Source organism: Phocoena phocoena, chromosome 3 (assembly GCF_963924675.1).
Source record: "Phocoena phocoena chromosome 3, mPhoPho1.1, whole genome shotgun sequence".
Lineage (NCBI taxonomy): Eukaryota > Metazoa > Chordata > Mammalia > Artiodactyla > Phocoenidae > Phocoena > Phocoena phocoena.
In genome coordinates, this window is record NC_089221.1 from 168,714,840 (window position 1) to 168,786,745 (window position 71,906).

Here is a 71,906-nt window from a genome sequence, read left to right on the forward strand (position 1 = left end):
CCCAAAAGGGAGGGGATGTCTGTATGTGTCTGGCTGGTTCATTTTGTTGTGCAGTGGAGGCTAACACAACATTGTAAAGCAACCATACTCCAATAAAAGTTAATTTAAAAAATTAAGTAATTATTAATAGGTATGTACTTAACTGCCGTTTTAAACCTTGTTTTCCAGTTGTTTTTGTAGTTTTTTGTTCATTTTGTCTTTTTGTTTTTCCTTTTTTGGTTTGATGGGGTTTTTATGTATGGGGGGGAACGCTTGAGTTCCTTTCTTTTCGTTTTTTGTGAATCTACGTTTTTGATTTGTGGTTACCCTGGATTTCAAGTACGTTGACCCATAACTGTATCTACTTGCTTTATACTGATAGTCATACAAGTTCAAACACATTGTACGGGATCTACATTTTTATACTCCCCTCCCCCACATTTTGTGATCTTGATGTCCCATGTTACGTCTTCATGCTTTTTCTTTTACTGTTAACTGTAGTTAGAATCACTTCTACAAAACTTTTTGATTTTTTAAAAAATCTGTATACTGGCTTAAGTGAGTTTCAATCCTTTTCTATATCTGCCTTTCCTATTGTGCTTTTCCCTTTCTTATAGAGTCTTGTTTCCTTTCTATTTAAAGAAGCTCTTTCAATATTTCTTTTAGGGTATGTTTAGTATTGCTGAATTCTTTTAGCTTTTGCTTGTCTGAGAAATCCTTTGTCTCTCCTTTTTTTTTTTTGGCCGCACCATGCAGCATGCAGGATCTTAGTTCCCAACCAGGGATCAAACCCGCGTCCCCTGCAGTGGAAGTGTGGAGTCTTAAACACTGGACTGCCAGGGAAGTCCCTCTCCCTCTATTTTATTTTGTTATTTTTTTGAAATAAATTTGTTTTTTATCTTTGGCTGCGTTGGGTCTTTGTTGCTCCGTGCAGGCTCTCTCTAGTTGCAGCGAGCGGGGGCTACTCTTCGTCGCGGTGCGCGGGCTTCTCATTGCGGTGGCTTCTCTTGTTGCGGAGCACGGGCTCTAGGTGCGCAGGCTTCAGTAGTTGTGGCTCATGGGCTCTAGAGCGCAGGCTCAGTAGTTGTGGCGCACGGGCTTAGCTGCTCCATGGCATGTGGGATCTTCCCGGGCCAGGGCTTGAACCCGTGTCCCCTGCATTGGCAGGCGGATTCTTAACCACTGCTCCACCAGGGAAGTTCCTCCCTCTATTTTGAATGATAGCCTTGCTGGGTAGAGTATTCTAAGTTGCAGGTTTTTCCCTTTCAGGACATGAGTGCATCACGCTACTCCCTTCTGGCCTGCAAAGTTCCTGCAGAGAATTCATCTGATAGGCTTATGGGGATTCCCTTCTAACTGACTCTGTTGTTTTCTTGCTGTCTTTCGAATCTTCTCTTTATCTTTAACTTTGGCCATTTTAATTATGATGTGTCTTTGTGTGTGCCTATTTGGCTTCAGCTTGTTTGGACCCTGGGTGCTTGCTGTACTTGGATATCTGTTTCCTTCTTTAGGCTTGGGAAGTTTTCTGCCATAATTTCTTCAAATACATTTTGGATCCCTTTCTCTTCTCCTTCTGAAGCCCCTCTTATGCGTAGGTTGGCATGCTTTATATTATCCCATAGAACTCTTATGTCATCTTCATTTTTTTAATTTGTCTTTCAGTCTGCTGTTCTGATTGGGTGATTTCCACTGTTCTGTCTTCTAGATCACTTATATGTTCTTCTGTGTCATTTCGTCTGCTATTCATTGCTTCTAGATTGCTTTTTATCTCACCAGTTGAATTGTCTAAGTTTGACTGGTTCATCTTTATAGTTTCTACTTCCTTGTTACAGGGATCTGCATTTCTATTAATAATCTTTCTTAATTCCTTTAACATTTTTATTATCTCTTTCTTGAACTTGGGGTCTAGTAGACTGGTGACATCTTTTTCGTTATTTGTTCTTTCAGGGGATTTCTCTCATTCTTTCAATTGGGAGTAATTCCTCTGCCTTTTCATTTTATTTAAGTTTCTCTGTCTCCATGAATTTAGGAGAAACAGTTATCTACTGTGGTCTTGAAGGGGAGTTTTTCTGTGGGAGCGTCCCTGTGTAGACTGTGTTGAATCCAGTACTTTTGGCGCAAGGGCTGGTTTTGGTATGGACACCAACCACATCTTTCCTCGGGGTGTGCTAGCAGCTACCCCCTTGATAGGGGGTTTGGTTGGTGTTGTGGTATCCAGAGCCTGTGCTGGGTGTTGGGCAGGGCTTCCTCTTTGCTCCATGGCTGTCACCACCCTGCTGGGGTGGGGTCTGCTCCCCAGTTATTGGGGTAGAAGTCCTGAGGATTGGGTTTGATGAGTCTCCCTTGCCCTTGAGTGCCTGCCCTCAAGGAGGTGACCGCCGAAGCAAGTGAGGCCCTTGTGGTCACAGCAATGCCCGGAGTGTAGCCCAAGGTCACATCCCTTTCTCCATCGTGTTCATCCCAGACCTAGTGCCGGGCTATGTCGTGGAGTAGACCTGGGCAGGCCTCTCCCAAGACCTGTCCGCCTCAGATCTGACTCCAAGCTGCTGTGTAGAGTGGGTGGAGCTGGGGTGCTCCCGCTGGAAACGAATCACCACCTACTCCTGCCCAGGGCCTTTCTGCCTGAGACTCAGCGCCCAGCTGCTCTGTGTTTCCGTGGCACCATTCGGTGTGCAGGCCGACAATGCCAGACCCCCTTTGCCGTGTGCGTGCTGACAGTGGGCTCCACGATTCCCCCCCGGATGAGACCCCAGGCCTTCTGGGCTGTCCCCTGCAGGTAGATCAAGTCCTCTCCCAGGGCCTGTCTGCCGGAGATTCAGTGCTTCATGGCTGTGAATATTTGTGGCCCCGCCCCGCGTGCACGCTGACAGTGTCCGCCCAGTTCCATCCGCCGCTCCTGTGCGTGTGCGGACAGTGGTCTCTGTGGTTTGGCCCGGATCACCCCCCAGGCGCCCCGGTCTGTCTCTGCGCAGCTAGACTGAATCTCTGCCCTGATCTCACACCAGGCTCTACGGTGGAGTGTGTGAGGCCAGGACACCGGGTCCTTCGGATTGGAGAAGTGCAGTGAGGCGGCAGCCGCCAGCCCTCTGATTGTCTCTCCCCACCCTGACTGTTAGCAAGCCGGCATGCATGCACTCCTCGAGAGTGGAGTCTGGGCTTCTCCAGCCCCTTTACCTGTCCCAGCGAGTTTCCCAGCAGGCAGCGGGGCTCCCCAGGGCAAGGGTCTGCCCGTGTGGACCTTCTCTTCCTTACAGATCCTTCCCAGGTTTGCCAGTCCTGTCCTGATGCTTTTTTTTTCTTTCTTGTCCAACCCAGTTATATAGAGATCTTTCCTGCAGCTTTGGTCGTATAGGGGTTCTCTGTCAGTTTCCAGTCCGTTTGCTGTGAGAATTGTCCCACGTGTAGATTTTTTTTTTTTTTTGCGGTTGGCAGGCCTCTCACTTGTGGCCTCTCCCATTGCGGAGCACAGGCTCCGGACGCGCAGGCTCGGCGGCCATGGCTCACGGGCCCAGCCGCTCCGCGGCACGTGGGATCTTCCCGGACCCGGGGCATGAACCCGTGTCCCCTGCATCGGCAGGCGGACTCTCAACCACTGCGCCACCAGGGAAGCCCCCCGGTCACAACATTTTTATCCGCTGATCAGTACATACCTTGTGTAATGTGTATTTCTGTTTGGGGACACCTTAAGATATACTGGTGATTCACTAGCATTGAACTCATGGCCAACAGCGCTATAATTCGTGCCTATATGGAGCTTATTTAACACGTGTATAATCTTTTCATAAGGCACCTCACAGCCTTCTTGTACTCAAGACCACTAGTCAGTACTTCAGCACTGTACTTGGGGGCCGTCTTCAACAGTGAAATCACCAATAAAAATGCAAAAAGACAGAGCACTAAACAGACCCCCAAAAGACACACGTTCACAGTCTGAGCCGAAGCAAGGAGGCACCTTCTTCGACCTTCAGCCGTGAACGTGCACGTTGGGTCATTAAAATTTGCCAGTGCTGTGAGCATTTCCAGAGGTGACTACAAAAGCGCCACAGGCGTTCATTTGGGGGGTTACAAATAATGTTAGTGAGCAGGCAAACTTGTTAATATGGACCCTGCAGATAAAGAGGGTCGACTATACTTACATATTCAAAAACATAAAAACTTGCCAAATTGAGGAGGCGGGCTTTAAGCCTTATCTGCGTCAAATGCTTTTTGCGAGGAGAACGTCTTCATACATTTCTTATCGATTTATAATTTGATGTTTGAAACTAAAAGAAAAGGGGTGCCTCTGGATATCTAGAACCTTAAGGGACACTGAAGGTTTTCTTCCTCCTGTCCTGATGGGCTGACCCTCCCTGCTCCTCCTGCCGATACTCTTTCAGGGCCAGATACTGTGGACGTGCAGTATCAGCTTTGGTCTGTCCATACACGGACTGTTGGATGAGAGAGGAAGAAAGTTCTTTTTTCTTTCAAACTGCTGCTGTCTTGGACCTCATGACAACAGCAAACTCATCTTTCCCGAAAGATGGAATTCATCAAGAATCACAGCTGCTGGACTTCCCTGGTGGCCCAGTGGTTAAGAATCTGCCTGCCAATGCAGGGGACACCAGTTCGAGCCCTGGTCCGGGAAGATCCCACGTGCCGCAGAACAGCTAAGCCCATGCGCCACAACTACTGAGCCTGCGCTCTAGAGCCCGCGAGCCACAACTACTGAGCCCGCGAGCCACAACTGCTGAAGCCCGCTTGCCTAGAGCCTGTGCTTCGCAACAAGAGAAGCCACCGCAATGAGAAGCCCGCGCACCACAAGAGTAGCCCCCGCTCGCCGCAACTAGAGAAAAGCCCGCGCACAGCAACGAAGACCCAACGCAGCCAAAAATAAAATATAAATAAATTAAATTTATATATTAAAAAAAAAGAATCCCAGCTGTTAACTGGGACCAACGGGGTGCTGTGATGATCACTGTCAACGCGTGTGAGGGGCTTTGGGGCATCAGACACTGCCCCCTTCTGGTCATCTTGTTGCCCCTCCACGGCCACCCTGTGAGATGGGGGTCTGTTTTTACAGATAACGTCCCCTCCCAAGACTCAGAAGGTTGGACTCACACAGCCAGTCAGAATTTGAACCCAGAACTGATTTTAGAGTCTGAGCTTCTCAACAAAGGACAAGATGTTCGCATCTGGCCAAAAATCAGAACACGTGGTGTTGAAGTGCTTTATTGTCAGAACTTAGTGGAAGGGTTTTCAAGTTGCTCCCAGGAAGGCAAGTAGGTTCGGGGACCCAGTTCTTCTTCAAATGTGTGAAAGCTTTTCTTCTCTGATGTCTCAAGTCAATCCTCCGAAGAGGAAAAAAAGCCAGTTGGAACCCACAAGGTCAGATCTTTTTTTAAAACAGGCAGTTCTTCAGAGACCTCCCCATCAGCTTTCCCAGGATCACGCCCTGAAGGTTCATGGGAGTTCAGAGGTCTGTGATGGCCCTGTCGCTTCAAGAGGCATGGCAGGTCTGAGAGGGGGGTACCTCTTCAACAGGTGGATGACAAAGAGACTGACCCATAGGGAATCTGACTTCTTAAAAACACGAGAGACTCAAGTCCCTGCCCAGAGCAGCAAATCACGTCGCGATGGGGTCTTCCTCTTGGAGGCTAGAGAGAAGAGAAAGACAAGTTATCACATGGGGATCCTTGGTACACGTATTATATGTTCATTCCCTGAGACCCCACAAGGTACTGTAAGATGGAAATATTCCAGAATGAACGGATCCACTTAGAAATGAGAAAAAGAAAAAAAAAAGAATCCCTCTCCAATGAACTTTAGAGTGGCACTCTCCAGGAGGAGTATCACGTGAGCCACCGAGGTAATTGAAAAATTTCTAGGGCTTCCCTGGTGGCGCAGTGGTTGAGAGTCCGCCTGCCGATGCAGGGGACGCAGGTTCGTGCCCCGGTCCGGGAAGATCCCACATGCCGCGGAGCGGCTGGGCCCGTGAGCCATGGCCACTGAGCCTGTGCGTCCGGAGCCTGTGCTCCGCAACGGGAGAGGCCACAACAGTGAGAAGCCCGTGCAAAAAAAAAAAAAAAATTCTAATAGCCACACAAAAAAGGAACTGGTGAAATTGACTTAGGTGCTATATTTGATGTAACCCGGTATGTCCCAAAGATCATCATTCCAACCTTCAGTCAGTACTTTAAAATATGAATAAGATGTTGTATGTTCTGTATTTCGTACCCTGACTTGGAAGCCCAGTGTGGGTTTTATACCCACAGCACATCTCAGTTCAGACGGGCCGCATTGTGGGCCAGTGGCTGCCATACTGGACAGCACAGGTGCAGAGAGGGTCCACCTCCCACCCCCACGTCAGTGTTGGATGATCTCTTACCCAACCACAAAGTGAAATCTGAAATCTTGCAAAAGACGCGGAATGATGAGTGTGATGGGTTTAGCTGCTGGGCTCACCCACGGCACTTTGACAAACGAATGTGTGGAGAAGTTTAATCGGTTAACAACGAAGAAGAGAAAATGGATACAGTGGTGTCATGGGCTGGATTGTGTTCCCCTCCACAAATTCGTATGTTGAAGTCCTCACACCCAGGACCTCAGGATGGGAGTGTCTTTGGAGATGGGGTCTTTACGGAGGTCATCAAGTTAAAATGAGATCGTTAGGGTGGACCCTAACCCAATAGGACAAGTGTCTTTATAAGAAGGGGAAATTTGGACACAGATGCAGGGAGAAAACGGCCGTCTACAAGCAAAGGCGAGGGACTTGAGAAGGAACCAACCCAGTCGACACCTTGACCTTGGAGACTTCCAGCCTCCAGAAACTTGAGAAAAGAAATTCCTGTTGTTTAAGCACCCTAGTCTGTGGAACTTTGTCCTATGGTAGTTCTAGGAAACTAATACAGGTGGGTAGGCTGTGGACATCAGAAGAGGATGATTTGACCACTAAAGGGTTACAGGTGACCCTTGGGACAACCGAAGCTGCATCCTCCTCTCTGCCTGCACTGTGCCTCTAGCTGGGGTTCCAAAATCCTATCAGTGACTCCTGATGTCGTCAGGGCTCCCTGTGAACAAGACTTGGGGGAAAAGGGGGAGAAGAGGGGTGGGTGGGAGGAGCTCAAGTCTCTGTCCTTTACCCCCCAGGGTGGGTCGACACACCTCATTCCTTGGGTTCCCGGCCAGTAGAACTTCTCCCACCCACAGTTTTCTTTTTTTTTTTTTAATATATAAATGTATTTGTTTATTTTTGGCTGCGTTGGGTCTTTGTTGCTGCGCACGGGCTTTCTCTAGTTGCGGTGAGCGGGGGCTACTCTTCGTTGAGGTGCGCGGGCTTCTCGTCGCAGTGGCTTCTCTTGTTGCGGGGCACGGGCTCTAGGCGCGCAGGCTTCAGTAGCTGTGGCACGCGGGCTCAGTAGTTGTGGCTCGTGGGCTCTAGAGTGCAGGCTCAGTAGTTGTGGCTCACGGGCTTAGTTGCTCTGTGGCATGTGGGATCTTCCCAGACCAGGGCTTGAACCCATGTCCCATGCATTGGCAGGCGGATTCTTAACCACTGCGCCACCAGGGAAGTCCCCCACCCACAGTTTTTGACAAAAGGGCTTCTCCAAATAAGTCACAATGAAACATTTGGGCATTTCACCAAAAGCTCTGGTCCTGGATGGGAAGGCTGCCCTGCTCCCTCTACGAGACAAGTAAAAGGCAGGAAGAACAGCTAACAGAGTTGGTGGCCAAGCAGGAGGGAGTTTGCATGCCCTGCTGGGACCCAGGAAGAGCGAGAGTTGAGGGCAGACACTACCTAGAAGCCGCGGCAGCCGCGCGTGGGTGTGTGTGCACACGAGGCCTCTGCGGTTCTGCTCAGGGACCTACCTGCCGCCTGGGGGAGACCAGCTGTGTTGGACTCATCTGAGGCACAGCCCAGCGAAGCCGGTCTCGCCATTGGGGCAGCCGGGAGCAGCTCTGCCAATGACGTCACTGATAGAAGTTGTCGATTTGCGTTTTGTATTTCTGGATTATGAAATGTCTTTTAATCTTTGTCGTTGGACCTGCCGAGAAAGGAGAAACCAGTTCAGATGTAGGGATGCAATAAGAGTCCACGTGCCCTGGGCGTGACCAGGAGACAGGTTCTCATGGCTGGGGCCGGGCTGGTGGCTGGCTGTGCCCTTGACTTCCTGGGGGCACCCCCTTTGCCATCCGCTGGGATGAGAGGACCCCTCCCCACCCCCGCCTTGTCCTTCGGCCGCGGTGAGGATTCCGTGAGCTGGTAGGTGGAGAGCACAGTGAGCTCTGTGCCTGACAGGGATGCTGCAGCCGACCATGGAGGGACAGCCCCTGACCCTCTGATTTTATAGGTGAGGCTCAGGGCCAGTTGCTCCAAGGTCACCCAGCAAGTGCATGGCAGGGTGAACACTCGAACTTGAGACTTGTTTCATATGCAGCCCAGGACGCCCTGTAGGCTCCGGTCACCACGGGGTGTGGGCTTCCCTCCAGATGTCCTAGACACACACACACACACACACACACACACAGACACACACACACACACACACACACACCCAACCCTGGATCACATTTCCAACTCATAAATAAAAAGACCAGGGTTTGGAGGGACAAGTCCCAACTCCATGTGGCGGGCACAGGATTTGAACCCAGGTTGTTAAAGACTGCATGCTTGCCATGTTCCCAGCTCCCTGCGGTCCACGCTGTGGAAGTACAGCCGAGTGCTGAAAGCAAGCCCCAGGGGGGACCTCAGGGGAAGGCAAGACCCCCCCACCCCGACCCCTCCCCTCTCGGCAGGGAGATAGGCAAAGCTAAACTAATACATAGGGTAGTTTCAGACTCTGACGTATTAGGGAAGCAAGAAGACAGGGCGGTACAGTAGGTGTGACGGTGGACTGTAGGGTCAGTGTGTTAGGGGGGACGGCAAGCTGCCTTAGCCAGGATGGCCAGGGAAGGCTGCTCTCAGGAAGTGTCCTTTAGGGTGAGACCCGGACAATGAGAAGGAGCCTTTCGGGCAAAGAATTGCGGGGAAGAGCAGTCCAGGCAGAGGGAGCAGCAGGTGCAAAGGCCCTGGGAAGAAGGGTGTGTGTGTGTGTGTGTGTGGCCGCGGGGAGCTGGACACCTGTTAGCTGGAGGCGGCCGCATCCCCCTCCCGGTCCACAGCTGGTCCCACAGACACTCTGACTCCCAGAAAAAAAGATGCGTCTCCTCAGAGCCCACAGTGGCCCTGGACACTAGCAAGGGACCAGCCTCCAAGTTTCAAGGCCACTGGCTCTCCGGGCCACTCACCTAGCTCCCCGCCACTGATGGAAAAGTCCTTCTCCAAGATGACCCACTTCTGAATCTTCTGCGCGTTGGAGATGGCACACTGATTCACGGCATTTATGCCTTTCTGGATGGCCGTGTAGACCAAAGGGTCTCGCAGCTCCAGGATCTCGGACACGGTGGTCGCCTGGCTGCCTACATTCCGGCAGAACTTGATGGCCTCCCAGGTCAGTCTGTCCAGCGGCTCTCCAGTCGTCTTGTCGACCTCACACTGCCCCAAGACACCCCTGTCACAACGCCTAGCACCCGGCCCTGAGGACCAAGAAGCGGATCCCTCTCGCCTAGAACACCCACGTTACCTTCAGCGTCAGGAGGACACCCAGAAACTTGGCCTTATCTCCCACTAACATGGCGTTACTGATGATGGGAATCTTCTCCTTAATCAGGTTCTCGATGGGAATGGGGCCCACATTCTCGCCGCCAGCAGTGATGATAATTTCTGAAACAAAGCATGGCTGGGTGTGGGTTCAACCGTGACAGTCCAAAAGCCCTGCCCCTCTGTGGATCAGAGGGGACAGAGGTTGGCACCAATGACCACTCACCTAGAAAACCCCAGAAGCAGAGGAAGACCTCCGCCCATGGCCAGGACTCTCTCTCTGTCCTTCTCCAGGACACAGACCCAAAGTCACTCTGCCCTTCATCCTCCATCTTCAGATTTCCATTAAGCATCCAAGTCCTGGGCATTCCACTTGGACAGCATCTTACGAGCTCCTTGCCTATTTCTTGGTCCCCCATACCCTGCTCCAGGCCCTCCAGCATGTCTTGCTTGGAAGATAGGTGCTTCTGACCACACCCTGTCTCTCTGATTCCTCCTTCTCCCATCATTTGGCAACTCCCAAAGACCCTAAGTCCACGCTCCCCCTGGGGGGGCGGGTGTCGCATCCCTAATTTTGGCAAGCTCTAAGAGTTGTGTCACTTTCTCTCACTGCCCCTGAAATTCTTCAAGAGCCCCTCCTCCTGCCCCAGACACAATCTTTACTTGTTCTTTCACCCTGGGATGCTTGCTGCACCCACCCAGACTCTCTCCCTCCCATCCCATGATCTCACAGTCACCCTAGCTGAGGTCGTTACAGCACTAGTAATAATCAGTTTGATCCCATAATGGACATCTCTGATATCATCTGCCCAGTGACGACTCCTTTGGGTTTCTTTAGGGAGCTACTCTCCATCTTTGTGTGGTTTTGGGGGGTTGGACTGCCGGTGTGAGCGTGTGACCAGGTCTGACCAGTCGGCATATTCCGTCCTCTACAGTGATTCATTCTGAGATGTGATAGCGACCCAAGAAGATCCAGCGAGAATCAGGCCTAAAACTTGCCGACGCTACTGGGAATAATACACTCTTACTCGTCCCTTGGGTGTTAGGATGAACCTAGACTGTTGGCAGCCATCTAGTCACCAAGTTGGAAAAGCCTCTTTAAGAATGGCATCAACACAGAGGACAGCATGGTAACAGAAGGATAGAGAGATTCCTTGTGATGTCATTTTGGCACCTGGATCCAGCCATGCCGGAAGCATGACCTTTTGGACTTTTCTGGTTTTGAGCCAGTAGCATCACTTTTTCACTCAAAGCTGCTTAAGAAGGGTTTTCTGTTGCTTATCATGGAAATAATGCTAACACAGCCCTCTAATTGTATAATTACTGCCTATGTCAGGCTCCATGCCACATGGTCCCCCTCAGAGGTTGGTAACCTCCAGCCTGTGGGCTAAATCTCACCTTCCGCCTGTTTTTGTATGGCCACGAGCTAAAAGTGGCTTTCACATTTTTTAATGGTCGGAAGGAAATCCAAAGAAGAATAATATTTGTGACACATGAAAATCCTGTGACACTTGTGTTGGCAAACAGCCATGGCCGTCGGTCTGCACATCGTCTACTGCTGCAGCGGCCAAGTGGAGCAGCTACGACAGAGACCCTGTGTCCTGCAAATCCAGAATATTTACGAGTGGGCCCTTTATGGGAAAAGTTGACTGATCCCTGCTCTACATCATTTCAGTTAATCCTCACTGAATCGTTACAACTCTGTAGTTATTGTTATCCTCGAATGGCAGGGGAGGGAACAGAGGTTTCAGGCCCAGAATGGGCTTCTTTTCTGGCTCCATCCTGCCGAGGGCCACATGCTGGGCCCAGGGACAGAGCTGGGATGCGCGGACTGGGGTGTCCCTGTACATCAGTGTAAGCCTGCCCCGTGAAAGGCGGGGGCTGGGAGCCTTCAACGTTCAAGGTGAGCCTGCTCCCAGGAGGCCCCTGCGGAGCCCAGCCCCAGTACCTTTGATGCGGCCTGTGATATAGAGGAAGCCCTGGTTGTCCACGCGGCCGAGGTCCCCAGAGTGGAGCCAGCCCTCCTCATCGATGGCCTCCACGGTCGCGTCCTCCCTCTCCAGGTAGCCCATGAAGACATGCCGGCCCCAGAGGCAGATTTCCCCAACGCCATCCTTGTTCTGCTGGTACAGCATGTTCTTACACCCAGGCATGACTTTGCCGGAACTGCCAGGGGACAGGAGGGAGGAAAACTGAGGCTCGGGGAGACGAGGTCACCCACCCAGGTTGGCCTGGGTCTGTGGCCCAGGCTCCTGACGCTCTGCTCAGCCGGCCTGGGCTGGAAGCTGCTGCTGCACCCTCCCCAGGCCCCGGTGGGCATGAGAGGTGTTGGCCGAGTGGAGGGAGGGCTTGTTCAATCAAGTGAGCCAACTTCCCAAACACTTGGTGAACTGGGAAACCCAGCAGAGTTGTAGATTGTTTTATCATTACTGTTTTTGAGAATTAAAAGAAATTTTTATTGGAGTATAGTTGTTAGTTTCAGGTGTACAGCAGAGTGAATCTAGATTGTTTTTATCTTCACATAAACGGGAGAAGGACAGAGTGCTCCCGGGTTAAAAACAGCAACAGGGAATTCCCCTGTGGTCCAGTGGTTAGCACTCCACGCTTTCACTGCCGAGGGCCCGGGTTCAATCCCTGGTTGGGGAACTAAGATACCACATACTGCATGGCTAAAAAACAAAACAAAAAAACTGACTTGATTTCAATGTTTATCAACAAGGTATCTCATTTTCAGGATCTACAAGAGGTCCTTTCTGAACACCAAAACTTAAGAATTAAGATTAAATCTTTAAAAAAAAAAAAAGCTTTCCTAGGAATATGGAAAAACTCAGAAGCTATACAAGTTTCATGAGTTCAACCAGGTAAAGATAAAAAAATTCTGCACAGCAAAAAACACTCTTTTAGGAAGGACCACTCTTTGGTTTTGGAAGAAAACTCCAGTGGGCATTTGGGTTCTGCAGAAAACAGACCCAGATGGGATTATGGACTGGAGAAGGGGAGATACTGATGTGCGAGGTAAAGTAAGAGGCAGGAGATGGTTTTGCCAGATTGGGAAGACTGAATTTAGTTTTTGCTAAGTTCAGAGGCAGCCAGAACTCGGCCGAGCATGAGAGGAGAGCCAGCCTTGCAATATGGCGGCAGGGCGGGGGTCAGGGAGCGGCACAACCAGGAGGCCCTGTGAAGGAACACGGTTCTGAGACTCCACGTGGAGCTTGGCTTGGATGTTCTTACTGTGTCAGTATCACTGGGCTCCATCCTGCAGCCCGAGGTGAGCTGAGCTTGGGAGAAAGCCAGGAGGGGCCTGGGGACGTGTTTGAGATAAAGCACCGTGGAGATGAACTGTCCCGAGGTCTAGGGAGGTGAACCTTGGGTGGGTGAGCCCGGGGTGGGCCGTCTGGAGGCAGAGCCAGCAAATGACAAATAGGGAGAGTCCATAGAATGTTTGAGAGCCCTTCCCCTTTGTCCATGGGCTCTCGGACAAACTGGGGCTTCCCACGGTCACGAAAATTTGGGGCTTGGAGGCTGGAGAACAGGGGTCATTCTGGAGACACCAAGTCAGGATTCATCTTAGCCCAGAGGCCTGTCGACCCTCCCATCTTCATCCCTTTGACCCTAGAGGACCCAGAGGCTGCCCAGGAGGCCAGTACCTTAGAATCCGGTAGTTCTCTGGACTGGATGTGGAATGGGGTCCTGAGCTTTCGCTCATACCGTACGCCTCACCTATAGGTATGTCCAGACTTAGAAAGAACTCAGCAGTCTCTTGGTTGAGGGGTGCGGCCCCGCTGATAAAAATACGGCAGTGATCCAGGCCAAGGGAATTCTTGATTTTGGTGAACACGAGGGCCTTTGCCATGCGGTAGCTCAAGGGATTGTCATGTCCCCTATGAACGTGAATGCCAAGGAGAGCTCTATAGCCATGGGGCCACAAGTGGGCTGATGGGACCCAGCTGGAGAAGGCTGAGCCCCCTCACCACTGCCCTGTATGCCTGGCCCCGCTGGGCCCGCCACTTACCCTCGCATCCTTTTTGAGTTGACCTTGAAGCCAATATTTCTTGCCCATGAGAACACCTTTCTCCTCAAGCTTGAAGATTTGCCAACAGTTTCCTTTATCTTCTCATGCATCTTTTCCCAAATTCGGGGCACCCCCAGGAAGGCGGTAGGCTTTACCTCCTGCAGAGTGTTGACCAAAGTGCCCTGCAGGGCGCAGAGCTGGGTTAGCCACACCTGCAACCCAGATGTCCGTCTCTCCTCAGCCGCTCAGCTCAGCCCAGGAGAACCTTCTCTTGGCTTATTGGACCAGGGTGAGCTCCTGACCCAAGGGAGCCAATCCATTGGCTGGCCAGTGGCCAATCAGATTATCACGCTCTCTCTGGGGATTTGGTAGAGAGCACAGACCGGTAAAATATTTTTGGAAGGCAGCGTGAGAGTACTATTAACATTTGAAGTGCAACTTGGCAACTTCACTTCTGTGGGTGACAGAATTCAGCTGAATGAAAGATCAGGTACACAGAGAAGCACGTGTGAGATATTCTTTGTGCATCATTTTGTAACAGGATGGAAACAGACTTCATGGCCAATGATGGGGGATTGGCTAAAGAAACTGTGGCCCAAGAATGCAGTGGAGTATTATGCAAGATTCTCCCCCAAACTGATCTATAGGTTCAATGTAATCCCTATCAAAAATAGGCAAGCTGGGCTTCCCTGGTGGCGCAGTGGTTGAGAGTCCGCCTGCCGATGCAGGGGACATGGGTTCGCGCCCTGGTCCGGGAAGATCCCACATGCCGCAGAGCGGCTGGGCCCGTGAGCCATGGCCGCTGGGCCTGCGCGTCCGGAGCCTGTGCTCCGCAACGGGAGAGGCCATGGCAGTGAGAGGCCCGGGTACCGCAAAAAATAAAGAAAAATAGGCAAGCTATTTCATACAAATTGACAAGCTGATCTTAAGATTTATATGGAAATGCAGAGGATCTGGAATAACCAAAGCAATTTTGAAAAAGAAGAACAAAGTCAGAGGGTTTGTTACCTGATTTTGAAACTTATTACAGAGTAGGGTGATCAACTATCCTGATTTGCCCAGAACCGGAGGCGTTCCTGGAATGTAGGATTTTCACTTATGAAATCGGGAAAGTCCCAGGTAAACAGGGACAAGGTGGTCATACTACCATAAAGCCAGAAAAATAAAGTCAGTGTAGTTTTGGTGTAAGGATAGACATAAAGTTCAGTGGATCAAAACTGAAAACCTGGAGATGAATCGTCACATTTATGATCAACTGACATTCAATAAAAGTGCCAAGGCAATTTAATGCAGGAAAGGATATCTGTATACAAACAAACACACGAGGGCTTAGCTAACTTAGAACCTTCTTGCCAAATGCAAAAATTACCTCAAAATGGATCACAGACCTAAAAGTAAGAGCTAAATCTAAAAGCCCTCCAGAAGGACACATAGAAGAAAATCTCTGTGACCTTGGAGTAGGCAGTGATTTCTTACAAATGACACCAGAAGCATGGAAGAAAAAAAATCAATAAATTGGAGAGTCAACACTCATTAGAGGTAAACACGTTTTGCTTTTCAAAAGACACTAGTAAGAAAATGAGAAGACAAGCCACGGAACTGGGAGAAAGTATTTGCAAATCATATATTGGATAAAGGATTTGTATAAAGAACCCTTAACATTCAACAATAAGAAGATACACAACCAGATTTTTTAATGGTTAAAAATTTGATCAGACATTTTTCCAAAGAAGATATACACACGGCCAGTAAGTCGGGAAACGTTGCTCACCGCCACTAATCATTCGAGAAATGCAAATTAATATGGGAGATACCACTTTGCATCTACTAGGATGGCAATAATAATAAAAACAAAAACAAGTGTTGGTGAGGATGTGGAGAAATTGGACCTCTCGTACACTTCTGGTTGGGAATGTAAAATGACACAGCCACTTTGAAAACATTCTGTCAGTTACTTATGATGTAAAGCCAGGGTCCAGTGGTTAAGACTCTGCGCTTCCGCTGCAGGGGGCGCGGGTTCGATCCCTGGCGGGAGAACTAAGATCCCACGTGCCGCGCGGTGCAGACAAAAAAAAATGTTAAGACAGCTTTGTATCCTGGTTGACAATTTAAAATTTTTTGACAGTATTCGGGGTTGATAAGGATATTGGAGACTGGGAACTTCTCAGGCGCTGTAGGCGAGTGTGTATACATTATGTTTTCAGCCGGAAAATAAAGTATTCATTTACAGAGTGTCTAGTGTGTCTCGGACACTGAGCATGGGGGATGTGGGAGTGACCGAAAGGGGTCAAGGAGATATTTAAGCAGGGAACTAAATGACACGGAGGAGCCAGCCATGTGAAGGACAGGAGAATGAACCCCTTGGAAGGAATTACAAAGGCCCTAAGACTTAGCCTAGGGGAGATTATCCTGGATTTTCCAGGTGGGTCCAGTGTCATCACTGGATGACATAAGGGGTCCTTATAAGAGGGAGGCAGGAGGATCAGAGAGGTGTGACAGTGGGAACAGAGGTAGGTGTGTGTGTGTGTGTGTGTGTGTGTGTGTGTGTGTGTGAGAGAGAGAGAGAGAGAGAGAGAGAGAGAGAGAGAGAGAGAGATTTGAAGATGCTGTGTGCTCCTGGCTTTGAAAATGTAGGAAGAGGCCACAAGCCAAGGAACATAGGCAGCCTCTAGAAGCTAAAAAAGGCAAGGAAACCAGTTCTCCCCAAGAGCTTCCAGAAAGAACACAGTCCTTCTCATGTCTTGGTTTTATCCCATTGAGACCCATTTTAGACTTCTGACCTCCAGAACTGTGGCATAATAAATTTATGTTGTTTTAAGCCACTAAGTTCTGTGGTCATTTGTTCCAGCAATCATAGTAAGCAAATACAGAGGATGTAGCTGAGGAAAGTGCAGAGTTCTTTTCTGGCTCTGTTAAGTCTCTGCAAGGTCAGGACATACAAGAATTCTTTCACTTACTTAACATGAAAAACCTCCCAAAGATGAACTCCGGCTAAATGAAGAGGTAACCCCCAAAAAAGAACACAAGGACCTTAGAAGACAGAGGATTCGGCACAGGAGAGGGAGGAAGGGATATCCCTGCATGACAGCTTGTAGAAGCTACTGTTGATGTCCTCTTCAGACCTCTGATTGTCCACAGCTTCCCTCTTTTTCAGAGAACTGCCCTTATTCAGAAATGCCTGGGAAGTCATGCATCCACATGAGTGCATAAACCTATAGCCAATGACTCTGAGATGGGGGTACAAAAGCCCAGACCCCTTGCCTCAAAGCAGTACCACTGTGGTGCCATTCACGCTTCAGAGATTCCCATGGGATTGGTTTGCTTAAGGGCAATTCCACTCACATGCCAGCTGAACTTCCATCCTCTCTTCTCCCCTTGCCGTATCTTGCTCCCCTCACTCCCTTACAGTTTTCACCTGAGAGATCCTACTCAACTAATTACAAAAATCTCCATCCCATCTCAGGTTCTGCTTCTAGGGGGCCCAATCTAGGACAACTTAAAACAACAACCAGTCCTACTCAGGGCAGAAGGATGGAGGAGAAAATAATGCAGTAGGTGTTAGAACATTTGGAAAATCCCAATAAGCATGTGACAGTTGGGATGGAGCAACTGGACAGGTATACAGAAAACTTCCACCCAATTGGAAAAGAAAGGCAACTATTAACTCTGGGGAAAACAAAAGGTTGTACCAGACAGGAAGTGTAATCATGTAGTAAACTACATGGCTCCGTTAACTAAGAAATCTTTTCATTGAGAGGGTGGGTACAGGGGAAGCAAGTGAAGATGGGGGTGTAAGAGGATTAAATCCTTGCCTACTGCAATAGAAAAGTAATAGGTAATATTTAAAAGTGCATGAATCATGAAAATTATTACATATTTTTTAAAAACTGGAGGTGAATGCCAGAAGAAATCTCTTGAAAGTTCTGGAGAGTTTGCCTCTGGAGGGTGGTTAGGACACTGCTGTTTTTCAAAAGAGGTCCAACATCCCTTATCTCAAACCCTTGGGGCCAGGTGTGTTCTGGAACTTAGAATTCTCTGGCCTTCAGAAAGGTAATACGGTGCTTATTTGTTACATGAACCCCACAGCGGTGTCTTGGCAAGCCAGCTGAAATCCTTCACCTTAATATTTCTGCAGGTACACGTATTCCCAATACGTGGGATAAAAATGAAGACTCCAGATAGCTTCACATCAGCTTAAGTCAGATTTTCCTGCCAAAAACGTTTGGTTTGGGGAGCATTTTGGAGTTGGGAATACTGACTTTAAAAAAAACTACACACGTACACACACGTTCTGCTTTCAATACCATTCACATCTTAGTCTTAGGTTGTTCAGTGTACAGTCTGCACAACCATGGATACCATGACTTGGATAAAGATAAAAACTAAAAGAAGGTGGCCGACTGTTTCAAATGCTGCTAACTGGGAGCATCAGACGAGGATGGAGAAGGAACCCCCCAGATCTGGGACCTGAAGGAACCATCCACACCTCCGGGCTGCCCTTAGCCTTCATACCTTCAGTGCGTCTGCTTGAGCAAAGTAGGTGAAAGCCCCGACCTTCATGGGTATCCAGACATCCATCATCTGAGCTGCGATGTGGCTGAGAGGAAGGTAGCTGACCACCACCTCCTGCTTCTCAGGAGCATAAGCCAGATTGAAGTCCCTCGCCACCGACCCTGCCGTCCACGTGATCTAGAACACAAATCAAGCTTACAGTCCAGTACCGTTCCGCGCGCCTCATCCTTGCCCGAGGGCCATGTAAATACAATTATTTAACAAACACAAAGCACCTGCTTAGGCACCGCTCTTGTACTTTACAAACATTGAGTCCCTTAGCCCTCATCTGCACACACTGGGGTTGATAACTGCGATTCTCGCATCTTACAGGTGGGGAACAGAATCACAGAGAGGTTCACTGACTTGCCTGAGGATGGAAGGAGCAGTAAAATTCGATGGGAAGCTTTGGGGGATTACCAGACGCCCTAGGATCCAGCAACAGACTCTAGAGTCGGAATGTCTATCGGGGATAGTCAGAAATCTGAAGGATTCAGAAAGTGTCCCAGAATCAAATCCTGACTCCGCCATTTACTAGCTGTGTGTCCCTGGGCTATTTGCTTAAAAATCCTTTGCAGCCTGTATTTGCTCATCTGTAAAAGGGGCACAGACCTTCCTCGTGCCCAACATAAAACTATAAAACCAACACTGTCCAACAAACGAAAAGGCCACCCATAATCCCGTGGCATTAATACCCCAACAATTAGTATGTTAATGTTTTTCTTTCTCCGGTGCATACGTTGATGGAAAGTTTTAGCGTACCTATGATTTTGCAATCTATATTTTTTACTGGTGCCATAAGTCTCTGGCAAACAGTCGTCTCGTTAATGCAGCCACACGGGCCTCTGCACTGTTCCTCCAACACATCAGGCAAGGTCCCGCCTCAGGGCCTTTGCACGGGCTGTTCCCGCCGCCTGGGATGGGCATCCTCTAGCTGTCTACACAGCTGACTCCTCAAGATGTTATATTCTGGTTAAATGTCGCTTCCTTACGGAAGCAGTCTCACATCACCCGGACTGAAGTTTCCAGCATCTTTCTAATCCACTACGTACTACTTGCCACAATCTGAGTGGTTTCATTTGTTCATTCCCTGGCTGTCTTCCCGAGCGCCACCATTGGGTCTGTTTTGCTCAAAGCGGTTTTCCCGGCACATAGTAGGTGCCCAGTAAATTTTTGTTGAATGAATGAATGAATGAGGAAAGAGAAGTTACATTTAAGTGTAATGAGATATACAAAGCACTCGCCCTGTAGTAAGCCCTCAAGATTTGTCCCTCGTCTTTCTCTGGGCCTCAGGATGGAGGGATTTTCCGTCTGTACCCATAAGCCCTGTCACCCACAGTGACCCAAGGAACCCAGTGCCCATTTGTTGAGAAAAGGGGCTAGGTGTGTGTAGACCGCGATTTACAGTGGTTTAGACACTCCTGGGTTCAGATCCTGGCTCAGACCTTTCTGTGCTCTCTGACCTTATGCAAGTCATTTCCCCTCTCTGAGCCTCAAGTTTCCCAATCTCTGAAAGGGGTTAATGACACATCTTACCTTGTGGGGTTTCTGTTAGGGGTTAGTGTGTTTATCTCAGCATGGCATAGTACCCTATAAACGGGAGAAGCTTTGAGCTGTTGACGTATGTTGAGAACATGGGACTAGCTTTGACTTCCTGCTGTAAAGGTGATGATGATTTAAAAAATAATAGCCGACAGGGATTATTTTTTAATCCCAATGTGCCAGGCTTTGCTCTGAGCATTTTATGTCTGTGTGGTAGGTTAAAGACAACTGCAAATTCTCTGCCACCCCTGCCATTCAGAGCTGAAGTCTGTTTTCCTTTCCCTTCACAGGGCTGGTCTAGTGACTGGTTTTGACCCACAGAGTGGAGCACCGTGTAAACTTCTGACATTGAGTCCTAATAGACTGCAGCTTCTGCCTTTGTATCAGGGCATGCTTGCCCTCGGAGGAGCCAGCGCCACGTTGAGAAGTTCGACAGCCTCGATGCCCCCATGCTTTGAGGAAGTGCAAGCCCCGTGAAACACGTGAGTGAAGCCCTGCTTGGACCTGCCAGCCCAGCCTGGGCACCAGCTGAATACAGCTGAGTGACCCCAGCTGACACTCTGTAGGGCAGAAAAGACACTTTGCCAAGCCCTTCCCAAATTCCAGACCCAGAAATAACACACTCTTGGTGTTTTAAGTTGCTAAGTTCTAGAATGGTTTGTTACGCGGCAGTAGCTGACACAGTATAGGAAATAATTTAACCTTCATAGCAACTCTGAGAGGTAGCAACCATTCTTGTCTCCATTTTACAGATGGGCAAACCGAAGCCCAGAGAAGTTAAGGAAATCTTCTCAGGTCACATAGTTAGCAAGTGGGAGAGCCAGGATGCAGATCCAGGCAGACTTGCTCCAGGGGCTCGGCTTTTGTCTGCCCTCTGTGAGGACATGATCTCACTAGACATGAAGCCACTGGGAGCGTGGACGCTGGCCAGGGTTGGGTGGGGGCCTCATCAGACTCCATTCATTCAGTCCACACAATGGATTGAATCCTCCTGTACACCAAGCACTGGAGACACAGCAGTGAACCAGACAGATAGCCCCTGCCCTCAAGGAGCTGTTGTTCATGATAAACACGTGACTGTATAATATGGCAGTGCAAGAAAAAACAGTAGCCAAATGGGGCTTGGGGGCTAATGGGATGGTTTATTTTTCTTTGCTATTTTAAACGTGGAAGTCAGGGAGGGCTTCACAGAGGCGGTAACATTTGAGCAGGGACCCGGAGGCGGTGAAGGAGCAAGTCATGTGGGTCTCTGGGAAATAGTATTCCTTGTAGAGGCAACAGCCAGTACAAAGGCCGGTGTGTGCTGCCAGCTATTAAGCTGGGCGGGTGGGGAAAGCCCTTATAAAGTAGAAACGCTTCATTTGAAAACTAGCAGTCTTGGGGCTTCCCTGGTGGCGCAGTGGTTGAGAGTCCGCCTGCCAATGCAGGGGACACGGGTTTGAGCCCTGGTCCGGGAAGATCCCACATGCCACAGAGCAACTAAGGCAGTGTGCCACAACTACTGAGCCTGCGCTCTAGAGCCCGAGAGCCACAGCTACTGAGCCCGTGTGCCACAACTACTGAAGCCTGCGTGTCTAGAGCCCTTGCTACGCAACAAGAGAAGCCACCGCAATGAGAAGCCCACGCACCACAATGAAGAGTAGCCCCCGCTCGATGCAGCTAAAGAAAGCCTGCATGCAGCAACAAAGACCCAACACAGTCAAAAATAAATAAATAAATTTATGGAAAAAAAAAACCCAACAACTTTATCGAGCTGTAATTGACATACAGGGAACTGCATTTGAAGTGTACAATTTGGCACATACGGACTATGTCTGCACCCGTGAAGCCAGCCATCACCAACATCGAGATGGTGGACATTTCCATCGCCTTTGTAATGCCTCTCTCTTGCCCTCCCCAGGCAGCCACTGATCTGCTTTTGGTCCCTGTAGATAAGTTTGCGTTTTCTAGGGATTGAACCCGGGCCCTCAGCAGTAGAAGCACGGAGTCCTAACCACTGGCCTGCCAGGGATGTCCCCCATAAACAGGATCTTTTAGCATGTATTCTCCTTATTCTTTCCTAACAGTAACCTAAATAACCATCAGATTTGGACTCCACCCAGACGTGAGTAAGTTTTCCCCAAGCACACGGCCTTCCTCAAGTAACTAAAACAGCTTCTGCTTTACCTCTGAATCACGATGTGTATACTGCCCTTTCATGTATTTATTGTATCAAACATGGTTCTGAGCTCAAACAACCCATGAGGCGGGGACTGTTCCATTGCACCCATTTTACAGATGAGGAAACTGAGGCTTGGAGGTGTCAGATGCCCTGCCCAAGATCACAGAGCCAGGTCTGCCCCAGAGTCCCTGATCTCAACCCGCGCACTATGCTGCCCCCAGCCTTGGAAGCATTTGCATAACCCTCTATGACCCACAGATCAAGGATCCCCCCATGTGCTGGGCCCCTAAACGCCACTGTGCCCCTGTGGGTCAAGAACAAAACTAGCCTGAAGACCACTGCCCCGGAGTGACGGGACCCTGGATGCTGCAAATTTCGTCCCTGTCAGCAGAGACAGCACTTACGTTGTCATGGCTAAGCATCACCCCCTTGGGATAGCCTATGGTCCCAGAAGTGTAGATGATCACAGCACACTGATTGGCCTTCTGGCTCTTTATGATCTGGTCCAGCTGGGACTCGGGGATGCTGTTGCCAAGCTCCATGAAATCATCCCACTGCGGAAAGAAAAGACAAGCGAAGACCTAAATAGACATTTCTCCAAAGAAGACACAAAAGATGGCCAAGAGGCACATGAAAAGATGCTCAACTTCACTAATCATTGGAGAAATGCAAATCAAAACTACAATGAGGTATCACCTCACACCTGTCAGAATGGCCGTCATTAAAAAGTCTACAAACAATAAATGCTGGAGAGGGTGTGGAGAAAAGGGAACCCTCTTGCACTGTTGGTGGGAATGTAAATTGATACAGCCACTATGGAGAACAGTATGGAGGTTCCTTAAAAAACTAAAAATAGAGTTACCATATGACCCAGCAATCCCACTACTGGGCATATACCCAGAGAAAACCATAATTCAAAAAGACACACACACTCCAGTGTCCATTGCAGCACTATTTACACTAGCCAGGACATGGAAGCAAGCTAAATGTCCACGAACAGAGGAATAGATGAAGGAGTTGTGGCACATATATACAATGGAATGTTACTCAGCCATAAAAAGGAACGAAATCGGGTCATTTGTAGAGTTGTGAATGGCCCTAGAGACTGTCACACAGAGTGAAATAAGTCAGAGAAAAACAAATATCGTATATTAACACATATGTGTGAAATCTTGAAAAATGGTGCAGACGAACCTATTTGCAAAGCCAAAATAGAGACAGTGTAGAGAACAAACGTATGGACGCCAAGGGGGGAAATGGGAGGGTGGGATGAACTGGAAGATTGGGATTGACATATATACACTACTATGTATGAAATAGATAACTAATGAGAACCTGCTGTACAGCACAGGGAACTCTACTCAGTGCTCTGTGGTGACCTGAACGGGAAGGAAATCCAGAGAAGAGGGGATCTATGTATACGTAGAGCTGATACATTTCACTGTACAGCAGAAACTAACACAACATTGTAAAGCAACTATACTCCAAAAAACAAACAAACAAAAGAAATGGAGGGTGGGGACTCAGGGTGTGTGAGTGGGGTCCTCAGCACCTAGGAGTTCCCTTCCCCAGTCAGATCTTGCCCCACCAGCTTCTCCCAAAGCATGATTCCCAGCAGGAGGAAAGGCACCTCTTACAAAAGCCCTAAGACGTTTGCTTCTTCTCCTCCACTTCCCAGGCAGGCTACTCAAGCACCGGTGCCTCGGTTTCCTCATAGGTAAAATGGGAATGACATCAAGACCCAACTGCTTGGGTTGTTTTAAGCAGTAAATGGGTTAATATATGTAAAATGCTCAGAACAGCAGAGTTCAATATTATTTGTGCTGTGCCTTCCCAGATGCCACTCAGCACCTCAAACTTATTAGTTACCAGATTGATGTGGCTGAGGGCCACTGTGATTGGTTTAAGCTAGAAGGTCCCATCTGCCTGGGCCCCAGTGGTTAGACTGGGTCTGGGCATGTGACCTCAGGTGGTCCAATCACAGTGAAGGTCGGGGCTTTTGCTGGAAGTGCTGGGACATGAATGCGTCATCTGAACGTGAATAAGATGTAGCCATAGGAGCTGCTGGACCATCTCAGGACTAGGGGGAATCAAGGCTGGCATGGAGCCAAGATATGAAGAGAGCAAAATGGAGTCTCGGTCACATTATTTGAGCCCCTGGCTCCAGCCGTGCCTGAAATCCACACCCTAGGTTGTGGCTATGAGCCAATAAATGGTCTTTTACGCTTAAGCCATTTGGTGTTAGGCTTTTGTCACTTGCAACCAAAGACATCCTTACTGATAAGAGATACATCATCTCCCTATGGCAGATGAAGGAGCTGAGGCTCAGAGGTGGTAAGTTACCTGCCCAGGGTCACACAGCAGGTAGACAGAGGAACTATCATTCTAACCCAAGACTGTCTGACTCCAGAGCCTGTGCTCTTAATTAGCTTAGAATTTGGTGCCTCAGGAGGAACTGTTGGGCTGTGTGAACCAAATTTCACCTGGGACCTGCAAAAATTCTACCTCTGAGCCCCTAGTGAGGCTCTGGTTGAGGGTAATGTTCTGTCTGCAAGACAGAGGGCACTCCAGGTCCTCCAGAAATGGCCAGTATTGCCTGTAGCCTGCCAGGGCAATGCTGGCCCCATCTGCAAGGGAAGAACCTTTACCCAGACCATCTCTTAACAGGGTGGGGTGATGGTGAGAGGAGGAGCACCCAGAAGCCTTTTGCAGGACCCTGTCCTTTCTCTGAGAGATGCCTCAAGCCCTCCCCCGCAAAGGATGCTCCCCTAATCGCTGGTGAAGACCTCATTCTCCCATGGCCACAAGTGATTGGATTAGGTAGACCCCAGACCTAGTCCTGTCCAATCCGGTCCTCTCTCTTGGCAATCTGGAATTGGTCCTGAGTCCAATCCCAGGCATCGTAACCTACCCAGTTAATTGTCTTATTCTGCCATCCCCCTGCCCCCGAATTTCACCTTCTGATTTCCCAGGCGCTTTCTTTTTCTCTCAGTTGTAATGAATGTCTTCCTAAACTGAATCTAAAAACGGTAGGTCCTGCTCACCCTTGCAGAGAAGTAGATACTAATCTATGTCACAGAACTCTTCCCTATAAATCATTGTCCTTAACCAGGGGTGATTTTGCCCCTGAGGGGACTTAGGCAGTGTCTGAGGATAGTTTTGATTGTTTCAACTGGGAGGGTGCTATTGGCATCTAGTAGGTGGAGGCCAGGGATGTCGCTCAACATCTTACAATGCACAGGGCGGCCCCCACGATGAAGAATTATCCACCCCAAATGTCCAACAAGGCTGAGAAACCCTGCTGTAAATACTATTTCTAACAAATGAGTTGATTTAACTTATCCAGGCTTAAGATATTGTTTCTGTGTTGGTCATTTTTAACCTCTGAAAGGTCTGTTAATTCTGATCGGCTGTCTTACTTAATTAGGCATTGTCCTGGTCTTAACATTTAAATGTTTTCTGAAAGGTGCACGAGCTGGTGAGTGTTTTGGCCAGAAAGGATCATTGACATCTTTCCTCCCGCTTGCGTGGAGGGCAAACCAAATAAACTCCACGACATTTTAGGACTTCTGATTTGGGACATGGGTTTGCTGGCCTAACAGCGTCTCATCCTGGCCCCTCACAGACCTCCTGCCCTGACTTCTGTGAGTTAACTCATTGTATCCTTAAAAACAAAACCCAGGGCTTCCCTGGTGGCGCAGTGGTTGAGAATCTGCCTGCCAATGCAGGGGACACGGGTTCGAGCGCTGGTCTGGGAGGATCCCACATGCCGCGGAGCAACTGGGCCCGTGAGCCATGGCCGCTGAGCCTGCGCGTCCGGAGCCTGTGCTCCGCAACAAGAGAGGCCGTGACAGTGAGAGGCCCGCGCACCACGATGAAGAGTGGCCCCCGCTCGCCGCAACTGGAGAAAGCCCTCGCACAGAAACGAAGACCCAACACAGCCAAAAATCAATCAATCAATAAATAAATTTAAAAACCAACCAAACAAAAAAAAGCAAAACCCAAACCCCCTCCTTTGGCTTAAGTGGGTTTCTGTTGCTTGCACCCAAGCATTTTCTGACTCTAGAAGACCCTGAGGCAGAGTGAATTTGCAAAAAAATGACTGCGACAACATTTACGGTGTCACCCACTCTTCAGGGGCCCCGCCCCTCCCTCAGTAAGAGCTGAAGTCTGGGCCCTTATGCAGCTTGGCCTTGCTGGGCAGTGTGTTACTTCCAAGAATAGGTTGTTAAAGGCAGGACAGCTTCCACCTGGATATTTCTCTCCCTCAAAACATTCTCTCTGGAGATCTGAGCCACCAATAAGTCCAGAGGTCCTGAAGTCATCATGCCGGAGACAGCATATGGAGACACCACAGAGAGACAGGAAAATGTGCTGGAGGAGCCCCAGCTGTAGGGTTGGGACCAGAGTGAGGACCAGGGGCTTCTCCTTGAGTGCAAAATTTTAGCGGATGTGGGGAAAAAAAAAAAAAGCTTGTAATCAAGATAAATAGTACTTTAATGCAATAATTTAAAAGTCACTATCAAAGCAGAGCAAATTCATTATGAATGAAACATCAAAAGTTTAAAAAAGGCTCCAGCAGTGCTGTTGGTCCGAGCCATTGCAGAAATGTGCACCCCTATATCCCTATTCGTATCTATTAAAACTGGCTAATGGTTTTAATAAAAATGTTGATGACTTTGCATCTGTGAAAACCAGGAAAGTAAATTTATAATAAGTTCTGGTTTGAATACAAATGAAATATTTAAACTTAATGTTGTGAGTGCCAGCACATCTAATTTTCAGTGATGCAGTATTTTTTCAGTTACCCTAATGGTCTGAAAAGCAACTAATAATAAAATGATTGGTATTGTCTTATGCCACCAATTTTTGGGGCGATTTGTTACACAGCAATAAATAACCAGAACAGACACCTTCTGGTAAATCAGAACCTTCATGCCAGAAAAAAATTATCTCAAAAGCCTCACCCCCTTCCCTTGTGAGGCCCCTTCCTCTCCCTCGCTCACCACCCACTTCCTTTCTGAGCCCCTGCCCACTTCCCTGGTTTGGCCTCACCCTCTCCCTTGCTCACTACCCACTTACTTTGGGAGTGCCCTCCTTCCCTTTCAAGGCTGTGCCCTCCCCTTTGCTCAGTGCCCCCTCTCACACTTACAGAGTACAGGTTGTTACATTTGCTCTCCTTCACTGGCAGCCTGTACTGAACGATTGCTTTTAGGGTCTTCATCTTGATCTTTGGAATCTGAAAAAAAGTTGTGTATGGACCTCATGGTAACGGGGCCCTGGAAGAGCGCATTCTAAGCTCTCTCCCTCAGGGACCTCAGCCTCTTTCCCTCCCCCTGCCCATGAAGTAAAACTTCTGCTCTTTGTCTTGACTGACAGGTAGGTATCAGTAGACTGCAACCATCACAGAGGGTTGAGGGCAACAGCCTCCTGAGTTCTGCTGTACAGAGCTGTGGTTTTGGTCGGTGAGTCGAAGGAGGCCCTCCCGGCTCTTCGTCTCCTGGCACCTTATGCTTCACAGCCAAGATCCAGCTAACCTTCTGGTTGGAGTAGGGCTACTCCATGAAGGTGGCTGGAACTGGCGGGGGTTCAGAACTCTCTACCTAAACCTAGACCTGTAAGGTTCAGGTAACCAGGCCTGTGGGATTCTTGCCCCCCTGTTTGTGCAAAGGAAGGAGTGTGCCTGTATGCCATTTCTAGCCGATCCAGTGAAGAAGTCATTTCCAACATCCAGTACGCTCCTTATAACCAGGTCTCTGGCATGACCTGGAGAGAAGAGATGACAGAAGTGCTTGTAACAGCTGGACAAGAGTTTTCCAGAGAGAGAAGAAACAGATATCCGAAAAGCCTGAAGCAGGTAGTAGCCGGGATGTTGGAGGGATATAAAAAGTCCAGGCTGGCTGGAATGGGGATGGAAGGGAGAAGGCCGGGGGAGGATGCAGGAAGGGATGGAAGGGCCAGGTAGGCCATGCCTTGGAGGTGACAGCAGGAGTTTGCAGTTTATTCTAAAGGAAGAAGGGAAGCACTGGAGGGTTATGAGCCGTGACCGTCCCCCAGAATCAAAGATTTCCAAGTGGAGCTGAACGTCCAGTTTGGGAGGAGAGTATCAGAAGCCTGGCTTTGAATCTTCCATACAGAGCAACCAGAACAAGAAATCTCCCACAAACTGCATCTTTGATGAAACTAAGAGATGGAAATAATTCATGCATGTGAGGTTGAATATACCAGAACAAGGACAAGAAGCCATAGCAATGAGGTGGCTGCAGGGGAAAGGGTGGGGCACGTGACCTCTTCTAACGGTGGAAAAACCCAAATCGGAAACCAGTATTCACGGCAAGGCGAAGGGCCCCACCCATCACTCATCACCCGTCACCCACCCCGCAGTGTGTTCTGCTGCGAACAGGACAGACAGGGCATGACATGAGTACCAGGGACCAAAGAAGCATGCCTTCAGAAAGCAATTTCAGAAAGTGGACGTCTGTCCTCACTGAACCAGCTCAGGAATTAGGCGTCGAAGGAGGCCTGGTGGCGCAAAATATCCCGTTTCACCGAGTCTGGCTGGATTCCATTGAGGCTGGCAGATCTGCCCTGATTTCAGAGAAGTTAAAATGTGGGGAAACACACGGCCCACGGCGTTCAGAGGATGCCATCCATGGCGAGACATCTCAACTCGAGAGATATCAAAAAGTAACTCAGGAAAGATGAAATATGGTATTAAAAGAAACAGGAATTCCTTGGTGGTCCAGGGGTTAGGACTCTGCGCTTCCACTGCTGGGGTTCCGGGTTCGATCCCTGATCGGGGAACTAAGATCCCACAAGCTAGGCGGTGCAGTGGCTCTCGGGGTGAGCCATGAACCTGGCCATCGAGGCTCACCCCTCCCAAGGACTCCCCTCCCCTCAAGATCCTTCTGCCCAAAGCTGGTTCAGGCAACTGCAGCTCATTCAAACACAAGTCATTGGAAACGTTTCTTGCAACATTACAAAGATAACACAAGGGGGGTAAAAAAAAAAAAAAAAAAGGAATAAGAGAGGGTCAGATTTCACTGTGCGCAAAAAGTCACTGCAAAGCAAAGGAAAATTGCCCCCTAACCTTCCAACGTAAAACCTAGGACGTAATGGGGTAAACGCAGCTGGGAAGGAAGAACACAAAGCAAACATACAAGCCCTGAGGGGAGAGCCAGACATCAGAAAGTAGTGAAACAGGAAGTGGTCGGACTTATGAAAGAAACGGAAAAGAAAGACAAAAGCATTTCCGAAAGGAGGACAATTATAAGAGGTGAACATAGCAAGGATGATGACAAGGTTCAAAATAACTGTTTCTAAAAGAAAACTGATAAACAGTGAACTGTATATAAAATAACACACAAACACATTTTTAAAAACAGAGACTGAGTAGGAAATGAATACGCATTGGAAATTAAACTCATCCACTCCACGCACATCCACTCCACACATACACAGCCCCCTCCTTCCCCCAGTTTCTGGCAGGCAGCAATGGGGGGCGGAGGGGTTTACCGAAAGGATTTTCTGCAGCTGTAGGTCATTTTCCACCAGCAGGATGTTCACTTTGGCGTGAGCAATGACATATTGACAGGCTTCCGCAGAGTTGGTGGCATAAATACCAACACAGAAGCCCCTGGGAAAAGAAAACACATGCACGAGTGTGCCCCACACACCTTAAGTCGAGAACGAACGTCCTGGAAGGTGGGGGGAGAGGAAGCGTCTGCGGGGGAGGGGGAGGGTCTGCAGGGAAGGTCTGAGTTTGCAGCCTCGGCACCAGCTTCCCTCCCTCCACAGCTGGACAGTGATGATGAGAGGATGGGCTCCCGGGATGTCATTATGACCTGGAACCCTCACAGTACCCCATTTTACAGATGAGGAAACTGAGGCTCAGGGCAGGGAAGTCACTTGTTCAGGGTCCCACAGCAAATAAGAGGTGGGGTTTGGACCCCCCCCACCCCCACCCCTCCACCCGTTCCCTTCATTCGCAACCTTTCGTTCTTGCTTTGAACTATTCTGCTGTGGGTTCCCTTTGTATCTCCCTGCTGGCTGATGACATCACGGATCTTTCCGAGTGCCTATTTGCTACTTCCCTTAGTGATGTTTCTGTGCAAGTCTCTTGCCCATTTAAAAATCTTTTTTTTTTTTTTTTTTTGGCTGCACTGAGCAGCATGTGGGATCTTAGTTCCCCGAACAGGGATCGAACCCGTGCCCCCTGCAGTGGAAGCGCAGAGCCTTAACCACTGGACTGCCAGGGAAGTCCCTCTTTTTGTGTTTTTATTCCTGAGTTGTAGAAGTCCCTTGTGTATTTAAGATACTAGTCCCCTGTTGGACGGGTGTGTGTGTCTATCTCGCCGGCTCACCTGCGGCTGCTTCTGCAACCCCTATTCACATCTCCGTGGGAACCAGCCTGGGGCTGCCAGTCCCGGAGTAGCACCACCCAACATCCACAGGGACCCGGGCCCGAGGTCTTACCCCGCGAAGATGGCGCCAAGAGCCGCAAGGAACCACTCGACGGAGTTAAACCCAAGGATGCCGACAGAGTGGAAAGGCTCCAAGCCCAGCTGGGAAGGCAAAAACAGACAGACAAACAGAAAACAGAAGCAACAGAGTTTGCAATCCGGTTTGCTTCCGGATGGGATCTGCTCACTGGCAGGTGAAAGCAGACCCCAGAGCCCACGGAGTCACAAGGGGGACAGCCCGTGTTGAGATGAAAATCTGGAGTGTGATTTTTTTTGTGTGTGACTCTTGGGAGGTCGGTTTACCTCCCTCTCTGTAATACCCCCTTTATTTATTCTAATTTTTATGTATTTTTTCTATATTTATTTATTTGGATGCACCAGGTCTTAGTTGTGGCAGGCAGGCTCCTTAGTTGTGGCTCGCTGGCTCCTCAGTTGTGGCATGCAAACTCTTAGTTGCGGCATGCATGTGGGATCTAGTTCCCTGACCAAGTATCAAACCCGAACCCCCTGCATTGGGAGCACGGAGTCTTAAACCACCGTGCCACTAGGGAAGTCCCCTATGTATTTTATTTTTTAACCATTAACCAACTCTACGTGCACAGCTCAGTGGCATTAAGCACATTCACATTGTCCTGCAACCATTCCCACCATCCATCTCCAGAACTTTCTCATCTTCCCAAACGGAAACTCTGTCCCCAAGAAACACTCACTCCCCACCCCCTCCCCCAGCCCCTGGCCTTCGCCATCTACTTTCTGTCCCTATGGATTTGACTCCTCTAGGGACATTTTATAAGTGGAATCATATATTTGTCCTTTTTTTTTTTTTTTTTTTTTTTTTGCGGTATATGGGCCTCTCACTGTTGCGGCCTCTCCCGCCGCGGAGCACAGGCTCCAGACGCGCAGGCCCAGCGGCCACGGCCCACGGGCCCAGCCGCTCCGCGGCATGCGGGATCCTCCCGGATCGGGACACGAACCCGCGTCCCCTGCATCGGCAGGCGGACCCCCAACCACTGCGCCACCAGGGAAGCCCTATTTGTCCTTTTGTGTCTGGCTTCTTTTACTTAGTATAACATCCCCTAGTTCATCCGTGTTGTGACAGGTGTCAGCATCTCACTCCATTTTAAGGTTAATGTTCCATTGTATGGACGGATCACAATTTGGTTATTCATCCATTGATGGGCGCTTGGGTCGCTTCCACCTTTTGGCTGTTGTGAGCAATGCTGCTGTGAACGTGGGTGTCCAAATATCTGTGCGAGTCCCCGCTTTCAATTCTTTTGGGTCTGTACCCAGAAGTGGAATTGCAGGATCATATATAGTGATTCTAAGTTGAATTTTGTGAGGAACCGCCAGACTGTCTTCCAGGGTGGCTGCACCATTTTCCATTCCCACTGACAGTGACTGAGGGCTCCAGTTTCTCCACATCCTCACCAACACTTGTTATTGTCTGTTTTTTTTTCTTAATAGCCATCCTAATGAATTCATTTTTAGTTTTAATCATAACAGCACTCGAAGAGTGATACCCTATAGTGGTAATAGATTGCGCTTTTGAAGGCATGGCCCTGATCTGAACGTGGTTGAGGATGAATCAGGAGACGTGGACGTGAAAGTGATCATGCTTGGTGGTCGCCCCCGCTTTTGTCCTGGAAACTCCCATTTTGTTGGCTGTTTTAGTCACCTGGGCAAGGCTGGCAGTGACCCTCTGTCCCCGGGGAAAACCTAAGCATTTGGAAGGCATCTGCCTGCATCAATGTGTAGATAAACTGACTTCTTTCTGATTGGATCCCTGAGATTTAGGAGAGCAGGGGTCCTTGAAGTCCAGAACTAAGGGCAGAGGGAAAGAGGACCATCCTTCAGGAAGGGTGAACTTGGCACAGCACTATGGCGTGGGGGTAAGGGCAGCCAAGAAGAAATCCAGCCCAAGCAGGTGGTTCCTAATTCCGACCTCTCACAGTCTCTAGATGAAGACACATGGGCATCAGAGGAGGGGAGAGAGCAGCTTGGGTCTCGGTCAAAATGTGATCGGATTTCCTGTAAATCAGAACCATCAGGAGGTGCCCTTTTACAGTATGAGATGTCTGCTACATTCATTATCTATGGCTGCATAACCTGTCATCACAAATGTAGCAGATTAAAAGAGCACACGTTTATTATCCCAGTTTCCACAGGTCAGGAGTCTGGGCGGCGGCACGGCTGGGTTCTCTGCCTAGGATCTCCCAAAGCTGCAATCAAGGTATCGGTGGGGACCATGACCTCCTCCGAAGCTTGGGGGCCCTGCACTTGGAGGTTGTTTGCAGAATTCATTTCCTTGTGGTTGAATGATTGAGATCCTCTTCTCTTGCTACCTGCCAGCTGAGGACCGCTCTCAACTCCTAGAGTCTGTGTGCCATCCCCTGCTACATGGCCCTCTCCAAACATGGCAGTTTGCTTCCAGGACAGCAGGAGAATCTCTCTTAATGGTTCACCCAATTAAGTCAGGCCCACCCAGAGCACCTGCCCTTTCTCGTGAACTCAAAGTCAACAGATTAGAGACCTTAATGACATCTGTGAAATCCCTTCACGTTTGCCATCTCAGGAGGGAAATCCCATCGTAGCCCACAGTCACAGGGAGATTATACAGCACAAGTACACCAGAGGTTGGGAATCTCGGTGGAGTCACCTTAGAATTCTGCCTAACGTGCCTATCAAATAGGCCCAGATGAACAGTTTTGATAATATGATGTCGACAATAACATAGGTAAACAGATTCTCTCATACATTGTGAGTGGACTTAAAGGGCATTGTCTTTGTAGGAACTCATTGTACAAAGAAGGTTCAATATGGCACCACGTATCGTAGCAAGGGCTGGAAGCAACTTAAATGCCCACCCGTAGGGGGCTGATTAAGTCAATACTGTTACATACGTATTTGCAGTTGTTGAAAAGAATATGGATTTAAAAAAAATAAATCAATATGGAAGGATCTCAGAATGCAGCAACCAGCCTCCAAGATGAGTTTCATCTCCTGGTATTTGTGTTCTACTATAATCCCTTCCCATATTGTATCAAGGTCTGCTTAACCTTGTGAAAGAAGTGATAGTATGTCATTGCTGAGATTAGGTTATAAAAGATATCATGGTTCCCATCTGGTTCATTCTCTCTTTTGGATCACTCATTTTGGGGGAAGCTGGCTGCCATATTGTGAGGACACTCAAGCAACCCTACGGAGAAGGCCATGGAGCAAGGAACTGAGGCCTCCTGCCAAGAGCCAGCCATGTACAGAAGCCATGTACAGATGATGCAGCCCAGGCTGACAGCTTGACTACAGCCTCATGAGAGATCCTGAGCCAGCAACATCCAACTAAATCACTCCTGGATTCCTGACCCACAGAAACCAAGAGATAATAAAGCTCTGTCATTTTTTTTCTTTTTTTTTGTGGTACGCAGGCCTCTCAATGTTGTGGCCTCTCCCGTTGCGGAGCACAGGCTCTGGACACGCAGGCTCAGCGGCCATGGCTTACGGGCCCAGCCGCTCCGCAGCATGTGGGATCTTCCCGGACCAGGGCACAAACCCGTGTCCCCTGCATCGGCAGGCAGACTCTCAACCACTGCGCCACCAGGGAAGCCCGCTCTCTCATTTTGAGTCACTAAGTTTTGGGGTAATTTGTTATGCAGCAGTAGCTAACTAAAACACACATATACTGTGCTAACAGAAAAAAAAGCAGGTTGTAGACTCTTGAGTATGCTACCATGTGTGTAAAAATGTACTTCTATAGAATTATATAACATGTACACATAATTTATTCCACAGAAGAGCATAGAAAAAACTGCAAATGATGGCTACCTCCATAAGAGAGGGGACAAAGATTGGAAGGAAATTTTTCACCAGTTAACCTTGTATCTGGGGGTGCCTTGTGCATTTTGTCCCATATGTATGTATACATAAAAGGAATGATTTAATACATGATGAACGAATGAAGGAATGAATGAATGACTCATTTACCTTGAGTAAGGCTCTTGCAGCTTTCTGACAAGCCTCGTAGTACTGGTTGTAATTCAGAACTTCCCACTTTCCATTCTTCTTTGATGCGAGGGCTGGATAAGTCCCAAATCGGTTGACTGACTCCCGAAAAAATTCAGGGATGGTCATGGGGGTCTCATGGCCTGGCCCGTGTTTTGAAAGCCTCATAAGGACTTCTCCATCTCGGTGAATGGTCCACGGCCCAGGAGTAACTGCAAATAGTCACCAGGGTTGGGTGGCAGACTTTTAAAATTCATTTAATAACTCAGGAGTTGCGGAGGGGGGGGCTGTCTTTTTGAACCTGAATTAATCCCACACCTTGAGTGAAGTCACATGGTCAGTGCTGGTCTACTCAAGCTTCCTCTTGCATTTATTTCTTCCTTACCCTCTCAACAGTTTATTATGAAAATTTTCAAGCATACAGAAAATTGGATTGTATAGCTAATGACCTCTACCCACCACCAAATTCTACAACTTCTAGCATTTTGCTGTATTTGCTTTATCACATCTCCATCCAGCCATCCCTCTGTTTATCCATCCATTCCTCCATCTTACTTTTTGATACATTTCAAAGTAAACTGCAGCTGTCCATCCATTTCACCCTTCAACATTTGAATCATTTTAAAAAGTTTTATTGAGGTATAGTTGATTTATTACAACGTGTTAATTTCTGCTGTACAGCAAAGTGACTCAGTTATGCATATATATATTCTTTTCCATTGTGGTTTATCACAGGATATTGAATGCAGTTCCCTGTGCTACACAGTAGGACCTTGTTGTTTATCTGTTCTATATATAATAGTTTGCATCTGCTAATCCCAAACTCCCAATCCTTCCCTTCCCTACCTCCCTTCCCCTTGGCAACCACAAGCCTGTTCTCTATGTCTGTGAGTCTGTTTCTGTTGTGTAGATAGGTCCATCTGTGCCATATTTGAAATTCTCCATACAAGTGATATCATATGGTATTTGTCTTTCTCTTTCTGACTTCTCTTAGTATGATAATCTCTAGGTCCATCCATGTAGCTGCAAATGGCATTATTTCACTCTTTTTAAAAATATTTTAATCATTTGGTGTGAGTCAGCCTTTAGTATTTGAATCATTAACTAGAATTCCACATTATTTACAAATGATATATATATATGTACACATATCTGCATTACATTATTACATCTGCACCGTATATAATTATATCTGTACCGTATGTATAATCACATCTACACTATATATGTATATAATTACATCTGTACTATATAGTTATATTCTCAGTCTAAATATTATTACATCTGTACTATATAAACAATTACATATTACATCTGCCACATATATACACACACAGTTACATCTGCGCTATATATAATATATATGTAATATGTAACATATTATATATATTATATATTTATGTGCTTTACCCACACAGGCTCACCATCCTAATAAGGAGGTGCTATTATCAATGCCGCCCCGCCCCGCCCTGCCCCCAGTACCAACAATACACACGAGGCTTCGAAAGAGCAAGTGACTCGCCCATTGTCACTGGCTAGCAGAGCTCTGCTCTGAACGACGGGGCCCAGCTGTCAACCACTTGCCTGTGCCGCCTCTGCTCCCCATCACATATAGAGACTTGGCCTCCCAGGTTCGGGCACCTCCGCCAAGGCCAGCAGCTGGGGCAGGGAGGAACTGTGCCTGACTCTCCCGGCCCAGACCCCTTTATAAAAAGCCATGGCTGACTCAGTGTACCTTTCTGTCTCACACAGCATACCTCGTTCTTGACTCATGTCTGCCTTAAGGTCCTCGGCCTTCTCTTCTCGAGTCATTGGGGTTTCAGCACTTCCAGGTCCACAGAGACTATTCTTCACAGTGCTGCAAGGCACAAAGCAGGGAACTTAGCAGGCCTGGCAAAGGGGCTGCAGGTCTGAAGCCAACTCCCATGTCTGCTTAGTCATGTCTTCCCAGAATCCTGGGGTTGATTAGTCATGCCTGTCCTGGGCCTAGGAGGAGAGGAGAGTGGCCTGTATGCCAGATCATAGAGCAGTTGTAAAGTCCAAAGGGTGTTCAGTCTTTGAGTTTCCAGAAGAGTGGCTTAAACAGTTAGAATATAGGGGCCAAGTCCACACGTGATCCTTTGGGTGAGAAAACATTTTGAGGTCTCCTGAAGGAAAGCAACTCACACAAGAGAGTTCTGCTCTGGTTGGTTGCCTTAAAGATAGTACAACATGAGGGACTTCCCTGGTGGCGCAGTGGTTAAGAATCCACCTGCCAATGCAGGGGACACGGGTTCAAGCCCTGGTCCAGGAAGATCTCACATGCTGCGGAGAAACTAAGCCTGTGTGCCATAACTACTAAGCCTGTGCTCTAGAGCCTGCGAGCCACAACTACTGAGCCTGTGTGCCTAGAGCCCATGCTCCGCAACAAGATAAGCCACCGCAATGAGAAGCCCACGCACCACAATGAAGAGCAGCCCCCACTCGCCACAACTAGAGAAAGCCCATGCTCAGCAACGAAGACCCAACACGGCCAAAAATAAATAAATAGATATTTTTAAAAAAAGATAGTACAACATGAAAACCCAAAGGGCATAAAGGAAAAAACAGGGTAAATCTTGTTACATAAAAAGTTTAAAATTTTTCACATAGCAAAGAATACCATGAACAGAATCAAAAGATCAGCAACAAACTGAAAAAATATATATAGGCAACACATCTAATCAATAGAGGCCTGATTTCCTTAATATGTAAAGAACGCCAAACAATCAATAAGAAATAGATCAATAACCCAATGAGAAATGGGACAAAGACTTGAATAGACAATTCTCTGAAAACACATTTTTAAATGACTTTTAAAAACAGGAAAACATGCTCCATCTCGGTCCAGAGAGAAACGCAATAATACAATGCAGTTTTCAGCTATCAGATGAAGTAAGACCAAAAAGGTTGAAAAAGACCTTATATTCTTGAGGATGTGGGATAACAGGGGCTCTCAAATACTGTGGTAAAAGTTGATGCAGCCCCTTTAGAGGATGTTGTATTAGTAATCAAGCTTAAGGTCACATGGCCATGAATCCATTGGTAGAGGACTGCAGATTCCTCGCTGCCCAGGGTCCTTGCACACTCAGGAACTGTAGACCAATCAGCGGAGCAAAGCAAGCAGCAAAGCACAGCCGATTTAGAAGAAGCTATAAACAAGCACGTGAAGACGTGCCCAAAGCATGCGGCAAACGAAGAAACTAGAAGGAGGTCCAAGGTCCGGATGGAGCGACTGGATCTGTCCAGAACCTGAGGGTCACCCTGGATTCACCCTTCACTCCCCACCTTCCTTTCCTTCTCTCCCTCCCTTCCTTCCTCCCTTCCCACCTCCCCCTCTCTTCCTCCCCCCTCCCCCCTCCCCCCCCACATCTGGTCCACCAGCAAATCCTATCAGCTCAGCCTTCAGAATCAGTCCTAAACCAATCGCTTTCGAACCTGGGCTCCCTCGCGTGAGCCAGAGGGACCCCAGTCAAGGTGGGGCCCATCACCCGCATGCACTGTGTGGTTGCTGGCTGGATCCCAACGCAAACAAGATGCTTGTGAGGCAATCGAGGATTTGAACGCTGCCTGGATCTCAGGTGACACGAAGAGAGGATGGTAGCTTTTGAAAGTGTGATAACAACGGCTCTGGGACTCAGTTACAGAAGAGAATCCCTGTCGCTAAGGCGTTCGCAACCTGGAATAATGGCGTGCTGTCTGGGGTTGGCTTTAAAACCAGCAGGCGGGGGGCGTGGTCGCGTGGAGATGAACAAAGTCAACTTCACGTTGACAATTATTGCAGCCAAGTGGTGCGTACATTGTGGTTCACGACACCGCCAGCTCTATTTGTGCGTGATTGAAAATTCATAGAACTCTACACCAAAAATAAATAAATTCTATGATATGTGAAAATACTGTACTGTGCTTAGGATGGACAATTTAAAAATATTTTGTGGCTAATTTCACTGGGCTTCCAGGTGTTGCTAGAGATAAAATATAAGGAGAAAATAATATGAGCGGTAGCTTCCCATTTTCAATATAGACTTAGGTCTTGTCCATAATATATCAATTACGTGTTGATTGTTAAAAAGTCTTCATCACTTTTCCAAAGGTGTTACGTGGTGATAGCATACAGAGAAGAATTTCCTCCAGTCAATGAATGTTTTATAAATAAAGGTTTCCTTTGGCAAACTAGAAAAGAAAAGATGTACTATACACCAAAATCCTATATCCCTACCCCAATGTGAAATTTTTTTTTTTTTTTTTTTGCGGTGCACGGGCCTCTCACTGTTGTGGCCTCTCCCGTTGCGGAGCACAGGCTCTGGACGCGCAGGCTCAGCGGCCATGGCTCACGGGCCCGGCCGCTCCGCGGCATGTGGGATCTTCCCGGACCGGGGCACGAACCCGTGTCCCCTGCATCGGCAGGCGGACTCTCAACCACTGCGCCACCAGGGAAGCCCCCCAATGTGAAATTTTTGATAAAATATAAAAAAATTTTTTAATGTAATGAAAGATCTACCCCATGCCAAGCACCATGACAAGCTGTGTGGGGCTACCGTAAAGGACTTTCAGAAAGTATCTGCTTCCACAAAAAAAATTAAAATCGGGAATAGAACTCCCACTTGAGGGCAAACTGAAGTAAATTGAGACTTCCCTGGCGGTCCAGTGGTTAAGACTCTGCACTTCCAATGCAGGGGGCGCCGGTTTGATCCCTGGTCGGGGAACAAAGATCCCGCATGCTGCAGCACAGCCAAAGAGAAAAAAAAAATCGAAGTAAATTGGAAACACCAAAGTATTATTCACCTAACAGAATTTTAAACCACATACAAAGAATGACCACTGCAGCACTGTTTGGACAGCAGAAGACTGGAAGAAATGGAAATATCCAGCGATGAAGGACTGGTAGTATGCATTATGGAATCCCCACATGGTGGAATGTTCTAGAGCTGTGTAAGAAAACACCAGGAACCAGGAACGCACAGCCGTGTTCACAGCAGCACAGTTCCCAGTAGCCAAAAGGTAGAAACAGCCGAAACACCCCTCAACGTGTGAATGGCTAAACAAAATGTGGTCCATTCATACAATGGAACATTATTTGACCCCCGAAAGGAGTGAAGCCCCGACACTCCCTACAACGCAGATGGACCTTGAGAACACGATGCTCAGTGAGAGAAGCCAGACACAGAAGGACCCACAGTGTGTGATTCCATTTACATAAATGTACATAGAGACAGAGAGTGGGTTTGTGGTTGCCGGACGGCTGGGGAGTGACTGTTTAATGAGCACAGAATTTCCTTTTGGGGTGATGGAAATGTTTTGGAACTAAATAGAAAAGATGATTGCACGAGACTGTGAATGTACCAACTGCCACCGAGCGGTTTACTTTAAAATGGTTGATTTTACGTTACGTGAATCTCACCTCAATTAAAAAACACCAGAAATGTTGATTCATGGCTCCCGAAATGGAACGTTCTCCAAGACATAACATTAAATTTCAAAAGCAAGATGCAGGACAACAGATAAAGAAGGTGACTGGGCAGGCAGACGGGTACGCGTGTGTGACTCAAGAGGAAAGTTCTGCGTCTCCGGTCTAAGAGGTCATTATCTCCTTGGTGGACACAGTGCAGAATGCCAGCAATCTGACCCCAGATTTGACCGCTGACGCCCTGAGAATGGGACGATGAGAGAGAGGTCTCAGATCGCAAAGTCCCCAGGGGCCTGTGGCCATCAGCAGGCCTGTGCTGGTCTCTTGCAGCTTCACCACCACCAAGAACCCATCCTGCACACCCAGCAAGGGGGAAGGGAGGGGCTGCATCCCAGGGGTCAGCCACTCTCCTCCCCTGGTGCTTCCTGAGCACCTGCTGTGTGCCGGGTAGCGCTCTAGCCACCGGGCAACCAGATGGACAGAAATCCCTCCAGGAACGGACATTCTAATTGGGAGAAACAGCCAGGAAACAAACAAAGATCAATTCAGACGGTAACAGGATGAGCCTCGAAGACATCAGGCTGAGAGAAAGAAGCCAGATACCAAAAGACACAGAGCGTGTGAGTCCATTTATGGGAAGTGTCCAGAACAGGCAAATCCACAGAGACAGAGCGTGGGTTCATAGTTGGCTGGGGCTGGGGGAGGTGGGTGGGGAGTGGCTGCTTAATGAGAGTGTGGTTTCCTTTTGGGGTGCTGAAAGTATTTTGGAACTAGATGGTGGTGGTGTTTGTGCATCATTGTGGAAGTACTGAATGCCACTGAATTGTGCACTTTAAAATGGTGAATTTTGTGTTAGGTGTGTCTGCCATTAATTAAAAAAAATTCAGATTAATGATGACCAGAATGGAGACAATAGAACAGGGCGTTGTGATAGAGAGCACTGGGGTGGTCAGGGAGGGCCTCTTGGAGGAGGTGACATCCGAGCTGAGACCTGAAGGACGCGGAGTACTACCGCAGAGAGTATTCCAGGTGGGGGGGAACCGTGAGGGCGAAGGCTGTGAGGTGGGAAGCAGCTTAGCATGTTCCCGGTGCAGAAGGTAATATGCAGCGCGGCCGGCCTCCAGGCAGCAAGGGGCATATGGAGATAAATACAAAGACGGCCCCCCCCTCATTCCACATGCCCTCATCTACTCAGCTCCAGCTACTGGAACCTTCTCTCCACCCCCTCCCCGCCAACACACACACACTCCAAGCTCCTTTGCACCTCAGGGCCTTTGCACGTGCTGTTTATTCTGCTCCAAACACTGTCCTCACTAATCTTCACCTATGGCTTCCTCTGTTTAATGAGTCCGTTCTTCAGGGAAACATCCTGTGTTATCCGAGGCTGGGCCGGGCCCTACACCCTCTCATTCCACCCTCTTTCCCTATATAGCACCATCTAGCTTTGTAATTGTGTGTGTATGGGTGTGTGTATGCGACTATCTTGTTGATCATTATATCCCTAACACCTAGTACAGCACCTGGGGTTCGATCAATATTAGATGAATGAATATATATGTAAATATATTGATTCAATAGACCTGTGGTTCTCGATCAGTGGTGATTCTGTGCTTCCCCCACCCCTGCCCCACAGAGGATACTTGGCAGTGTCTGGAGAGTTTCGGGTGTCACAAGTTGGGGGTGCTACTGGCATCTATCGGGTAGAGGCTGGGGCTGCTGCTGAACATCCCACAATGTCCAGGATGGCACCCCACAACCAAGAATGATTCGACCCCAAATGTCAAAAGCACCGACACTGAGAAACCCTGGACTAGACAAGGCAGTTATAACGTGAAAATAGCAAGCACAGTCAGCGTCTTTTCTATACACAGAAGTAGTAGAGGGAGCCCTACGAAGAGAGACATTTCCCTGTGTTCTTGGGCTGAGAGGCTCCCTGTAAAACCAGGGACAGTTAAACTCTGGTTAATACAAACCAACAAAAGCAATAAAAACAGGTAACGTGGGTCTTTCTGCAAGCACGATTCTGAGAGTTTTATATGTACTGACTCATTTCATCTTCACAACCCTTCAAGGCAGCTACTGTTATTGTTCCCCGTTTTACAAACGAGGGAACTAGAGCCCGGCAAACCGAGCTTGCCTGTGGTCACAGTGTAATACTTTCTCTTTGATCCTGAAACCAGCTCATCATTCATGAGCAGCTAATAAGTGGAGGCAGTATGATTCTTCCACAAAGCTAAGGTCAAATCAAGCTATAGATTAAAAGAATCTTGGCCAGATGGAGAATGTCTGTTTATCAAGACATCAGGAAGGAGTAAGTGAAGATAAGTCACTGACCAAGATGAAGCATTTGCTCTGTTTATATCCCAAGAAAGAATTCATATACAGAACATGAAAAGACTTCCTCTTTAGTTTTAAAAAGACAACCCCATAGGAAATGGGTGCAAACCATGAACAGACAGTTCACAGAGCAGGAAACACGAACAGGCTATAAACCCAGGACAGGATGCTAAGGTTCCTTGGTAATCAGGGAAATGCACATTAAAACCACAATGAGATATTATTTCACCCCCAGCAGATGTACAAAAATGCATCAAATGCTAGAGAGAAAGAAGAATGGGAGCCCTCCTCCACTGCCAGGGGAACTAAAGATGACATGTCCCATTGGGAAAGCATTGTGGTGTTCACGGTTAAAAGTGAACACCTGCATATCCCTGACTTGGCATATTCACTCCCAGTTATATATATACCCAAGAGAAAACTCTTACACATCAGCCCCAGGAGACATGGCCAAGAATGACCACAGTGGCCGTGTTCATAAGAACCCCAAACTGGAAACAGCCCAAATAGTCATCAACAGGAGAATGCGTGCATCCATCATGGAATGCTATGCAGTGATGAAAATGGAGGAACAGACACAAAAACTTGGGTGCATCTCCCAGCCTTGATGCTGATAAAGAGGCAGGTGGCAGTATGATTTTATTAATATAAAGTTCACAGACAGGCAACATAAATTAGTCCTCGCTTAGGTGGTAAAACAAGAAGGAAAAGTTCTACAGGCAGTTCAGGACAGTGTTACCTCATTCAGGCGAGGGAGGAAAATGAGAAAAAGGACACAGAGGCCTTCTAAGTTTCTAATAATATTCTACCTTCTAATAATATTCTGTCTCATAAGGTGAAGTAGGTACACAGACGTTTATTGCTATTCATTAAATTGTATGTTAAAATGTTCTGTGCATCATTTTATACGCAAGATGTGTTTCACGATTTTAAAAAGCCATGTAGGGTTTATTATAGCAATGCAAAAGTTATTCAGCGTTCAAATTCTCGCAGAATTTAAGGGACAAGTGTGAGAAACTATATCATCTCCTCAAGAGAGAATTTCATGAAATATCCATTTTTAAATGACAGTCCCTTAGCCGATAAGCAATGGAAGACTCTCCATTTCTCGATAAAGGCTACCTACCAGAACGAGAAATATTATACTTAATAACGGCAGCAGAAGTATTGGAAGAGTTTCCATGAAGTCAGAAATAAGACAAAGGCATCAGTTGTCACTGCTGCTAGTCAGCATTGTTCTGGAGGCACTTAGCCAATGCAGTAAGATAAGAAAAGGAAGTGAGAGGAATAAAGATTGGAAACAGACAACATGGCCATTTTGCAAACAATGTGATCGACTACCTAGACTGTTCAGTCAACTGAAAAGCTGTTAGAAATAAAAACAGCTCTGTAAGGGGATTAGATAGAAGATCAATATTCAAAAACCAGTCGCTTTCTTGTACACCAGCAGCAACAAGTTAAAAGATGCAGCAGAGGGGCTTCCCTGGTGGCGCAGTGGTTGAGAGTCCGCCTGCCGATGCGGGGGACACGGGTTCGTGCCCCGGTCCGGGGACATCCCACATGCCGCGGAGCGGCTGGACCCGTGAGCCATGGCCACTGAGCCTGCGCGTCCGGAGCCTGTGCTCCGCAACGGGAGAGGCCACAACAGTGAGAGGCCCGCGTACCGCAAAAAAAAAAAAAAAAAAGCAGTAGAAAAAGATACTGAGAGTATCCCAAGGCCAAAATGGGTGTCTGTGGTGAATCCGGCTTCTACCGAAATATGCCTGGATGCTACATTGACGTATTGATACATGAAAAGTCAAGTATGATAGTCAGAAACCGAATCCCAGAGGACCCTCGCGTGCCCCTCTCCCATACCACTGGCACCTGCCACTCTTCACCAGGTGCGGTTCTGGCCATCACAGCAAGGCATTGGTTGCCGAGACACCTGGGCACTCAGGGTGTTTCCTTCTTCCACAGAGGTGATAAACAAGTCGCTCCTCCTGGGAGCCTGAACATGTGCTGCCCCTTCCCGGCCCTCGTCACTGACCGGGTCCAGCCAGGATAGTGGTGGTGACAAGAGGCAGGAAGGCGGGGATTTTCCCCTCCCTGACAGCACTTCTGGAACCTTCCTCCCAGCCACCTCTTGTGACATCACTGGCTGTGCCTGCCTCCCCACCCTGCCCCCACTCCTGCTTCTGGGGCACTTCCTGCTTCTCTTTTCACGGATCCATTTGTTCACACACTGCACTCCTGCACCCGATTGTGACGTTTTTACGGAGCCACAGCACTTACGCTGGGCATCTTGCTAGATGCTGGGACCGTGAAGATGTGCAGAACCAGATGAGGTCTGCTCACGGAGCCAGCGGGGAAACCTAGAGTCATGCAAACAGGGAGACGCAATGTATGTTGGTCAAGAGGGTGTTGGTGTTGGGGGGAGGGCTGACCTAGGCAGGGAGGTCACGAGAGGTTCCTCAAGCTGAGGTCTAGAAGCTGGGTGGGTCTCAGCCCCGACCTCACCACTTTCTATCACGCTGCCCTGCTTTATGCGTCGGCTTTGCTCATTGCTGCATTCCAGTGCCTAAAACAGTGCCTGGCAGGGATCGCAGCAGGTGCTCAATAAATAAAGATTTATTACCCAAATATTCTGCTCTGCCAAGAGAGAAGAATAAGGAGGGTTCCGTTGTCTCTGGACCCTTCTGGGTGGTTCCCATCCACGACTGACATGTATGCTCACACACGTGCACTCACACGCCTTCACACAGATACATACTCTCACACACATGCACACGCAAGTGTCTCACCACAGAAAAGTCCACTTGGGAAAGACCTGTGCAGAGATATCTCAGCTGAGCCTTGGTGAGGACGGGGTAGATGCTGCAGTGCTTGCCCAGATCTCATTCAGGGATAAAGGGCGTGCTGCCAGCTTCCGGAAATGCTAAGCAGACCTCTGCTGCTGAATAGCACCCCAGCGTGTAGGGTTACACTCCCCACGTCCACGTCATGGCATCAAGTCCCTGCCTGTCACCCCAACTCAGAGCAACTCTGAGAGGCCGTCCCAGCCGCCTCCCTGGGTGGGGGCAGGTGACCTTCTCTCTCCCCTGGAAGCCCAGTCCTGCTTCCTCCCCTCCCACCAGTGTCCATCCCGAATGCTCCCCAAATAAACAGTTTTGCAAGCTCAGTTTTCCTCTGCTTCGCAATGAGCCCAACATAGCGCAAAAGCAGTAATCGTCTCCCACTCGAATCCCTCCGTTGACCCTGTCTTACCTCTTTCTCTTACCTGCCCCAGCTAATGTAGCAGCAGGGACCCTTCTTTCCCCACAAGTCTTGGCCATTAGCAGTGACCATGCTCTCTGAGTGGTGGAGGAGCCCCTCCTCCAAGCAGAGGGACAGAGTTTATTCCAGGCCACCGCGCACATTTTAGTCGAGAAAAGTCTGACAGTAGAAAACAGGATTGCATGGAGGCAGCAGCTACGGAAAGAAAAGCCCTGATTTGGCAAAATCCATCTACCCCAACCCCGCTGACCCCGGAAGACTCCCCCTCCCCCAAAGCCAAGGGCAAAACGAACTGAAGCTGAGGGCAACTCTGTGAAAGGACCCAGGTGCCCGCATTGGACATCGGGGAAGGGGTGACTCACCTGGGTGTCCTCCACCCCCCTCGCTGGGCAAGGGGGAGTCGGACCCCGAGTACTTCGGGCTGCTTTCAGGATCTGCTCCACATCCGTCTCTCAGGATGAGAACAGGGGAAGCTCTCAGCCAACCTCCAACTTTCCCCAATTAACCAACTCACCCACTAACTCAGGTTCTGTCCCCCTTACAAAGCATGCAGATGGCCCTGGTTCATATAGAACCCTCGTGGGGTTACTCTGAAATGCACGTGCACCTATCCCACATGGGATGAGCTGTGTGCTTAGTGAGGGTGAGGTGTTTATTCCCAAACCTGTTTACGCCAGTTGTACTCGTTACCCTAACAGCATGATTTAATTAAATATTATACCCACCAATGCGATACAAGGGCAGAAAATCATTGTTTCTAAGCCCAAAGTACAGGTGATTAAAAAAAGATTGATGAGGGACTTCCCTGGCAGTGCAGTGGTTAAGACTTCCCCTTCCAGTGCGGGAGGTGCGGGTTCGATCCCTGGTCGGGGAGGTAAGATCCCACATGCCTCGCAGCCAAAAAAACCAAAACATAAAACAGAAGCAGTATTGTAACAAATTCAATAAAGACTTTAAAAAACATGGCCCCCATTTTTAAAAAAGTGATTCGCAATAGTGATTCACAATTTAAAAAAAAAAAAAAAGACTGATGAATTAAGCAAGATGGTATATTGCGTCTGGGAAAAAACTGGAAATCTACCCTGTCCAGTATGGTAGTGACTACCTGTGTGTATATCTAGATTTAAATTTTTATTAAAGTGAGAACTGTACACTTTAAAAATGGTTAAGAGGATAGATTGACTGTTACTACAGTTAAAAATAAAAATAAATTAGCTTAAATTAAAACTTCAGTTCCTCAGTCACACAAGCAATGGTCCAAAGGCTCAATAGCCACATGTGGTTGGTGGCCGCCATGTTGGACAACCCAGATGCAGGACATCTCCAACATGCTCTAGACTGGACTGGCAGACCAGTTCTATATCCAGGGTGTTCTTCAAGTATCTTTATGCTCTTACTACACTCTTGTGATCACAAGCTCTTCATGATAGCCAGGAACATTAAAGATGGGATAGTAATTTGACTATTGAAACGTTTATAAAGCTTATTCACGTATTCAGTGGGTTGGTTGGTCATGTGAGAAATTTCAACACCTTCTTTTCTTATACTATCTATTTTATTAAAACAAATTTGCTTTTCTTGGTGATAATCTGTATCATCAGAAACTTCCGTTGTAGAGCTCTCAGCATTGGCTTCCTTACCACAGTTTCCAAGCTTTTGCTGAAAACCCAAGAATTCTTTTCTTGGCACCCCTTTGTCCTTATGGGCCCATCCCATGATCGCCATGACCTTCAAGATCAAGCAAACAAGAACTCTTTGGACCTCTGCTTGGGGTTTCAGGCTAGGAAGCATCTAAAGAAGAGACTCCCCCCCATCTTGAAGAAACTGAAATCAGAAAATGTAGAGGTTGATCTATGCAAGAGATACCTAAGGATCTCCAGTGGGCAGATCCATCTTCAAAGAGAAGGACTTAGGAGCCGTACATCAAAAGGGTACAGAAGATCTCTAGGACAAAGGGAAACAAAAAGCCAAATGAATCCCTGCCTTAAGTGACTTTTTCCAATGACCAGTCAAATACTGGAATGCTCACACATCCAGAAGTTTCTCTGGGCACCAACCCTCCTCCAACCCAGGTCCTGTGTCCTGTGTTGTTTGTGTTGTACTTCATCTAAGCATCACTCACTGCCTGGGGAGCTGGGGGGAGGATGAACAGAGCAGAAGCTGAGAGGAAAGTCTGTGGCTTGAAGTAAAGGGCTGGGGATTTGAGGTTCAAGAACTGATACCCACCCTCCTATATTTCTGGTGGGAATAAAAAATAGTGCAGCCAGTTTGGAAGACAGTCTGGCGGGGTCCTCAAAAGGTTAAATAAACATAGAGGTATTATTTGATCCAGCAATCCCACTCCTGGGTGTATTCCCAAGAGAAACGAAAACATACGTCCACACAAAAACGTGTACATGAACGTTCACAGCAGCGTGATTCATGATAGCCCCCAAACCAAATATCTGTCAGTGGGTGAATGGATAAACAGAACATGGTGTATCCATCCAAGGGAATATTATGCAGCCATTTAGAAGGAATGAAGCTCCTGGGGACTTCCCCGGAGGTCCAGTGGTTAAGACTTCGCCTTCCAATGCAGGGGGATACCACGATACCTGGTCGTGGAGCTAAGATCCCACATGCCTCACAGCCAAAAAACCAGAACATAAAACAGAAGCAATACTTTGACAGATTCAATAAAGACTTTAAAAATGGTCCACACCAAAACAAAAAAAAATTATCTTAAAAAAAAAAAAAAGGAATAAGGCTCTGATACATACTGCAACACAGATAAACGTCAAGAACATTTTTGCTGGGTGAAAAAGCCACGTGAGTCATATACTCTATGATTCCACTTATATGGGGAATCTAGAATAGACAAATTCATAGAGCCAGAAAGTAGAATAGATGTTGCCAGGGGCTGGGGGGAGGGAAGAGGGGGAAGTGACTGCTGATGGGTGTGGACCCTCCTTTTTTTTTTTTTTTTTTTTTTTTTTTTTTTGCGGTACGCGGGCCTCTCACCGTTGTGGCCTCTCCCGTTGCGGAGCACAGGCTCCGGACGCGCAGGCTCAGCGGCCACGGCTCACGGGCCCAGCCGCTCCGTGGCATGTGGGATCCTCCCGGACCGGGGCACGAACCCGCGTCCCCTACATCGGCAGGCGGACTCTCAACCACTGCGCCGCCACGGCAGCCCGACCCTCCTTTTAAGGTGATGAAAATGTCTCGGAACCAAATAGAGGTGATGGCTGTACAACACGGTGAATGTACTGATGGTCACCGAGTTGTCCACGTTCAAATGTGGAGCTTTAAATTTCTTTTAAAGTAATAAATAAATAGATTATCCTGACTGTGCAGCATTATTTAACACTCAGGATGTGCTCCATTAGAGCAACTCAAGGTCAGGGAGGCAGAGCCATTTGGCTGAGGTCACACAGCAAGCAAGTGATGGAAGCACAGAAATCCTGCTTAGTTCTATAACTTTGCTCCACCCCAGCTTTTCACAGAGCATCCCAACCCTCAGAGAGCCTCTGAGTTGTGGTCCCCAGAACCAAACGGTGCTTAATACAGACTGGCAGCTGCACCACAGCAGGACTGTCTCCTATTTCACTGGTGGGAAAACAGAAAAGTTAAGTAACTTGCCCAGAGGCACACAGCTGGTCAGAGGCAGGGTGCCTGAGAATGCCAGTTCTAGACCCACATCACCTCTCTGATCTTTGGTCTGTCGTGGTTGACACTGAATCCGTTGTGTGTCCCAGCTCTCCTTTTTTCTGCATCCTTCAGATCATTAACCAGAAGCTGACCCTGTACTTGCACGTCTCACCTCTCTCTGATTCTAGCCCTGTTGCATACTGTCTTTATTTAAAATGTTGACATTTTGTTCATCATGGTTTTTTTTTTTTTTTGGCATCATCTTGGTTTTTTTAAATATTGCATTGAAATGTTATTCATCTTGGTGATTGAGTTTTCTGCTTTTAAAGGACAGGCAGGAGAGGAAAAATTGTTGATGTTTCCCCTTTCCCCCTCTTCTTGCTCAGAATGGGGATGTGATGCCTGGAGCCATGGCAGCTATTTTGTAATCATGAGTCAACAAGCAAGGGGCACAAGAAGCCAGCGGCTTAGGACATTAAGAACCTGAGCTCTTGACAACATTGAGTGGTTGAATCAAAGTCAGCAACCATTTACATGCAGATTTCCTGTGTAGTGAAAAAAAAAACTCATTTTGTAAACTGCTTTGGTTAGATTTTCTTTTAGATGTAGTCAAATGCTAACTGCTACAATCTTAAAATGATATTTCTGGGCTGACTTTAGAGGTTAACAGTTTATGATGGGATATATCATCTATCTAAGTAATTAACCCCAAATTTCTCAAGATAAAAATCTTAAACCCACTGCTGATGCCCGTATATTGTTGGTAGGAGTGCATTAGTACAGCTTTGGTGAGAACAGTTTGGCTGTATTTGTCAAAATTTTAGAACATATATCCTTTTTTTCCTTCCCCTGTATTATGTCAACTCAGTATTTTATAGGACTAATCCATTACCTTTTTATATTTAGACTAATTTCTAAAAATGTTATGAAAGTAATACATGTCCATGGTTTTTAAAATTCAAAAGAAACAAATAATCTGATTAAAAATGGGCAGAGGACCTGACGAGACATGTTTCCAAAGAAGATATCCAAATGGCCAACAGGCATATGAAAAGGTGCTCAACATCACTAATCTTCAGGGAAATGCAAATTCAAATCATAATGAGATGTCACCCACCAGACGTCAGTCAGTTAGAATGGCTTCAACAAAAAGACAAGAGATAATAAGTGTTGGTGAGGGTGTGGAGAAAAGGGAACCCTTGTGCACTGCTGGTGGGAATGTAAATTGGTGCAGCCACTGTGGAGAACAGTATGGAGGTTCCTCAAAAAATTAAAAATACAGCTACCCTATGATTGGGCAATCTCACTTCTGGTTATATATCTGAAGGAAATGAAATCACTGTCTTGAAGAGACACCTGTACTCTCATGTTCACTGCAGCACTATTCACAATAGCCAAGACCTGGAAACAACCTAAGTGTCCATCGACAGATGAATGGGTAAAGACAGTGTGGTGTGTGTGTGTGTGTGTGTGTGTGTGTGTATATAATGGAATACTACTCAGTCATAAAAAAGAAGGAATTTCTGGCATTCAAGACTATATGGATGGTTCTTAAGGACACTGTGCTTAGTGAAATAAATCAGACAGAGAAAGAGAAACACTGTATGATCTCACTTATATGTAGAATCAAAACAAAACACGGGGGACTTCCCTGGTGGCACAGCGGTTAAGAATCCGCCTGCCAGTGCAGGGGACACAGGTTGGAGCCCTGGTCCGGGAAGATCCCACGTGCTGCAGAGCAGCTAAGCCCGTGCACCACAACTACTGAGCCTGCGCTCTAGAGCCCGCGAGCCACAACTACTGAAGCCCGCGTGCCTAGAGCCCGTGCTCTGCAACAAGAGAAGCCACCGCAATGAGAAGCCCGTGCACTGCAACGAAGAGTAGCCCCCGCTCGCCAGAACTAGAGAAAGCCCACGTGCAGCAACGAAGACCCAACGCAGCCAAAAATAAAATAAGTAAATAAATAAATTTATAAAAAACAAAACATGAGAGGGCGAAGCTGGGGCGAAGTGAGCATAGTATTGACGTATATACACTACCGAATGTAAAATAGTTGGCTGGTGGGAAGCAGCAGCACAGCACAGCGAGATCAGCTTGGTGCTTTGCAATGACCAAGAGGGGTGGAATAGGGAGGCTCAACAGAGAAGGGATATGGGGACCTGTGTATGCATATGGCTGATTCTCTTTGTTGTGCAACAGAAACTAACACGGTATTGTGAAGCAATTATACTCCAAAAAAGATGTATTTTACGAAAATTGCTTTGATTAGAACTTCTCCCCCCTTCAGTGTAGTTATGGCATGCATTTGAAATACGGTTGTGTTTGTTTTAAAAAATACACAAACAACTAGCACACCATTGTAAAGCAATTATGCTCCAATAAAGATGTTAAAAAAAAAAGAATACAAAAACAAAACCAAACAAAAACAAAACACGGAACTCACAGATACAGGGAACAGATTGGTGGTTGTCAGAGGTGGGGGTGGGGAATGGAGAAATGGGTGAAGGTGGTCAAAAGGTACAAACTTCCAGTTATGAAATCAGCAAGTCCTGGGGATGTAAGTCAGTCACAGTGTGGTGACTTCAGTTAATAACACTCTATTACAGGTTTGAAAGCTGCTAAGAGAGTAGATCTTTTTGTTTCAATATATTTTTTATGGAAGTATAGTTGATTTACAATGTTGTGTAAATTTCTTCTGTACAGCAAAGGGATTCAGTTGTGTACATATATATATATATGTATATATACATTCTTTTTTAAAAATATTCTTTTCCATTATGGTTTATCACAGGATATTGAATATAGTTCTCTGTGCTATACAGTAGGACCTTGTTGTTTATCCAGTCTATGTATAAAAGCTTCCATCTGCTAATCCCAACCTCCCACTCCATCCCTCCCCCAACCCCCTCCCCCTTGGCAGCCACCAGTCTGTTCTCTATGTCTGTGATTCTGTTTCTGTTTCGTAGATAGGTTCATTTGTGTCATATTTTAGATTCCACATATAAGTGACATCATATGGTATTTGTTTTGCTCCTTCTGACTTACTTCACTTAGTATGATAATCTCTAGGTCCATCCACGTTGCTGCAAATGGCATTATTTCATTCTTTATGGCTGAGCAATATTCCATTGTATACATGTTCCGTTGTATACATGTACATCTTTATCCATTCATCTGTCGATGGACATTTAGGGTGCTTCCATGTCCTGGCTATTGTGAATAGTGCTGCTATGAACATAGGGGTGCATGTATCTTTTTGAATTATAGTTCTGTCTGGATATATGCCCAAGAGTGGGATTGCTGGATCATATGGTAGCTCTATTTTTAGTTTTCTGAGGAACCTCCATACTGTTCTCCATAGTGGCTGTACCAACTTACATTCCCACCAACAGTGTAGGAGGGTTCCCTTTTCTCCACACCCTCTCCAGCATTTGTTATTTTTAGACTTTTTAATGATGGCCATTCTGACCAGTGTGAGGTGGTACCTCATTGTAGTTTTGACTTGCATTTCTCTAATAATTAGCAACGTCGAACATCTTTTCATGTGCCTATTGGCCGTCTCTATTTCTTTTTTTTTTTTTTTTTTTTTTTTTTGCGGTACGCGGGCCTCTCACTGTTGTGGCCTCTCCCGTTGCGGAGCACAGGCTCTGGACGCGCAGGCTCAGCGGCCATGGCTCACGGGCCCAGCCGCTCCGCGGCATGTGGGATCCTCCCGGACCGGGGCACGAACCCGCGTCCCCTACATCGGCAGGCGGACTCTCAACCACTGTGCCACCAGGGAAGCCCCCCGTCTCTATTTCTTGAGAGTAGATCTTAAAAGTTCTCATCACAAGAAAACAATTGTAACTCTGTATGGTGATGGATGTTAACTAGACTTATTGTGGTGAGCGTTTTTGCAGTATGTGCAAATATGTAATCATTATGCTGTAAACCTGAAACTAACATGTCATTTATACCTCAATACAAATAAAATTTGAAAAAAGAGCAAAGAAACCTGCCCCCACAAATTTAGGCAGAGGGATGGATTGGATACATGGAGTCGTAGTTCGGAGATTCCTACTGTAGACTTCCCAGGGTGATTCTCATTTTTATTTTTCCAGAGGAAAACTATAACTTTTCTCACAGCTCCCCCTGGTGGGAGCGTCCATCTCACGCACCGGGCCCAGAGGGAACACAGCACAGCATCTGGGGTGTCTACAGCAGGCAGCAGAGATGGAATTCCCTCGTTTTTGAGTTGTACTTTTTAATTAATACCCATTGGTAATTCATACCCATTGTTTTGTTGTTGTTGTTGCTTATCAGAAAGATCAGAAAGGTTTATAACAAAGCAAAAATGCCCTGTTCCACCTCTGCCTCCTAAAATTCCACAAGTATCCCTCCCCCAGGAGCCAACCATTATGGATACCTTGACTGTTTCCTTTGGTAGTAACCTCAGTTTCTGTTATCGTTGTTGTTGTTGTTTTGGCCACGTTGCATGGCTTGTGGGATCTTAGTTCCCCAAGCAGGGACTGGACCCGGGCCCTCAGCAGTGAAAGCACAGAGTCCTAACCACTGGACCGCCAGAGAAGTCCCTAACCTCAGGGGTTTTTTTAAATTAATTTTTGATTTTATATTGGAGTATAGTTGATTTACAATCCTGTGTTAGTTTCAGGTGTACAGCAAAGCGATTCAGTTATACATATACATATATCCATTCTTTTTCGGATTCTTTCCCCGTATAGGTTATGACAGAATTTTGAGTACCGTTCCCTGTGCTATTCAGGAGGTCCTTGTTGATTATCTGTTTTATATATAGTAGTGTGTATATGTTAATCCCAAACTCCTAATTTATCCCTCCCCGCCACGTTTCCCCTTTGGTAACCGTAAGTTTGTTTTCTATGTCCCTGAGTCTGTTTCTCTTTTTGTAAATAAGTTCATTTGTATCACTTTTTTTAGATTCCACATATAAGTGATATCATATGGTATTTGTCTTTCTCTGACTTACTTCACTTATCATGATCATCTCTAGGTCCATCCATGTTGCTGCAAATGGCATTATTTCTTTCTTCTTTATGGCTGGGTAATATTCCATTGTGTATATGTGCACATCTTCTCTATCCATTCATCTGTCAATGGACGTTTAAGTTGCTTCCATGTCTTGGCTATTGTAAATAGTGCTGCTATGAACATTGGGGTACATGCATCTTTTCTAACCTCAGTTTTAGACATTATCTTCTCACTTCCTGTTACAGCCTTGCTATCTGACGAATTTCGTCCATATCTTTACATGAATTAATATTCTATTACCTATCCTCATAACAGCATAAAATAAATAAATGAATTGACCACTTCATAAAATGAAAATCTAGGAGAAAACCAGAATCCACCACAACTTTAAGAACTTAAGGAATTTTATTCCATCTGTGTCTTTAAACACAGAGAATGAAAAGTGGATGTTCTGAAACAGTCATGGTCTGGAAAAAAAAAAAAAAAAAACACAGGGGGATCCACCCCAAAATGCAGAGGGAGGCCAGATCCGCCCATGTAAATATTGTCTTCCACAAACCCATTCGCGTAGTTTACGGTATTCCGTATTCTGCTTCCTATTTGTGATTTTCTGCAATTAATGATGAACATGACAGAGTTGATATTAGTTGGGTGATACCCCCCAAATAATATGGATAACCAGTGTCCTTCGTGAAGATGTGAAGGAGCTGCCGAGTTCCCTGTCCCCCACCCCTGTCAGACTGTCCTGCCAAAATGTTAGGCAGGTCCTTACATAATTTCCTAAAAGTCATTTACGTTCATGCGTGGAGTTCTGACTAGTCAACCCACGTTACCGTTACAACTAGTACACTTGCAATCAAGCTAAGAATGTTAGATTCTTAACTTCATTTTTTAAAAAATATTTATTTATTTAGGTTGTGCCAGGTCTTAGTTGCGGCAAGCGGGCTCCTTAGTTGTGGCTCCAGGGCTCCTTAGCTTCATTTTTGTAAAGTGGGCAGTAAGGGTTCTTGACGGCTTTTGTCATTGAAGTGTTTCTCTTCCTTTTTTTAAAAAAAAAAAAACTCCTTTCCTTCTCATTCCTCTCCCCTTTCATTTCCCTCCAATTCTTCAACTTTTTCTTTTTTCCCCCTTTCCTTTCCTTCTTCCATTCGCTGGCAGTCAGTATGGAACTTAGGTACAGCCATTCTATTGCCCTGCTTCGTGGTTGCCTGGAAGTGGTTAACACAGTTGGCTGAAAACATGGGATTATTTTTTAATGTGTTTTGCGTGTATTCAGCCTGCCCCTTCCCAGGCTGGAGGTCACAGCAGTTTGCTACGGAAATGACTCGCTGTCGCAGAGAAATGTGACAACGGATGGTGAGAAAACCACGAGAAAAATAAAGATCTTCTCACCGGACAGGTGCTTTCCACACGAAATCCACTATTCGGAAGCCCAGTCATTATGGAAATTGCGCTCTCATGCTTCTCTTTGAAAGGATCAGATACTCGCATTCAGGTCTGCACCAAATCAGTGGCTCTCAAAACCACCTACCAATGCTTAAATGGCCTTTAAAGTTCTAACAGCACCGGTTAGTTAACAGTCATTCGTTAAATAAAAACAGTCAACTAGGAAGAATTCCTTCTGGGAGGGGGGAAAAAAGTTTTAACAACCACAGAGGGTAAATGCTCTCCAGGAGATCTGGAAAGCTCCCAGGAGGATGTATTTTCATACCATTCTTAGACTCATCTAGTTTTTAGTGGTCTTGTGGTTTTACTGGCTAATTCTTTTCTTGTAAACATGTGGTTAACCTTTTTTTTTTTTTTTTGGTGGTTCGATTTTTATTTTATATTTGAGCAGAAAATATCCTTTCATTTTATTATGCCTCTGGGAGTTTCTGACCAAAAAAAAAAAAAAATTGATTGGAAACGTAATACTTGCACTTGGTAAATACACACAAAGACAGACAGACAGACAGACAGCCTCAACAGGGTGAAAGGAGGACACAGTGAAGAGCTAAGCCTCCCTCCTCCTGTTATGTGTATTCTTAGTTTATATTTATTGTTTTTCCAGGAATATTCTCTACATATACAAGCACGCTGCAAAAGAACGTGGAAGAGATATAGGAGAGCTTAGAGGTCAGGCACATGGGTGTCAGAGCCAGACCACCTGGGTTCACATCCCAGCTCTGCAGCTTATTACCTGGCTCTGTGATTTTGACTGAACCCTTGTGTACCCCTCAAAGTGGTAGGCAGCCTCTAAAATGCCCCCCCCGACGGCCCCCAATGATCCCTACTTCCTCGTATCAACATCCTTATGTAATCCTCTCCCCCAAGTGTGGGCTGGACCTACTGATCCCCTTCTAACAATTATATCAGAACTGATGAGATGTCATCACTGCTGAGCTTAGGTTATAAAAAGACAGTGGCTTCTGTCTCAAGTGTACGGGGGAGACCAGCTGCCAGGTCCCCACCGTCATGTCAGAAGGATACGCAAGCAGCTTCTTAAACAGCCTGTGAGGTGAAGAACGGAAGTCTCCAGGCAATAGCCCGAGAGGAGCTGAGGCCTGCCTTAACCACATGAGTGAGCTTAGAGCTCTTCCCCGTGGGGTGTTCTGTTTGATGGGTGTCAAGGTTCAGTGTTTCAAGATGAATAAGTTCTAGAGACCTGCTGAATAAATTCTACAGATTGTGTCTGCAGTTAACATTTCTGTGTTGCACGCTTGAAATTTTGTTAAGAGGGTACATCTCATATTAAGTGTTTTTACCACAGTTTTAGAAAGAGAGAGAGAAAGAAAAGGAAGGAAGGAAAGGGAGGAAGGAAGGAAAGAAAAGGAGGGAGGGAGGGAGGGAAAAGAGAGAGAGAGAGAGAAAGAATCTTCTCCAGTTGAGCCTTCAGATGAGACCACAGCCCCAGCCAACAGCTTGCCCACAACCTCATGGGAGACCTTGAGCTAGAACCACCCAGTGAAGCTGCACCCAGATTCCTGACCCACAGCCGCTCTCTGTGATCATGAATGTTTGTTGTTTTAAGCTGCTAAGTTTGGGGACAGTTGTTCACACAGCAAGAGATAACACATATGTAAAATGGGACTAATAATACAAGAGTTATTGTGAAGACGAAATGAGTTAATATTGACAAAGGATGAGGAATTACCGGGCACAGAGTAAGCACTCAATAAATGTTTACATATTTACTTAAAAAGGCAGTATTTACATGGGTAAGTTTATCCCCTTTTGAAACAATTATCCCTCTTTAAAAATGCCGTCAACAGTGTTCAATGTTCTGTGCTTATTTACTATTTTGTTGTTTAATATGTGGATCATAGCCGTTCTCCTACACCTGCCCACATAGCTTCATCGCATTCTTTTTCACTGCTGTATAATAGTCCATCGCTTAGCTGAATGCTGCTTCATTCAATCAATCCTTTATTGTTGGCTGTTTAGGATGATCCCAGGTTTCTGTCATTCTTTTTGTCTCAATGCCCCATCTTAAAATGTAATGTCCATCCGTGTTGCTGCAAATGGCATTATTTCATTCTTTTTATGGCTGAGTAATATTCTATTGTATATATGTACCACATCATCTTTATCCATTCCTCTGTCAATGGACATTTACGTTGCTTCCATGTCTTGTCTATTGTAAACAGTGCTTCAGTGAACATTGGGGTGCGTGTATCCTTTTGAACCAACAAGGACCTACCGTATACCACAGGGAACTCTGCTCAATATTGTATCACAGCCTAGATGGGAAAAGAATTTGAAAAAAGATAGATACGTGTATACGTATCACTGAATCGCTTTGCCGTACACCTGAAATTAACACAACATTGTTAAGCAACCGTACTCCAATATAAAATAAGAAGTTATTTCCTGAAAAAAAAATGTGATGTTTGCAGTCATGGACAGTTCCAAGTGGAAGAAGCCCATCTTTGGAATCATTCGATGCTGAAGTTTCAAACTGAGGTTCTGGGAGGCCAAGTGCTCCATGGCGCCCCCTGCCTTTGATCAAAACTGCTCCCCTTTTGCCTGTCCGACCCCAAACCCAGGCACCTAATGCCGTGCTCGCTCCACACCTCACAAGCCTTCTGTGGGAACACATCTGCCGCTTCATCATGAGATGATTTGAGGCAAAGAAATTCATTTCACAGCCAACTCCTTGGAAATACACCAGGACAATTCCTTTTTTAAAAAATTTTATTTTTGTGTTGACATATAGTTGATTGACAAGGTCGTGTTCGTTTCAGGTGTACAGCAAAGTGATTCAGTTATACATACATATATATCTTTTTTTTTCAGATTCTTTTCCCTTATAGGTCATTACAAAATACTGAGTAGAGTTCCCTGTGCTATATAGTAGGTCCTTGTTGGTTATCTATTTTATATATAGTAGTGTATATATGTTAATCTCTAACTCCTCATTCCTCCCTTCCCCCACCAGGACAATTCCTAATAGTAAACTACATTTCCCAAGGTGAGGGGTGTTAGTAGGGGGAAACAGGTCACTCGGTTTAATAGGTTTGGGAAATGCAGTTAGAATTAACATTTTTTACTAATGGATTTTTTTTTTTTTTTTTTTTTTTGCTGATACTAGTAACATCTCTTGGGCACCTTCAGTATCCCGGGCACGTTACAGAGCACATCCCAGTGAATCCCCACGAGGTAGGTCTTCATCGGAAACTTTTTTTTTTTTTTTTTTACAGAAGAGGAAACTAAGGTTAGAGGAAACTCTAACCCTAGTTACTGATATATACTGATATATACAGAAGAGGAAACTAGGGTTAGAGGATTACGTGACTTGCCCTTGAGTATGCAGCTAGCATCCAGAACTCAAGTCTGAATGGTTCCAAAGGCTGGGGTCATAACTCAGATACGACTGCAGGACTTCTCAGTGCCTTTAATGAGCTGCTGGGCACTGGCATCTTTTGATCATGGAGCCCTTTCTTCACAGTGTGTCTGACAACAGTAAGTAAGACTGTCTGTCAGCACAGGGTAGCAGGGACTCCATATCAACCTGTTTGCAACCAAACCTACACCTACAACAGCTGGAGTGACCGACCATCTGGTTTGCTCGGGGCTGAGGTGGTCCCTGTGACATGGAACTTTCAGGTTTAAAAATATTTTTTTTAATTATTATTCAGGTATAATTCGCATAACATGAAGTTCATCATAGTATATTGTACAATTCAGTGATTTTTAGCATATTTAAAGCATGGTGCAACCATCCCTACTGTTTAATTCCAGAACATTTCCACTGCCCCCAGTGGAAACCCATACCCTCGTATCCATTTAGCAGCCCCTCAGTTCCTCCCTCCCCAGCCCCTGGTAACCACTAACCCACTTTCTGTTCTATAGATTTGCCTCTACTGGACATTTCACCCAAATGGAATCATAGAGTATGTGTTCCTTTGTGACTGTTTCACTACACTTGGCATCATGTTTTCAAGGTTCATCTGTATAGTAGCAAGTGTCAGTGCCTCACTCCTTTTTATGGCTGAATAGTATTCCATTGTGTAAATATACCACATTTTGTTTATCCATTCATCTGTTGATAGACATCTGAGTCCTTTCCACTTTTTGGCTATTATATATGAGTAATGCTGCTGTATATGCATGGACAAGTTTTCGTATGGACGAATGTTTCCAATCCCTTTGGATATATACCTAGTAGAATTGTGGAGTCATGTGGTAACTCTGTCTAACTTCTTGAGGAACTGGACTTTCAGGGTTTTTTCCTTCTCCTTTTCTTTTTTGGCCACACCTCGCAGCTTGCAGGATCCTAGTTCCCCAACCAGGGATCAAACCTGGGCCCCAGGCAGTGAAAGCACCGAGTCCTAACCGCTAGACTGTCAGGGAATTCCCCTGGAATTTCAGTTTTAATAGCAGGAAAGTTCTAGAGAAATCAGGACAAGTTGGCCACACCTTATAAATGATTTCTCCTTGATGTCACTTGCCCCAGGGCTTTAGGTAAGTGGGCAAAGCAATCAAGATACTGCCTTGGGTACACCCCCGTTCCTTCCACTGTTACCCAACTTTTCTGGTTCTGTGGCTTCCTGTACTGCAGACTCTGCCATTTTCCCTCCAAAATGTGCCCTACGTGTCTTCCAAAGATTGCTGTGTGTTTACGCAAGCAAAGCCTTCTCTCAGGAAGGGACAGAAAGCAGAGTCCACTAGGGGGAAATGTCAGCCTTTCCTCCATCCACTTGGAAGCTCTGGGTGTCCTGTGTCAGCAGGGACCCGGCACTTTTTGATAAGGGATGACTTGGGCCAGAATAAGAATACAGGGGGAGCAAAGAGTGACAGAATAGAGGGCAGGTAAGTCCTAAACTGAAATTCCCTGCTGGAAATTCACACCTGTTTTCCTTCTGCCCTAACATAATATAGAACCACTGTTTGAGTGGGAAATTGTGGACTTACAATAAAAAGCTAAAGGTGAATCTCAGAGCAACCCTTCCATATCTTTTCTGGATTATAATCAGAGGCTTAAACCCCTTCATACAAGCACAGAATAGCGTTCTTTTCATCTACATTTTGCCAATGGAAGCGTTTCTGCGAGGTTTCTGCCCACCTAGCCTTAAGAGATTTGGGGCAACAAAAGAATAAAAGGCAGGGTCTTGAAGAGATATTTGTACACCCTTGCTCATAGCAGCATGAGTCACAGCAGTCAAGGTGGAAGCAGTCCAAGTGTTTGTTGATGGATGAACGGATAAAATGTGGTCCATCCACACAATGGAACATTATTCAGCCTTAACAAGGAAGGAGATTCTGACACACGCTACAACATGGATGAACCATGAGGACATGGTGCTAGAAGCCAGACACAGAAGGACAAATACTGTCTGATTCCACTCATAGGAGGGCCCTAGAGGAGTCAGATCCACAGAGGCAGAAAGTAGATGGTGTGTTCCAGGGGTTGGGGGAGGGGCTGGGGAGTCAGTGTTTCATGGGGACAGAGTTTCAGTTTTCAGGATACAGAGTTCTGGAGATGCATGATGGTAGCACAAAACTGTGAATGTACTTAATACCACTGAACTGTACACTCACAAGTAGTTTAAATGGTAACTTTTATGTTATGTATATTTTATCTCAAATTTTTAAAAAATTTTAAAGTTAGATTTGGACAAGAAATTTTTACCTGCAGGCTTGGCATTCCACCATCCATTTATTCGACAGTGATTTACTGAGGAACAGCTGTGTTCCAAGCCCAGTTCTAGACCAAGGTTTCTCAGCCTTGGGGCTGCTGCCTTTGGGGTCACATCATTCTCTGTGGTGGTGCCATCCTGTGCCCTGTAGGGATGCAGCGTGCCCCGCTTCTACCCGCCAGACGCCAGTGGCTCCCCCTGCCCCAGCTGTGACATCAAAAGTGTCTTCAGACATTGCCCAGTGTCTCACAGGGGGCAGAATCATCCCAGGTGAGATCCCCCCTGGGTTAGGGGATTCCATGGACCCCCAGAAGACACTGCATTCCATAATCATAGGACCTGCGGAGGCCCTAGGATGCTACACACATTTGAAACACACAGAGTGACTGGGGAGGGAGAGAGGAGGCCATTCACAGATGCTGGGGGTGGGAGGTACCCTGGTTTACACGGCTTAACACACTGGGAATTCATTCTGGTGCGTGGTGCGAACTGGGGCGTCAATCTTTCCCCAAAGGCTTAATGCTGGGTTTCTTAGTCTAGGCACCGTTGGCATTTGGGCCCAGATAAATTCTCTGTGGTGGGGCCATCCTGTGCACTGCGGGGTGTTGAGGAGCATCCCTGGTCTCTACTGACTAGATGCCAGCAGCACCCCCTAGTTGTGACTGCTGGAAACATCCCCAGACATTGTGGGGCAGAGTCACTCTTGGTTAGAAAAAACCCTCTGCTTTATAAGACTCTCCCGTGGTCCAGTGGCTAAGACTCCGGGCTCCCTATGCAGGGGGCCCGGGTTCAATCGCTAGTCAGGGAACTAGATCCTGCACACATGCCTCAACTAGGAGTCCAAATGCTGAAAATAAGAGCCCTCATGCCACAACTAAAGATCCAGCATGCCACAACGAAGATCCCACATGCTGCAACTAAGACCCAGTACAGCCAAATAAATAAATACTTTTTTAAAAAATCAGTGAAACCAAGAATTGGTTCATTGAGAAAAACAAACAACAACAACAAAAAACCCTCTGCTTTAGATGATAGAGATGAGAGTAGACAGAAGAGGTCCCTGCCCTGCTGGAATTTACTGAGACTGGAGGACAGGGCTGGAAACTGCAATTTCAACTGGGGCACCAGGACAGAAGGGTTCTGGAATTCCACAGGGAGGCGCCAGCCCAATGAGCAGGTTTTCAGAGGAAATAACTGAGAAAGAGGTTCCCAGCTCTAAAGGCTGTTCACCTATTCAGAGGGTACAGAACGGTGAGAGTGGACATCGTAAGAGAAATTTTTTTTTTAATTTTATTTTATATTGGAGTCTAGTTGATTAACAATGTTGTGTTAGTTTCAAGTGTACAGCAGAGTGATTCAGTGATACATGTACATGTATCTATTCTTTTTCAAATTCTTTTCCCATTTAGGTTATTACAGAATATTGAGCAGAGTTCCCTGTGCTATACAGTAGGTCCTTGTTGCTTATCTATTTTAAATATAGCAGCGTGTACACATATCAATCCCAAACTCCCAATCTATCCCTCCCCCCCATCCTTCCCTGGCTAGTAACCATAAGTTCGTTCTCTAAGTCTGTGAATCTGTTTCTGGTTTTTTTTTTTTTTTTTTTTTAGTATTTACTTATTTAGTTTGGCTGCACTGGGTCTTAGTTGGGGTACTCGGGATCTTCATTGTGGCATGCTGGATCTTTAGTTGTGGCATGAGGGCTCTTAGTTGCAGCATTTGGACTCCTAGTTGTGGCATGCATGTGGGATCTAGTTCCCTGACCAAGGATCGAACCGGAGCCCCCTGCACTGGGAGCACGGAGTCTTACCCACTGGACCACCAGGGAAGTCCCTCTGTTTTGTTAATAAGTTCATTTGTATCATATTTTTTTAGATTCCACATATAAGTGGTACCATATGATATTTGTCTTTCTCTGTCTGACTTGCTTCACTTAGTATGATCATCTCCAGGTCCATCCATGTTGCTGCAAATGGCACTATTTAACTTCTTAAAGGGATGTCTTGGCAGACTACGTCCGGGGTGCTGAGGGCTGGGTGAGCAGAGGGGTCTGGTTGCCCCTCCCTCCGATCCTGGGGAGGGGGACTTGAAGGGCGTGCCTTGGCTCCAAATAGACTCCCTGGGAGCAGGGAGCGGGTGATGCTCCCATTCCAGGGAGGCATGCTGGACCAGTATCCACTTCCTGCCGGAAGCTGCAGGATGAGAGAAGGGCTGGTTGTCTGTTTTCATAGCTGAGCCAAGGCAACTTGATGCTAAATCAGGATGGGCTTGCAAACAGCGGGTTTGTTTGGGAAGAGGTGTTGTGTGTTTCTCGGGAACTAGATGTGCTCAGAGAGCCGGCGTGGGGGCATCTAAGATCTTGTCCTGGAGCCTGTTCTGGTGTCCCTTCGCAGAGGATAAGCAGGCCATGGGGCCTGAATTCCTAGGGACCAGGGAGAGTGGAAGTGGCGGTCAGTGTAGTAGGTTTGGCCGGGTAAAAGGAATGGCAGGTGGCAGCCCACCCACCAAGATGGGGCAGGGGGGGTGGCTTGTATCCAGAACAGCTTCGCGAGGTCTCCTACGCTTGCTTTATTGCTGTGCTGTTGCCGTCTTGAAGTTCATAATAACTTTTGAACAGGGATCCTTCTCCACTACAGACTGACAGGGCAGGTGCGCTCAGTATTTTATCTCCAAAGACTTTAGACTCCTCCCAGGAGCCCATAAGCAAGAAGGGGAATGTGCAGTCGTGTTTGACATCAGTGCAAATCAGGCCATTGGATGAGAGAGCCTTGATGTCACAGGCTGCTGCTAATTTCTGAGGAGGTTCCCCTTAACCAAATGGCTACGGGTTATTGGATTTTCTTAAAAACTGACCAGGCAGGGTCTCCACCTTGTCTTGTCTTTCTATGAAGGACGACTGTCACTTGACCAGCTGAAAGCTGCTGCTTTACTAACATCAAACTGGAATGACTCGATGCAGTCAGTTTTGCGCTAAGGCAATAAATGCGTTCCTAAAAATCACCGCCCTGGGCAAAATTACAGGATAAAAACACACAGGGCTGGCTTGTGGGTAAAATGGAGTTAGGGTGACGATACTCAAAAACTTCGTCAGTGAGTTACACACCTGAGTTACAACTAAAAGGAACCTAATTCACGTGGTAGCAGAGTCTTTTAGTAACAACTTCATTGAGATATAATTCACATACCATGACATTCATCCTTTTAAAGTGTGTAATTCAGTGGTTTTTAGAACATACAAAGACTTGTGCAACTATCACCACAATCCATTTAGAATATTTTCATCACCTCCCAAAGAAGCTCCATACACCTTAGCAGCGCCTCCCCATTTCCCCTCCTCCAATCCCCGACGACCACTAATCTACTTTCTGTGTCTATGGATTTGCCTATTCTGGGCATTTCCCATAGATGGTATCACACAATATGTGCCCTTTTGTGACTGTCACCTTTCACTTAGCATCACGTGCTGAGGGTTCATCCATGTTGTAGTGGATATCAGTACATCATTCCATTGTATTGCCTAATAAAATTCTATCGTATGGGGGCTTCCCTGGTGGCGCAGTGGTTGAGAGTCCGCCTGCCGATGCGGGGGACACGGGTTCGTGCCCCGGTCCGGGAAGATCCCACACGCCGCGGAGTGGCTGGGCCTGTGAGCCATGGCCGCTGAGCCTGCGCGTCCGGAGCCTGTGCTCCACAACGGGAGAGGCCACAACAGTGAGAGGCCCGCGTACAGCAAAAAAAAAGAAAAATTCTATCATATGAATTTACCAGATTTTACTTATCCATCTATCTGTTGGTGGCTGTTTGGATTGTTTCTACTTTGGGCTATTATGAATAATGCCACCATGAAAATTTGTGTACAAATTTTTGTGTGGATATATGTCTTCATTTCTCTTGGGTATATATACTTAGGGGTGAAATTGCTGGGTCATATAGCCATTCTATGTTTAACTTCTTGAGGAACTGCCATATTGTTTTCTAAAGTGGCTGTACCATTTTACATTTCTCCCAGCAGTGTATGAGGGCTCTGGTTTCTCCACATCCTTGCCAATACTTGTTATTACCTGTTTGGGGTTTTTGGTTTTTTTTAAATTATAGTCATCTTAGTAGCTGTGAAGCAGTATCTCATTGTGGTTTTGATTTGTATTTCCCTGAGAACTAATGATTTTGAGCATCTTTTCATGTGATTATTGGCTGTTTGTATATCTTCTTTGGAGAAATGTCAATTCAAATATTTTCCCATTTTTAAATTGCTTTTGGTATCATATTGAAGAAGCCATTGCCAAACCAAGGTTATGGAGATCTACTCCTATATTTTCTTCCAAGAGTTGTGTAGTTTTAGTTCTTAAACCTAGGTCTGTATCTATTTTAAGTTAATTTTGTATATGGTGTGAAGTAGGGGTCCAACTTCATCCTTTTGCACGTGGCCATCCAGTTGTCCCAGTGCCACCTGTTGAAGAGACTATTGATAATCTTGGCACTCTTGTCCAAAAAATCAATTGATTATAAAACTGTACGTCTATTTCTGGACTCTCAGTACTGTTCCATTTATCTGTGTGTTTAGCCTTATGCCAATATCACACTGTAGCTTTGTAGTAAGTTTTAAAATCTGGGAGTGTGAGTCTTCCAATTTTGTTCTTTTTCAAGATTGTTTGGGTTATTCTGGGTTCCTTGCATTGCTTTATGAAGTTTAGGATCAGCTTGTAAATTTCAACAACTACAACAAAAACCCAGCTGGATTCTGATAGAGATTACATTTAGTCTGTAGGTCAGTTTGGAGAATATTACCATTTTAACAACATTAAATCTTCTTCACCATGAACATGGGATATCCTTTGATTTACTTGGGACTTCTTTAATTTCTTTCAATGCTGTTGGGTTTTTTTGTTTGTTTTGGTTTTGGTTTTTGTTTGTTTTTTAGTTTTCATTGTACAAGTCTTGGCTTCTTTCATTAAATTCATTCCTAAGTCTTTGGTTCTCTTTGGTGTTATTGTAAATCGAATTCTTTTCTTGATTTCATTTTCAGATTGTTCATTGCTAGCGTATAGGGAAACAGTTGAGTTTTGTATATTGAACTTGTACGCTGCAACCTTGCTGAATTCACTTATTAGTTTTAATAGCTTTTTAATGGGTTCCTTAGGATTTCTACATACAAGATCATGTCATCTGCAAATAGAGATAGTTTTCCTGCTTCCTTTCTAATCTGGGTGCCTTTTATTTATTTTTCTTGCCTAATTACTCTGGCTAGCCCATCCAGGACAATGTCGAATAGAAGTGTCGAGAGCAGATATCCTTGTCTTGTTGCTGATCTTAGGGGGAAAACATTTGGCTTTTCACCATTAAGTATCATTATTGATACTTAATGGTGGCATTTTTTGTAGATGTCTTTTATCAGCTTGAGGTTCTCCTCTATTCCTAGTTGGTTGTGAAAGAGCGTTGGATTTTGTATAATGCTTTTTTCTGCATCTGTTGGGATGATCATATCATTTTTGTCCTTTATTCTACTAAAACAATTATTACTTTTTTAATATTGAACCAACCAACCTTGCATTCTTGGGACAAATTCCACTTGATCGTGGTGTATAAATCTTTTTATATGCTGCTGGATTTGGTTTGCCAGTATTTTGTTGAGGATTTTTGCATCTATGTTCATAAGAAATCTTGGTCATTAGTTTTCTTTTCTTGTGATGTCTTTGTCTGGTTTTGGTATCAGGATAATTCTGGCCTCGGAGAGTGTTAGAATGGCCTCATGGAGTATTCCCTCCTCTTCTAATTTTAAGAATAGCTTGTGGGGACTTCCCTGGTGGCACAGTGTGAAGACTCCGCACTCCCAGTGCAGGGGGCCCAGGTTCCATCCCTGGTCAGGGAACTAGATCCCACATGCATGCCACAACTAAGAGTTCACATGCCACAACTAAGGGGCCTGCGAGGTGCAACTAAAGAGCCCATGTGCCACAACTAAGACCCAGTGCAACCAAATAAATATTTTTTAAAAATTAGTTTGTGAAGGATACGTGTTAAATCTTCTTCAAACACTTGGTAGAATTCATCCATGAAGCCATGTAGTCCTGGGCTTTTCTTTGTGGGAAGTTTTTTGATTACTAATTCAATTTCTTTACTTATTAAAAATCCATTCAGTTTTCTATTTCTTCTTGAATCAGTTTTGGTAATTTGCATCTTTCTAAGAATTTCTCCCATTACATCTAGGATATCTAATTTGTTTGCATACAATTGTTTATAGTATTATATTATCAGTTTTATATTTCTGTAATGTTGGTTGTAATGTCCCCTCTTTGTTTCCTGATTTTAGTAATTTGAATCTTCTCTCTTTTTATCTTGGTCAGCCTAGTTAAAGTTTTATCAACCTATTTGATCTTTTCAGAGGAGTAACTTGTGGTTTTATTAATTCTCTCTATTGATTTTCTAGTCTCTATCTCATTTACTCCTACCCTAATCCTTATTATTTCACTCCTTTTGCTAGCTTCAGTTTTAGTTTACTCTTATTTTCCAGTTTCTTAGGGTGGATAGCTAGATTACTGATTTGAAATCTTTCCCTCTCTCTTTTTTTCTTTAACACAGATGATTATAGCTATCAAGTTTCCTCTACTTTAGTTGCATCTCATAAACTTTGGTATGTTGTGTTTCATTTTCGGTCATCTCAGAGTTCTAACTTCCCTCATGATTTCCTCTTTGAGATAGCAGAGTTTTATACCTGTTCAGTGGGGAAGAAATACATAAATAATACTGCAAATACGGCATCACGTTGGGACAAATTTGCGTTCTCAAAACAAGAGTTATAGCAGAATGAACCATACAAGAAGGCTCCAAGGTACCTCCTGTCCCACTCTGAAACTTTTCCCCTCACCTCCCCACATCCAGTCCATCAGAATGTTCTCCAAAACGTACCTCTAATCCACCCATTCATCTCCACCTCTGCTACCAGGTCCCTAATTGAGGCCACCATACCTTTCAGTCCAGAACTGTAACAGACTCCCAAGTTCTCTGTCTTTCTTGCCTCCTGCAATCTATCCCCCATGCAGTGAGCTTTCAAAATCACAAATTGGAGTACATCTGCCCCCTATGGGTCCAATGGCTTCCCAATCTGATGAGGACCATTTCCTATGGCCTATGGGACCTCAAATAAAATGACCCCCTCCATCCTCTGACTCACCACCCCCCACCCACTCACCCCTCCCCATTCACTCTGTTCCAGCCACGCCTAAGGACCTGCTTTTTGTTTCTTCCACATGAGTTTCCACCCCAGGGATTTTGAATTCCTGAAATGTTCCTTTCCTCTTCCTCATTATTCTGACCTTGGCCCAAAGGTCACCCCCTCAGAGAGGCCTAGGGTGACCAAATCTTCCCACTTTGTCGGGGAATCTTCCAGATTTAGCACTGAAAGTCCCACGCCCTGGGAAACCCCATAATCAAACCATCTGGGTTGGCCACACTTCAGAGGCCATCCCTGGCTGTTCCATGCAAAATAAGCCCCACCTACTCACCCCCAAGTTACTACCCTGTTACTTTTCCTATAAGTGTGGGACTTGTGTCCCTAGAAGAACAGTGCCTGGCAAATAGTAGGCACTTAATAAATATTTTTAACTAAATTAATCACTGAAGGACAGAAACTGATTCCTGCAGTCTTAAGTTTAAGGTTCCATCACATGAAACTCTGCAAGAAGGAACCCATTAGCACGTGGCAAAGTCCATTTAGCAAGTCACCATCAGCATTTTCATTAAAACAAAACAGAATAGAAAAAAATCAGCATTACCTAAAGTATCATGTCATGAAAATGTTTTCGTTATATATGTGTTTGTGTGAACTGGGGCTCTGAGTAAAATATACTCTCTGCTGTGCCTTGTGGTCAAAAATGTTTGAAAACTACCCACCTAGTGGTCAAGAATGTGGGATTGGGCACCAGACCACTGGGGTTCGAAGCCCTTACAAGTTGTTTGATACAAATTCACTTGTTTTTTTCCCGGCCTCTGTTCTCTGATCCGTGAAACGGGGATAATGCATACGCTTTTTTTCAGGATGTGATTGTGAGATTTAACTAAGTTAGCATATGAAAAATGCTTAGATCACTTTCTGGCATATAAGGACAATTTAGTCAATTCTGACTAATATGATTACTTGTTGAATGAGTGAATGAATGAGGCTGAAATCTAATCTTCCCTTAAGTTACCCTGCCTGCCTTTTCTCAGAACAGGCTTTTTCTCCTTGTGTTCCAGCCCCTTCTCCCAAATAACTATATATGTTTACTTTATTATTCTGTTTATTGTCAATCTCCCCCCACCCAAAAAAAGCCAAAAAACTCTGAGAGGGTCCCTTGTTTGTCCCATTCAAAAGTTGAACCTACTACCTGGGGGTAGGGAGGAGGGGAAAATGTTGGCAAACATTTTCTGTGAAGTACCAGATAGTAAATATTTTAGACCTTGCTTATGTCATCCCATCTTTGTGCAAATGCTCAAGTCTCTAGTAGCCAACTCTGTCTCTGTGGGACAAGTTTCCGTGTCCCTTAAAGGAATGGGGGAAGCTGTGTTCCAAAAAACGTTTAATTACAAGCACAGGCAGGCAGAATTTGGCCCGCGGGCCATAGTCCGTCAGTCCTTAAAGGAGCTGAAAATACTGGATTCAGTAAAATAAAATAGACTTTCATATAGTTTCCACGTGCCACGAAAGAGTATTCTTTCGATTTTTTTTTTAACCACTTAAAACATATTTTAAAATTCTCAGCTTGTGGGCCATGAAAATAAGGCAGTGGGCCGCATCTGGCCCGCGGGTCGGAATTTGCTGACCCCGGACCTAGACTGTGCCAGGACGCCCGACAATAAGCCAAGGCCCCCGGGTCCCCAAAACTCGGCCTTCCGGGAGCGGCGCAACCAACACTCGGCCCGCGCGCGCCTCCCGCCTACCAACCCTCCCAGCGGCGCCCGCCTCCCTCCAAGCCCCGCCCTCCTTCGGGGCGATTGGTCGAGCCTCGCCCTCTTCCTCGCCGGGGAACGCCCCCGCTGACAGGCACTGCGGACAGCCAATGGAGAGCTGCAGGGTCTTGCGCTCCGCCCTCATCGCGCCCGTTGGAGGCGGGCCGTTGAGGGGGTGGGGCGTGGAGCCTGGTAACCGTTGCCGATAACAACGCCCCGCCCCGTCGCGGCAGGCGGGCAGGCGGCGAGAGGCGGGCGGGCGCCTGGAGCGGGAGGAGGAGCGGCAGCCGCCGCCACCGCCGCCGCCATAGAGACTGTAGCCGTGGAGACTGTTACTTACCAACGGGGACCAACACGCAGCAGCCGCCACCGCCGCCGCGGGAGCCGTTGCCCGAACTCCCGGCCGGAACTCCAGGTGACCGATGCGACCGCCCCGGGCCCTGCCCGGCCGGGAAGTACGGGGGGCGGCGGGTATCCCGGTCGGGGAGCGGGCAGCGCAGTCCCTGAGGTTCACCCCAAACGTACGGGATGGCGCGCCCGCGGGACCTCCCTCCGCACCCCGAGTCCCCACAGCGCGGCTGAGTTTGGAGCGGCCGTGGTCCCCTTCTTCCTTTTAACCAAACTCGGGGAGCGGTGAGGACCCATCGGCTCACTTTTTCCAAAACTTCCTGAGTTGGGGACTCCGGGGGAACCGTCTTTCACTCTTACCCTCAAAATCCCCGGGTTGGGGGTGCCCCAGGAACCCCTCTCAAGCTTTTTACCCAAACTCCCTGAATGTGGGGCTCCTGGGGAACCTCTTGTCACTTTCGTTCCCCAAATCCTTAAGCTGGGGGTGCCCGAGGACCCCTCTCTCACTCTTCCCCTCAAACTCCCTGAATTGGGGGGCGCCTTAGCAGCGCCTTTCGAACTCTGACATTTAAACTCCCTGAATTGAAGGCGCCTGGGGGCCCCTCCTGTTTGCTCCCCAAATCTCTGAAATTCGGGCGCCCCTGGGACCTTTCTCTCACCCTTAAACTAAAATTCCTGAATTGAGAGGGCCTAAAAGATTCGTTCTCACCTTTACCCTCAAAGTCCTGAATTTGGGGTGCCCCGGGGATCATCGTTTTGACCCCGTTCCCAAATACTGAATTTGAGGGCTCTCTGTAACCCCATCCTCACTTTTTAACCAAAGTCGGTGCGCTGGTCTAGGGGAAGAACCCTTCCCCTCCTCACTTTTTGACCACGAACTCCACGAGAATCGGGCTTCCCAGAGACCCGTTTCTCACCTTTTCATCAAGAATCCTCGCGCTTAGGGCTCCTCGGATACTCCTCCGCTCTCTCCCTGGTAACCCCGCGTTCCCAAGTTTGGGGGATCCTGGATCCGCCAGTCCCTCCACGCCTCTCAGGAAGCGCCTACGCACCGCCGCAGCTCCCCTATTTGGACTGAACGCGAAGCAAGAAAAGTTTCTCCGAAGGGGTTGTGGGTTTGTGTTTTGTTTTTTTTAATTTATTAATTTATTATTTTGTTTAAAGAGCCCAACCTGTGGGCCCAAACTGCTCGGTGGCATTTTCTCCGCGTGTTGTGGGAGTGCGCGGGTGTGTGTGTGTATGTGTGAATCCATCCCCCACCCCTGACCCCCGAAAACACGCCCCCCTCCAAATGCTCTTGATTCCTTTTCTTTTCCCTCTGGGACAAGCTGCGGCGCTCCCTCCAGGCTTCGTCCCTGTTGGTTTTTCTCGCTGCTGCGCTAAGAAAAGTTGCGTTTCCGATCCTAGTGGCTATTTCAAGGGCCCCCGGGGCCCAACTGCCCCTGCCATTCCGGCGGCTGCGGCGGGGGTGGTTCATCGTCCTAATTTTAACCTCCCGGTTGCCCCGCAGGAATGAGGGAGAAGGGCAGGATGTAGCACACAAGTCCAGGGCTGCCTTTCCGCGGA

At 46.8% G+C, this 71,906-nt stretch overlaps 1 protein-coding gene across 1 annotated transcript; it reads right to left on the bottom strand.

The window, feature by feature from the left end:
* Positions 1-7,926: 7,926 nt before the first annotated feature.
* On the bottom strand, positions 7,927-36,131 carry ACSBG2 (acyl-CoA synthetase bubblegum family member 2). The gene is made up of 13 exons (XM_065873922.1): positions 36,077-36,131; positions 34,302-34,531; positions 30,337-30,425; positions 29,377-29,497; positions 27,014-27,100; positions 22,266-22,415; positions 18,120-18,296; positions 13,608-13,789; positions 13,243-13,476; positions 11,544-11,761; positions 9,579-9,718; positions 9,244-9,490; positions 7,927-8,000 (listed from the first exon to the last, which is right to left on the bottom strand). Exons 1-13 carry the CDS (start codon positions 36,129-36,131, stop codon positions 7,927-7,929), a joined length of 2,004 nt encoding a protein of 667 aa, XP_065729994.1.
* Between the last annotated feature and the right edge of the window lie 35,775 nt (positions 36,132-71,906).

Excerpts from the sequence above, each read along its gene's own strand:
- ACSBG2 (XM_065873922.1), bottom strand. The coding sequence starts at position 36,131 with ATGACTCGAGAAGAGAAGGCCGAGGACCTTAAGGCAGACATGAGTCAA. Across the intron at positions 30,426-34,301 it reads CTGCAAGAGCCTTACTCAAG|CTGGGCTTGGAGCCTTTCCA; the intron begins GTAAATGAGTCA and ends TTGCCTTCCCAG. Across the intron at positions 13,477-13,607 it reads AACTCAAAAAGGATGCGAGG|GGGACATGACAATCCCTTGA; the intron begins GTAAGTGGCGGG and ends TCACGTTCATAG.